At 39.9% G+C, this 67616-nt stretch overlaps 2 protein-coding genes across 3 annotated transcripts in view; both read right to left on the bottom strand.

Moving 5' to 3' along the window:
• Window positions 1-17607: 17607 nt before the first annotated feature.
• Window positions 17608-25482, bottom strand: NEK2 (NIMA related kinase 2). Its single transcript, XM_018085374.3, is given in 10 exon segments — window positions 17608-17888; window positions 20343-20413; window positions 20496-20550; window positions 21518-21737; window positions 22534-22660; window positions 22904-22986; window positions 23672-23909; window positions 24996-25213; window positions 25386-25409; window positions 25411-25482. Coding segments are annotated over 10 exon segments (1335 nt in total). The 3' UTR covers window positions 17608-17661.
• Window positions 25483-51034: 25552 nt separating this feature from the next.
• LPGAT1 (lysophosphatidylglycerol acyltransferase 1) overlaps window positions 51035-67616 on the bottom strand; it is a 65463-nt gene continuing 48881 nt past the window's right edge. For both annotated transcript variants that reach the window (XM_018085179.2, XM_018085181.1), the window contains 2 exons: window positions 61296-61402; window positions 51035-56794 (listed from right to left, as the gene is read on the bottom strand). In XM_018085179.2, coding sequence (XP_017940668.1) covers window positions 56643-56794; window positions 61296-61402 — 259 coding nt within the window. In that variant the 3' untranslated portion in view covers window positions 51035-56642. The remainder of the gene's footprint in view (window positions 56795-61295; window positions 61403-67616) is intronic.

The following is a 67616-nucleotide window of genomic DNA, read 5'->3' as shown; positions in this document are numbered from 1 at the left end:
GGGTAGTGAATTTTGTGAGATTTGGCCCTTTTTCAGTGAAGTTTGGCTCTTTGTGCAGCCCTTTTTGCTGTTTAATTTTTCTCCCATTCGTACCACTGAGGACAGTGAGATGAATCACTCATTCATCTCATGAGACGATCAATAATAACCGATGAGCTACTAAAAAAAACTGGGAGAGAAGAGAGGAGTTTTGCATGAAGTTTTGAGAAGCTGTATAATACGATAGAATAATATACAATAATAATTGTTATTAAGTAATTATTAAATATTATAATTATTGTTATTATTATAATTATATAATAATAGAGAAAAAATCAATGCTGAAAGGTCAGTCCCTGGATACTGTTTGGCTTATTGCAGAACTGCAGAATCGCAGAATCAATTAGGTTGGAAAAGGCCTCTGAGATCATCAGAGCCCACGCTTTGGCCTACCACCTTGGCTACTAGACCATGGCACTGAGTGCCACATTCAGTCTCTTCTTACGCTTGTGGCTAGGAAAGGGAAAGAAAATGTTTTGAGACATCCAGACAACAACAACAACAAAACACATAAAAACGTAATCACAAAGAATTACAAAAAGGCAGAGCTGAGCTCATACTTTGCCGACTGTGTTCCAAGGGAGCCAACAACCATGGCAGCCAGAGAAAGAGTGCCAAAGAATATTCCGGAAGGAGAGAGATGGAACAACCAGCCATGGCTCTTTGCAGCTATAGAGGTGTAGCTGTGTGTGTGAATACATAGAGGCAGGAAGAAAAATGCTGCCCTGAGAAGGAAGATCTAGCAAGACTGCAAAAGCCTATTGCTACACTTGGAGATTCCAAAGGGATTGTGATCTAGTGTCTGTGCAAAGACTCTTGACTTCACTTCATTAGTAAAACGACAGAAGGTGTTCACATTTTGACAAGGAAAGATTTATGTGTTCACATTTTGACTAGGCAAGATTTATCAACAAGCATAACTGAGGGCAGTAATTCAGGTCAGGCTTCCCCTGAGCTCGGCAGCATCCCCGTGAGCCCACATCTGAGCACCACACTGCTCTACTCTGTGTGTGCCACCCCCTCACATTTACTTAACCTGTTTTGCGTGCCAGATGTGGCTTGGGCATCACAGGCACTGCTCTATTGACCTGTGACCCCAAACGCTGTTGTCTGTGAGATCATGCTTGTGTCAAAATCCAGGTCTGCTGTGGAGCATAGCGGTAGGGACCCACAGGGAATGCTTTAATGACTGTCGTAAAGAGAGTCAGCAATTAGATTGCTATAACATTCTCTTCCCCTGCCTGGCTTCCCGTATGCCCTGATGTCACTTACTAAGAAGTAAATAATCAGGAAGCTAACCGGCAATTATACGGAAACGGAACATGCCCTTGTCCTCTCCTCCTCACTCCCACACAAGGCCATTAGTTGGCAAGGAAGAATTACTCAAATTTAGGATATATGGGTCAAAGAAACTGGTACAGCTCAAACCTTTTTTACTGCCTGTTAATGAGGTGGATTATCATTTTACAGGGATTGGTGTTAATCCAATGGAATTTAGATAGGAAGGCAGGGAGGACAAGGAGTTTAATATCTCTCGTTGGCTCTACCTCAGGAATTACTGAAGCTGTCAGTTGGTTGCTCCTGTGATGTCGTCATAGTTTTCTTGATTAAAAGTACTCAGTCCCCTCCTGAGGGAAATAAACAGGATATTGATATCAGTACCACCCTGATAAATAAAAATTCGCCATCACTGAACATAAACTGTGTCAAGAGCTTTGCCTGACTTGAGGAGGGGAGTTAGAGCTTTTTGGGTATCTTTCTTGGTATGTAAACAATGTCCAGATCAATTTGTGACCCTTTTAACATTTCTTCACTACGAGACCTCCTAATCTGCTCAAGGATACCCATACCACTGATCCGTGTGCTGCAGTCTTCCCCTTACAGGATGGCATGCTCTTGATCCTTATCCGTGTCCAGGAATAGCTTTTCTTCCCACTATACCAGGCTGAATGCTGAATTCCTTTTGGGGCCAAGAGCCACAAGACATGGACCATATTCCTTAGGAGAATGGGAGGGGATGGTTTCTTCTCAGGCGGGGAGTAACAGTGTTCCTCAGGCCTTCCACTGCTCCCCGAGGAATAGGGCTGCGCATGTAGTTTCACCCATCAGCCACCATTGTCTCCAGGACCTTCAAAGACAGGGGCTTTAACATATAATTCCCCTGTGGCAGCCCAGTCCCGCTGCTGGACATGACCGGCACAGACCGGCAGCTGGATCACACAGGAGTTCACATCGCTATGACTTCCCCACACATCGCTACGACTCCTTCTCATAACCCAGTGTGCTGCATGCTGCTGTTTCCAGGCCTTTCCATTGTATTACCATACACCAAAAGCCAAGAGAACCAGGGATCGTTCCTAAATTTAGGGCTGCCCATCTGGCAACACTATCAATTTTAAGGTTAATGGGAAAGTGACTGATAATGGTACCTAATGATACCATAAATGGTTTGTTACAGAAGAACATTTTGTTCCTGCTTATGCTTTTGAGGAGAATACTTTGTCTTCAAAGTAGGGAGGACTCAGGGGTTTTTGTTGTGTTTTCTTTTTTAGGCTTCCAGGCATTGTTTGTGACTCACACAATTCTTTCTCAGCTCAGCTTCTGATCCACACATGTGGAAGGACACATCTAAAATCTGTTTACTTATCATAAATGCTCTGTGTTCCGAGGGGAGAAGTAACTCTGGGTCTCTGCCACGCAGCTTCCTACCACCCCAGAACCAGCTGCCAGGGCTCAACAGAAAGCTGCTGCTTGTTGCCTGTTCTGAGAGGAAATGTATTGTACAGAGTGCTGCGGAGCTCTCCTAAGCCAGCTGAGCACTGTAGGAAGAACAGGACTTTGGTTGGGAGTTTTGCTATTACTCAGCATATTTGCTGAGTAAATAAAGTCACTGCTTTTTTCCTTTGAATTTCTGCACAGGTTTGCAAGTGGAGAGATCTCCACCACGGAGATCTTCACCACAGAGATCTTCATCACTCCATGCCTTTCCACTTGGAAAAGGTGAAACCCTGCATATAAACCGCTGATGCAGTCCCGTATTACAGAGCACACTGCCTCCTTTTAACACCTAACTTTTCCCCTTTCTGTGCAGTCATCAGACCTGTCTGCTTTTAATGAGGGCTTGTGGGACTCTGGCAAACATGACTCCATCTGTCTGTTCCACTTCAAGGCTGTCAGTGTTCATTTTAGGCTGCGTTTCTTGCAGCCAATGTCTCTCTCTGGTAGATGTCCTTTCAAGGTTTCTTCAAATTAGGTCCACTCAGCAACACCAAAGCCAACAGAAGCATTCACTGTCCAGTTACCTACATAAACAAGTTTGTTCCTTGTGATGAAAAATAAAACAAATGAAAAGTGAATATTACTGTTCACATTGCTCTGCGTGGAATTTACTGTTATGTCCTGATTCAGGAAAGCAGTTTTATCAAGGAAAGGACTTAGATATGTGTTTGCAGTTAATTTAAAGGACTTCTTTGAACAGAGGTGAGTTAAGCATGAGCTTATATGCTTTTGTTTGCGACCTGTGAAGAAAGACTACAGCTATAATTGGCATTAAAATAGGAAATGAAGGACACCTTGCTCTATAAGGAGATTTCTTCTTCTACATGGTTACAACGTCTGTGAAATATGGGCTCTTTGGAATGAGTAGAACTCCAGACAAGTTGAGGGGGTCAGTAGATCATCCACTACACCTCTTCTGAACCTTGCAAAGCAGATTAAAAAACCCACTTTTTTCCCTTCCAAGATATTTTTGCCCTAATAAAGAAACAACTGGTTTTTAAAATATGCCTTTCTTATGTCCAGTTTTGGTCTTTCTACTTCAGTTATTTTGCTTTCTTACTCTCAAGCCATTCATTTGATCCAATGGCATTCGAAGACCTGTTAACTGCTTCATGACTTCTGGCACAATTAACTGCACAACCAATCTATAACTCTTTCTAATAAACAGTTGTTTTTTTCTGGTGGACTTAAGACCATGTCCTGTCTGCTTTGATTACCAATTTGTCTGCTTATGAGACAATTAGTATTTTCTTAAAATCCACAACTAGACAGGCAAAACAGTTGCTCTAATCAGCTGTGAAGTTAATACTAATAAGGTATTCGTTAGGGCTAATACCTTATTCAGCCAATGCTCAAGGCTCAAGTGGATCCTACTAGAAAAATCACCACCATATTAATCATTAAAGGAAAAAAGTCAGGGAAACTTGTGGTGTTACTCACTTTTGCACATAGTGTGGCTCTCTGCTGGAAAGACAGTAACAGTGATTCAACAGGGACAGGAAAATTCTGTTAATATGGAATTCTAGAATGAAAAATATTCTTTTCAGCCAATTGGTTGGTAACATTTTTAATTGTTACTGAAATAAATTATCTTTCATATGGCATTTTAATAAATCATATTCTTAACTCTGCTTTTTATTACCTTTAGAAAGAACACGAGATTGCTCCCTGTAATCCAAGCCAGTTCTCTTGGAGCTGTGGCAATGAGTGTCAATGAATTAATGGGTAATTGCCAAGGACAGGCACTGAGAGATATGTGCTAATCACTGTAGCACCTGTTCCACCTATCTTCAGTATCAGGCCCTGTCAGAAAACATACGATACCTTCTGTCATCTGAGTTGGTTATCGGGGCAGGGATTTTCACTGTCACTCTAGGAAAAAGGATTTCATTAGTGTAGGATCTCTACAAGTCTTTCGTTGGAAAAAGATCACTCAGATCCTTCGAGGTAAGTACCTACAAGAACATGTAATACTGTAGGAAGTCATAAACGTGCATGTTGTGGCATTGGAAAAGTCAGTTCAAAACTAGTTCAACAAGTGCAGCTTTGAATTGTGCGAGGGTGCAGAGCACCTCCGTGTAATGCTGCCAAAGAAGAAGTGCCCTATGGTGGCACATTTTGCCCTGACAAATGGGGCTATGCTGGTACACCTCTGTGTCTCCCGAGAACTCAGTGACATCAAGGGAACATTGTGCAAAGAGCCGACTTTGGTGCCAGGGACTGAACTAGGCAATGTTAGAACATGGTACGAGAGCAGCGTTGGCCCAGAAGAGGAAGATCCCCGGGCGAACTGGAATGGAAGCTGTCACGCTGGCTGTGTATATACAGAGTTTACAGGGTGGTTCCTGGCACAGCCACGAGCACAGGATATGGCACATCCTATAATTTCTGCTCTGCAAGACAGGCCTGCCTGCAGCAAAGGGCCTGGTGGCACAGGACGTGTAGGGCATGCTCAGGCACAGGGGCCCCTGTGCAACACACTTTGATGGGCTCCCACTCTGACCTGGCACCAACAGGTCTGATCTGGAGGGCAGCCTCAGGCTCACCCTCCATCAGCAATCCAGGTACTCCTGGTGTTTCCAGCCAACTCGCCTACCCACACATTGCTGCTGCTCTTGCTGCCACAACACACATCAGGCAAGAGCTGCACCCTTCTGTCTTGACACAAAGTCTTTTTTATGTAAAGTCGTTCAAGTGGCTGAGCAATAGCATATTCATCATTTTACTATTTGTGTATTAGATATTAATTACATCAGCTTGACATGGATGAATTTCACTTTATTTCACAATAAATGCTGATGCTTTTATTTGGAATGTGCTGCGATCCCGACTCTGAGACCTGCTGGACACCGCTCCTTTTTGCGGACACCAAATGTGACCTTCATATAAGGACAGAGACATGAAGGCCTCTTTGAAGGATCAATTGTATTTGATGTTTGTCAAATCATATCCCAAGGCAGTAAGCATAGACATGTTAACTTCATGTTCTGTGACTAAATCTATTCATTTTCAGAACTGCCTTCCACAGAGGCCATTTTGTGGTCAACTTGAGCTGGTCCAAATAAAAGCTGGTGCCAAAAAGGGCCACCACAATTCCTTTTCAGAATTACATTCCTGCTCCCAGTCAGGCCTCAGATCTAGAAATTAGGGCATGTGAGGGGCATCAGCTTTACCTGACAGCATAACCAAAACCGAATTCTTTTTCTTCGTCATTACTTTTCAGCCAGTTCAGCAAGTTAATCCTATTTACCTAGCACTGCAGGATTACTAGAGCTGACACACAGAACCATGTGGTTGGGGCAGGGAAAAGTGTGTGACCGTATACTGGCAACAGCTTATGCTGATCCTGAAACCACAGCCTCAACTGGACAATAATGGAGGGATTCATGCTTGGGAATTGGCAGCTGACACACAAACATCTTCAGATCACGAGTCTCCCTTCAGAGTCAGCAGAGATCTAATCACACTTGTCAGTGGAGTCTGCAATGTGGTTTATCTCCTCCTACAGTGCTGTGTACTTGATTAGATGAATCCCATCCTTAGAGTGCGCATTTCTGTCGTGGATTATAAAGAAAGTCTGGTGTGAATTGCTTGGAGATTAGGTCAATGGCTAATGAGATGACTCCTGCCACAAGTGTTAGTTCTGCCCATTTTAAAACAAGGATTTTTCTTATTCATACATTAAAGCATGAACTAAGTGAGCTCTTTAATGTCACAAACTGAATAATGTCAGAAGGAAGAGTAGAATCCAGTGGTCTGTCCTGCTAATATTAACACTTATAGCAACATATTACAAATGTGATGTTCAAAGCTGTGTCTCCAAGCTAAAATTCATAGGCATAGAGGAAGTGTTTTCATTTAATCAGTCCCGGGCAGTCAACAGTTCCCTCAGAAGCAAACACAAGAGGTGGCTGCTTTTGGAAAGCAGGTCATTTGTGTAGGTGATTAAGCATGGAGGAGCCTCACTTGGGGCATGAGTTTTCAAAACACTTTCATTTAAATCTTACAAGCTGATCCTATACAGTTCATTATGAATGGCTATTTGCATAGCAAAATAGCAACTGTGAACACTGCTTCTTGCAAGCTTTATTTGTGTAGACCTGCTTTATATCTAGCCGGATATTTTAATCTTAACGTTCACATCAGCATGGATGGATTAAATGATGTGCTACATACAGCAGCTGCAGAGCCAATGGAGGGAACCCATTTCTATCACTGCTAAGATGACAAAGCAATGATCAAACACAGCAGTTACCGTGGCTGTCCCAGGAAGGACTTGTCAGTCAAGTTTCCAAGTAATCTGTTTGTGAAATACGTGCTCCGTCTCCCTTACTGACTAACAATGTATATTATCTGTTTAGTTAACTGTGGGGATAAAGGTCTTTTTTCCTGTCATTTGTCAAGCTCTTGTGCAAAAAGCTGCAGTTAAACTGTGTATAACCTTAGGATCCTGAACAGTGCCAACTAAAGTTCTAGGAATATGCTTATTCAGTTTTTTATTAGCCACATATAGTAGGCATACTTTGTGCCTTTGCCAATTAGATAAAGCAGAGCCTATCTCTTTCTTGGAAATTTCCTTGTAGAAAGATATTCTCCTTGTAAAAAGGGGAATATATAAATAAGCAAAATACGTGCCTATTTGATGAGCAGCTTCACGGCACACCAGTGTTGTTAATGCACAGGTACATGCATTTTACACCACTGTAGTGATATAAAGTCACCATAAACGCTATCAAAATACATGAAGACACTACTGTTAAAAGTCAATGAATTAGTAGATCTTTTTCAAACTGGTCTTCAGAGCTTCTGTGTTGTTAGTAGTTATATCAAACACCTTTGTACCTAATCCTAAGTGGGAAAAATGTTTCCCATATGATGTTTCAGACTCAGAGAGACTTAATTGCAGCATATAAGCACACAGAAAGGCAGCCAATAGTGTCTGTGTGTTCATGTTTCCCCAAGGAGTTGTAACAGACTGGGCTGACACAGTCCTCCATGGAAGGCAGCCATATCAGTAGATTGTTCTTCAGGACACTCTGCGTGAGTGAACAAGGATTTGGATGTGCACATGTGTGGCCCCTCCTGAAATCTTCTGTATGGCAACATGCAGGCAGCATGTAGGCTGGGAAGTGTTATGGGGGGAGAGAAGGAGCTGCTTGATCTCTGTCATTATAATTTACCATAGCCATATGTGATGGGTTCCTGGCATTGACTCTGTCCTGCTCTAGCAGTCAGGGCAACAGGGGCAGTCTGGCAATGCTACATGGCCCAGCACTTCCTACCAGGGTGTGTAGCATGAGTGAGCCTTCTCTCTACTGACTCATCCCCACATTCCATAGCATCCTCCTGACCTCCTTAGTCCTCCTGGCCTCCTTAGTCCTCCTGGCCTCCTTAGTCTCTCTCTGACCTGCTTTAACTGTGTCAAACAGCCTGTTTGTGCTGTTTGGGATGGTGACACAGGTCCCAGCACGTGGACATCACTCTCTGGCAGCCAAAGCCCGGTACTCAGCCTGCCTGTGGGAGGGAGAACCAGTTACAGCAGCTCAGTGCTGTACCCTCTGACTGACATGCCTCAGTGTAACCCCAAACTTGGAGATGGCTCTGTTTCATGTTTCTTTGTTATCTGCTCCACCCAGCAAGGGAACCCTCTGGGTCAGTGGGATAGCATGGGTGCTTGGAGATCCTCCTGCTTGCAGCATGGCAACCAGCTCCTTATATTCACTCCTGCACAGGTGTTTATCTGGGAGAGATGGAGCCTTTTGAGGGGAATGATAATCTCCAGCTCTTCCTTTCAAGACTGCCTGCACAGCCTTTGGGTGTGCCTGAGTGCCATGATCTACAGAGTCTGCACTCAGCTTGCTGAAGTCACCGAGGTGGCAAAACAGCTAATAATTAAACCTGCTTTTTCAGTTTTACTGCTGGAGAAATGCTTCTGTGGCAAGGCACTGAGAAGAGTACAATACTCCTTTCACATCAAAAGAATATGCAGATACCCAAAGTAAATACTGCCCTGCATTGAGCACACTAATTTCTGTGCTGCTATCTACTTACCCTGATGGTTTCAGTGAACTGAGTTCTTCAGCCCTCTAAACAGTTCCCAGCACAGCAGTCAAACAAACAATGTAATATTCTGGGTTTTATTTGTTCCAGATTAAAAAAAAAAAAGGGTGACTGAAAAATACAAAGGAAATGGAGCAGAGAGTCAAGATGGAACAAAGACAGCGAGAGGGAGGGAAAAATCAAAAGCAAGTAATAGGCAGTGTTAGATTTAGTAATTTCTTCTAATTCCAAAGTTCTTGCTTTCTTCTGCCAGCCTCACTTGATTGTTGGGCAGTGAGGGTGGTTTCTACAGGTTTCTCTTTAGTTAAAATTATTTGTTTATAAGACATATTATTTGTAATAAACACAAGGGTATCACTTTGTAAAAACATTCTTCTTCAGGAAGTAATAAAACACTTGCTCAGTTTAAAGTCTGTCCTCAAGTGTTTTTGCTGGATGGGTGTTACACTCATGTGGTTTTATTCCACTGAATCATCCCTGGGGAGAGTAGAAATGAGGAATGGTGGGGAAAGAGATTTGGAAACAAATAAACACTCTAAATCAAAAAGACAGGACTTTGTACACAACCCAGGCCACAATAGCATCAATGGCTCCCACAAGAGCTTTTACAATCCAAGGACAAAACCTAATAATCTTGCCCTAGCTTTGCATACTGTAGCAACTTTCCTTAGTAGTTTGCAAACCTCAGTGTGTCAGTGTCTGACGTATGGCAGATGTCTCCCAGAGCTGCAGAGCACCAACACTGTCATTCTTCTGATGTCACTCATGCCTGAAACTTAGAGGACTTATCAGTGGGCGAGTGGAGGAAATGCATTTATCAGCAGCTTTCAGTAGGATAGTTCTTAGCAGGTTATATATTTTGTGAATAAGGACAGGTTTCTTTGGGAATCCCCTGTCCTCCACAAATGCTCTAAGGGAGATGAAAGAACATTTACAGAAAATCTCAAGGACAGGTCCTCAAATTATTGCTCAAAGGTTGTTAATTAGGAGCTGCAGTATTGATATAACTTTAAGCCCTGACTCAGAGATTCTCACATCAAAAACTCCTGTCTAAATTGTGAACTGACTTTTTGAAACCTAGCCAGCAGCAATGGAAAGGTTTCAGATTGTGGGGAAGCCGACTCATTCCTCAGTATCTCAGCCCTGCAGTCCGGCTATTCCCTGTCTGCTGGTGTCTTCTGGCAAGAGCAGCCCCAGTCACTCAGGTCCACGTACTGGAAATGTTTCAAAAGTAGATAAATAAAACATTAATTAGGATCAATATAAGAGAAAATCCAGAAGTAATACACTGCAAAGAGTTGACCCTAGTAAACAGCTGAAGGGGTCAATGGACTTTTTATTATGATACTAAGCCCAAATTTTGAAAAAAAAGGTTTCTCCATAAATCACAGAGGAAGATGTAATTGTGAAATGGGTACTAAATTATAATTTCCAATTACAACACACGCCTTGCAAAGGCAATTACATGAAAATCCTTTGCTTCCAATGATCTCAAATTAGGGTTAGTATTTCTACCATCCCATAAAAATTACAGTGAAACCCTAAGTACCTGTAAATAAACTACTGTTCTTTTAACAACCGCTCCCCCTCCTGTACCAAAAGACAATTAGCTTAGACAAAATAAAAAAAAAAAAAAGGAAAGTATATCAAATATTATCCTTTGCTTCCTCCTCAGGAATCTACATAAAATTACTTAAAATTATCCTTCCTCTGTTTTTCAAAGAAGTAACCACTTCCTAAAACAGATAAGCAAGAGTGACACTAATCTGACCAACCTACGTGAGAAAGCAGAGCACTGAGTGCATGTAGAGACAAGTTCCCCCTGTTAATTCAGAGTGAACTTCTTCTCATCAAGTACTGGGCTTAATTTCAGTAATAAAAATAAAAGGGTATGTGTTGCCATGGAGATATTTCCAGTTTCACCAAGTGGCCTGCATTGGTGTGATGTGAAGGACCCAACAGGTGTGCAAAGACAAAATATAAGCATGGGTTTGTTCCTACTAACTACATGCTTAAAACCAACAAAAACCTCACTGCCAGGTAACACAAATCCTAAATATGAGTTTCCTTAGATTAACTCCCAGGTTAAGAAATGTCTAGTGCATGCATTTATTTCATGCATTATTATATTATATATTTATATTATATATATATTATCTATTAGACATTATATTTTATATACTTATATATATTATTATATATTATATTAATGCTTATTTCATGCATTTATTGTTATTATTATTATTTTATTATTATCATTATTATTATTAATTTGCCAAGGACAGGAAGGGACCTCACTGGCAGTTGCAGGTCTTAAATGTGTTGCATGTGGTCAGGGACATGCGGTGCTGAGGCTGGGTATGTGTCCTATTTCTCAGCATTGCTGAGGCTGAAACAGGACAGGATGATTTACAGCATGGTAAGGAGTTCTCCTGGCATTAAAGAAGTGAGCAGCTACTATTCTTCCAGGCTGAGCCTGTAAATGGGGGAAGAGGCTAACTGTTTTGTGTTTGGTTACTAAAAAGGAGAATAGAAGACAATTCTGTGTTTGCATATACTGAAAGCTGTCCTTACCATTGCAAAGGTTTGATTTTATTCAGTGCTTTCCTTGTTGATGCTTCTGATTTTCTGCAAGAGAACAATTGGTGATTCTACCGTAGGATCATTCAAAAATATTCATTCACAGCCTGATATTGTGGGATACTGGACTAGGACTGAAGTTGACCGTGTCTTTGGTAGTACACATTTGTATAATAATAACAATAATAAATCCATGCAAAACATACACAGTTTTTCTCCAACTTTGTACCAATTGTTTGTATACAGTATATCCTAACATGTTCACTAATAACTCTAAATTTAGGAGGAATTAAAGAGCATTAAGAGTTAAATAGCATTTCATAGTTGTTGAAAGGAACTTCGTCTGGGGCCAGCTCTTCTTCCTGCTGTGGGTGTCTCGAGGGGGATACCTGGCTTTGTGGCATGGGGGGAATAACAGTGTTGGGAGATTGGAGGTGCACACGAGCATTCTGCTTTTGCAGCTATGGAGGAGGTTGATCTCCCATGGTTAGCTGGAAGAGGTGGCACATGTCCCTCTATCCTGCTCTCCTCCGAAATGGAGAATCGAATGGGAGATTGGACATAACTCTGAGCACTGCAAACCCTGCAGTGTCATAACTGGGCACTGCAAACCCTGCTGGAGGGTGGACTGGAGCCTTCTCCCACTGACTGGTGGTTTCTTGTTTCTCTCCCCAGAGTGCCAGCACCTCATCAGATGATATTTGTCCATGCATCCCCTGGACAGGCCATCACTGGAAGACATTTTCAAGCATTCTTGGTTGGAGGATGTTCACCTGCCCCAGAAGACAGCAGAGATCCATTCCCCTGCACAGTAGGATCCAGGAGCCCAGCAAGTAACAGCTCCACACATCTCATGGTATTAAGAAGCAAAGAAAACCAGACTGTTTCCCTGCTACTCAGTAGCACTGAGTAGGGATCACAGCTGATGAGATGCTTCCACCTGTCCTGGAGGAAGTGTCAGAGGAAGTGGCTAGGTGCTTCCATCATATTTGAGAAGTCGTGGCAGTCCAGTGAAGTTCCCACAGACTGGAAAAGGGGAAGCATCCCCCTCGCAGCGCAATGGCATCATGGTCACCCTGCAGCTCAGGGCACAACTGTGACATCCTGCAGAGTGACATCAAGCTGGAGAACATCATCCTCAGCTGGCCACCGGCAGGGCAAAGCTGTTTGACTTTGGTTGCAGCACTTTCTTCAAGGACACACTCTACATCCAGATGAAATCAAGATGAGTCCATACGCAGTGTGGGGATGCTCCCAGTCCTGGGCATCAAAGGGCCCAGCCTGGCCAGAGAGCAGAGGTTCCCCTCTTTGCTAGGGAGGGATGGAATTAATTTTTCAGCAGGCTGCCAAATTGCTTTTTGGAAGGGGAGGGTGTGGATGTTGTGGAATGGGAGCCAGCTCCCACCTTGCTGACAGTGTCCACCACCCACCCTGGCCCGGACTGGGACTGGGGGAGGCAGCCTGACAAAAACATCCACCCGTGGAAGTGGCAGAGGGAGGAGTCCTGAACCCACGTGCAGGCCAGTTTGCTTTGCAGGTGAGGAAGGGCTTGGGCTGGGCTGGGGGAGGGAAAGGTGGGGTTTTTCCCCACCTGTGGGTGGGGTTATTCCTTGCATGTAGTGGACAGCTTTTCCCTGGGCCTTGATACAGTGATAATATTTTACCTTTTTTTATTTTTTCCAGTTTTTGTTATTAATGTACTTTCATGCATTTATATTTATTTTTTTAAAGGAAGATTCTACCTGCACAGATGGATGCAGCCAAAACCAGGCCTTGAATCAGACCCCAGAGAGATGAACCTTGGAGATTACGAATCTTACTTCAGGAGTAGAGTTTGAGAGTTGTATCTTTCAGGAGTTTATAATTTACTCTAGCAAACCACAAAATGCTAAACATGGGCTGTGAACTTAAAATGAAATAGCAGGAGGCCTGAGAGTACAGGGATCAATAAACCATAGGCCTTGGACCACAGCAATACCCTGTAAGTTGTAAACTCCTGGCAATCTACAGCAAACACTGAAGGCTGAACCATCAACCCTAAGCAACCATCAGCCTAAAGCTGGGTGAAAAGCTGGAAATGCTGTTTTACAACTTTTCTGGGGGGTAAAGAATATGACAGAGAATAGGAGGTTCTGTCTGCAAGATGGCATTTCTGAGAAGTCTTATCCACTATTACACTTATACTCTGTTAACACCTCTGTGTGGGGAGAAGTGGGGGTACTGGACCTCCAGAACAGCATCAGCTCCACTGATGGCATCGTGGTCCTCCCACATATTTTCCACATCCCTTTCTTGGACTGGGAAATGAGCAACAGCCAAACATCCACCATGTCTGGAGAAACTCAGATGAGCACCGTGGAGAAAACTCACCTGGGGTGTGGAGGCTGCACTTGCCACTGGGACCCAAAGAGACAGAGAGTTGGAGCTGGCGTCTCCCATTTTTACTGAGCTTGATGGTCCTCTATATTTGTGTCTGATTTTCTCTGAGCATTTCGTCTTCCCAGCACTTTTACACTGTTCAAGCACTATAGTCACATGGAACGGACTGTCGAACTGGCTGCAGAGAGGACACTTGACCAGGCTAATCATTAAGTAAATTACTTTAGTAAGTCACCACTATTTTCCCAGTATATTCCATTCCCTACTAAAATGCAAACCCATCTGAAGTAGGAAACTGAAGTGGTTATACCACTGTCACCAAAACTCTGCCCAAATGCAGACCTGTAGAGCATCACAGTCCTGTCTCTGAGCACCCTGCTGTGCCAAGCCTGTCACACGTGGGAACCTAAGGCCTGGGACAGGATCTTGATTAAGGTCACACGTGAAGGCTGAAAATCAGGAAACTGGTCCAGAATTTTCAAAGATGATGCAACTTCCCCTCTAGACTACCCTTGAGCTAAACGATGTTCTTATGCATATAAACCTTCTGTAATTTCAGAGGTGCTCACAACTAATCATATTATTAAAATTCCTGACATCTGTATTAAACATTAATTTATCTCACAACATTCCACATAATAATGGTGTACACCATAATAATGGTGTACATCCTTATTATCATCCTGTAAGGCTTAAGCTGTACCATATCCATATGTACAAACTTACTTTCTCTTTTAAGAGCTAAGTATATCCATCTCATGATGGCAGTGTTTTGCAAGCACTCTATAGGCAGTCACTTTTCGCATAAATATTCTATTTATGAATGTTCTGTTTCCTGAATATTTTTGCAAACTGCATCCCGAATGCAATTCCAATGCTACACACATTCTATTCCAAAAACAACTTTGTTCTTTCAAGATTTTTGCTTTGGAATCCTAAAACTGACATTTTTCCACAAGGGCAAAGACCATCTCCAGGATGCCTTCCCGTATGCTTGACACATAGTGGTATGAAGTTCTTATTTCAAAACCCTCAAGAAACACTGCATTTCTCATATTAGAGTGATAATACTTCAAGAAGACATTGTAAGTAATGCAGTTAAATAGCTTAATGCTACAGCTGTAACTTAAGCTGTTCTCAGTTATTACTGCCATTGTGATTGATACAGTTTGCGCTCTCTGTAGCATTTTGTATTCCTAATAATGTAGTTAACTGGGACTTTGATTCAAGTATTTTTATGAAACATGTATAAAAGTTGCAAACTGGCAATTTGGAGATAATTACAATTAATTGCACCAGCAAGTACTAAAGCATCCGGATCTTGCAGCAACATGCATAGAACAAAACAGGTAAAAATATATTTTAATCAGATGTTAAATGTTGGACCAACGTATAATAAAAAAGTCTCAGCAAAGACAAGGCAACAGTGCCATCTTGAGGTCACCAGAGAATTAAAGGAAGAGGAAAGCTGCAAGCATTGCTCTGCTTTTAAATGCAGAAATTACTTGTTCAATCTCTGTGTTCCAAGAGGAAAGAAAAATACTCTCAAGCCATTTTCTTACCTCGATCTTGTTAAAAGCAATGCATTTGCAGACACCAGACCTTTCACGAGTTGATTAGAGAGAAGGAGCACCTCTCCTATAAGGAAAGGCTAAGAGAACTGGGATTGTTCAGCCTTGAAAAGAGAAGGCTTCAGGGTGACCTAATTGTGGCCTTCCAGTACCTGAACGGAAACTACAAGAAAGATGGAGAGGGACTTTTTACAAGAGCATGTAGTGATAGGACAAGGGGGAATGGCTGCAAACTGAAAGAGAATAGGTTTAGATTAGTTATTAGGAAAAAAATTCTTTGCTGTGAGGGTGGTGAGCACTGGAACAGGTTGCCCAGAGGGGCTGTGGATGTTCTCTGGATGGTCCCCGGCCGTGTGCAAGGCCCAGTTGAACAAAGCTCTGAGCAACCTGGTCTAGTGAAGGGTGTCCCTATCCATCGCAGGGAAGTTGGAATTAGGTGATCTTTAAGGTCCCTTCCAACCCAGGCCATTCTATGATTCTATGGATATGACCTTTCAGGACTTATTAATTTATTTTCTTGGCTGCTTGGTTTCCTCCTTTCACTAGTTGATACCTGCAATTTTACAGATAACAAAGTATGCAACATTCTTGCATCATACATATTTTTTCAGATTGGACTCACACCACCTACCCTTTAATGTTTTATGAGTTATACCCTCATAAAGGTCATGCACATGAAGGCTGGTAGAAATGCATTGCAGGTCTTCTGATTGAGGCACAGAACAGAAAAATCTGAGTGTACAAACAGGGTGAGAAAGCAGGGATTCATCCTCCACACATATGGGAGAAGCTTCAGCAATATGAAAAAATGCAGAAGGAAACCTGCACTGATCCACATGGCACAGCTACTCTGGCTGTGCATATATATACCTGCCAGACATGTCCACCACACCTACTGCTGGGGAGTGGCCACCAGAAGGGTGGCAATTTTAGACTAGCAAATAAAATGGTCCTGTTCTAATTCTTTTAAGAAAAGGTTGTGACGAAAATAGTAACCTCTGTGCAAGCAAATGTGGTAAGTTCTGCTGGGTGGTTAAGAATCAGCTAGTGCAGAACTATTGTTTGGTGACACAAGTACTTGTCCATCAGCAAATCATAGAACGGTTTGGGTTGGAAGGGACCTTTAAGATCATCTAGTATGTCAAATCAAATTGATGTTTCAAACAAGATTCTCTCTTATGAAGTAAAAACCATCTTGAATACCTCTTTAGATAACATCCATAGCCCAATAAAGAAAAAAAATGTTTTGAAAACAAACTGTTTCTAAGAATGTATGTTTTGTGGCATTTCAATAGGGAGAGAAAAAAAATCTTTATATAAAACATATGCTGGACATTACAGTTTCAAGGGATATTTTTAAATTCATGAGTCTGAGTTAGTTCATGAAACTTAAACCACCTTAAGTGAGCAACTGCTACTCTGGCAGAGAATTGTTAAGGGTAAAATGGAGATACCTCATAAGCTTCGAGAAAATAAGGATTTACTATTCAAAGCACAACAGCTCCTCTGCAAAACACAGATGCTAATATCCAGGATGGTGTCCCATCCTGGACAGCAGTCTTAGGGAATCAGTTTTTAATACGGTTTCAAGGCAAAGCAAAGGTGTTATTTCAAATGCCATGCCCTGAAGGAACCAATGGACAAGACATTCAACTGCTCAGGCAGAAGGAATATAAACTCATAATTTAAGTTATGCTGACCTATCACACTCCCTAGTCAGAGACATTAAATTTAAAGTAGCCTGCTTTGATAGGTCACTTACTTAGTAGGAAGAGACAGCATAAAATCTTTTTGCTCTTTTTTTGGAAAACATTTACAAGCGCAGAAAAAAGTCACTGTTTTTCCACATGTACAGAATATCAATATTTCCTTTATCAATAACTGTGCATTACATAAAGCATCATTTTAACCTACAGCTTGCAAAACTCTGTACATTTTCCACCTGAAGTTTTTCACATCAGATTTTAAACAAATCATTTATATATATATTCATTCTTTATATTTTCAGAAGAGTAATGTAGGGTAAACAGGAGGACCAAAATACTTTTTCTTTAATAATACAATTAGTATAAAATACCCATTTTCATAATATAACATCTTACGTTTTTATCACAAACCACCTGTCACAAACTAAGAGTTTGTACAAAAACTGTTAAAATCATTTTTCAGTAGGTTCTAGCTTAAAAGAGGGAGGCACAAGGATCTTCCTATACATTTAATCATCTTTTAAAAGACAAACAGATCTGTCACAGTTTCAACGCATGCCCAAGATTTGTCTGCTCTTTAGTTGATAGTTTTTTTCCAGTTCAGACAGTGCTTGAGCTCGTAGATTTGCAGCATACAGACGTTTTTTGAGATCAGAGCTTTTGTCTTTAGAAAACAGATAGTTTTCCATATTATTAGGAGACACAGCTTTCTCTTCGCTTCCATCAAAGGGTACATTCTTCTTGGTTGTAGAAAAGGGAAGCAGGAGTGGGTTATCTAAAGAAATCAAAAAGGAAGTACTGAATTAGTGCACCTTCCAGCATTTATTGAATTTACCCCTGTTGCCCATGTCATCTTCCTACGGCTTTGAGTGATCTAATTAAACTTATTTCAGTTAAGAGCAAAAATTCTATTTTTTGAGGAAAAATTAAAACAAGACTTTTAAATTATTGTGGTAGAAGGATATATGCCATAGTAGGTTTTGGGTGCACATCCCAACACCAAAGGGAATATTAGTTGACACAAGGAGAAAAGACATGATGTTTCTTCTGATGGACAGAAATGAAACAGTAACATAATTCAGTTCCAAAAGAAAATAGAGAAGTAGGCTCTCAGATGCTGAAAAGAAATTGTGCTTCCTTTGTAGCAGAGACAGACCCAACCTGTCCAGTGATCTTTCTATATTACCCACATTGTTCCAACTCTGTCTTTGTACTAAGCCAATGGGGTACAAATTAGGCTCTGACTTGATGAGTAATGAGTTCAGGTGCATTAAAAATTAAGAAGTTACTTTCACTGCAGCCTCTGGAACAAGAATTTTCATAGTGCAACCTATAGCATGCCACAATCAAAAGGCAGATATAATGACCCAAGAGTACAAAGACTACCATATAAAGCTATTATTTTATAACAGCTGAGTTGCCTCTCATAAGAGCCAACTTCACAATACTCAATTTAAGGTGTGATTTTTATTTTTATTTAATCAAAATTCTAACTATTCTAATCTTAACACTGTTGAAGCCCCAATTTTCAATTTATTAGGCTACAGCAAGGATGCAATGAGTACAAAAGAGCAAGAAAGAACTGAAGAAGCCAGTGAATATTTTAGCATTTTATAGTTTCATAGCAGTAAGTCAGATCTGTTTTAACATTAAATCATTTCCTAAAAATTAGAAAATCCCTGTAAAATAGGATAGCGTCTAGGTCCCTGTCTTAAAAAACAGAATTTTTGGTATTCCATTTTACTGTGAAGTAAACCACACAACAGACTTCAAGGAGAAATTAGGGATCTAAGAGATGTGTGAGAGGCAATATAGTTGTGAAAAATATAGTAACATAAGCAACTGAAGATAAGCGAGTGATCTTGGTACCCTACTGGAGAAACACTTCATCCATTCATACAAGAACAGGGAGAATTTCAGAAACAGTATTGCAAGAGCACCATGGAATGAATTGGAGGAGTAGCAAACCAAGTGGTCTACAGATACTGCAAGATTTGATCAGTCTTGTAGTAACTATGTTTGCTTTTCTGCCCTATCTTGAAGTATTAACTGCCCAAAGTAGTTTTATCTATCTTACAAACTCCTGATAAGGTCAAAATATTATGTAAAATGGTGGGAGATGCAGGAGAGAACAGAAGCAAGAGCTGAAGCTCATTTGCCTTCAGTCATCCAGTGTTAGATGCAACATCAAAAAGCCAAAAGCAAGTTTATTCTCAAATTAAATTCTTTAACATATCGAAGTCAGACAGTATGTTGAGAGACAAGTGGAATTCTCAAAGTTGAGAGAAGTGTTAGAAATAGCTCAAGTACCACTCAATTCTAGGGGCATTTTACTTGTGCTCTTTCCTGCTGTGATATGCACTTAGAAAAAAAAAATCCACTTCAGTTTTATTTGTATTGGAGGCAGGGATATGCTTATCTTGCTTTACTGGACCAAACTAAAGGAAGAGAGTGTTGCTTCATGTTAAAGGGTGTTCATCTGTCTTTGTTCTAGAGTACTACTTCTGACCTAGTTGTTCACTATTCCTACCACTACTTCAAAATGCATTTAGAGACTTGAATAATTTTTAATAGTAAAAGATGGGTGCAATGAACAGATGATAGTACCTCTTATGATAGTGAGGACTGAACAATCAATGCCAAAGTCAGTTGTCAAATATTACTGTAAAGCCAACTGGACTAGAAGGAGGTAGGAAGCATTATAGCACATTTTCAAATCTGGGTTTTTTCCTATAATAGCAGTTTGCATTCTTTATAGACTATATGATGCACCAATCACAGCTGGGTCACTTGCAACAAATAATATTTCCCACACTGAAGTTTTTTGAAGTTTAATGAAAGTTGAACTGATTAGACACACACAATTTTATTAAAATTAACTAAATCGAAGGTCTATAAAAAGACATCCACATGTAAAATAAGCACAGCTCTGAGAAAGGTTTGGGTTACAAGAAGGCACTTCCCTTAGCTTGCCACAAGAACCTAATTTCCAAAACAGCAAAAGACTGCAGTGCAAACAGTAGTAACTCAGAGACCTATGATTGAGCATCACTCCTGAAGTCCTTTTGCAAAGCAGAAAATTAAAAGTCTCTTCCCAACCATGCAGCAATAATTGGGCTTTGTGTTGCCCTGATGGGACTATGTACAGGATGTTGAGCATCAGGGACATTCTTCTGGTCATACCAGCCTACATTTATCTGGGCAAGTGCATTCTGGCATATTTGCATACCTGGACCATCTGCGTAAGTTACCGCCCGCTGCTGCTTGTGGAGATTGTAGGTCCTCATCAGGCTTTCAGCTCTGTTTTGGAAAGAGAAATTTAAGCTTTCTGTTGTCAGATTGTAGAGTTTCTAATATAGACAATTACAGGTTAGTAAGATACCTAGCAAGTTTGTCCTCTGCCAGTCTCTCTCGCACACAGAGCTCCCGTTCTCTCTCTGGAAGTAGAAATATGCGATAGTATGTTGTGTTAAAATGTTAGAGTGATTGTGCACGATGGGTTTTTCTTGCAGGAAGAGACAGCAGCAATAGCAAGCTGCACACATATTTCTGATTCTATGGCTCTAAACAAAGGTAACTGCTGTGTAGATACACCTTTATCAATGCACCAGTAAAGCACTGGATGAGTACGCGGAAATGCCAGGCATGCTTTTGTTCCCAAACTTTGACATATCTGCAACAATGAAGCCAGAGCAGCTTTCTATTCTGCACATTAACTCATGGCACACATGACACCAGATTTAAATATTTATATGCCAGATACTATAATTCAGCTGTAACTAAACACACTGTTTACAACATCAGCAGATGTCATTCAGGCTCAGGAAAAAAATAAATATAGTTAAAAACTGTATTGCAGAGCCTACTGCCTATGCAAAGACATTTTATGTGGGCAGGAAATCGCAGCACCTGAGGACCAACCATCTATACAGATTCACAGGTAAGCTCCCTGCAGAGTGCAGCTTTTATAAAAGCAGTTTACAGTTTACTCAAAGATGTTTTTCTCCAACATCAGGTTCACCCTTGGTTACATGTTAGTACAGCCAATGCTAACTTACACAGTGGGTGAAAAGCAACCTACGTGGCACAGTGAGGAACAATATATTCAAACCCTATTTTTCTGTATACTTTCCTAATTGCCACTCATGTTTAATAATCTTCACAAACCAGACTGCCATATCTAAACTGCCAATTATATCTTCGTAACTTAAAGAAAAAAACCTAGTACAGAATGAGTAAGCCCCAAGCATTCTTGCTTTGGTCTTTAGACCCAATTCCAGAATTGAATACAGGAGTGTAATATCCTAGTGCATTAAAAGGAGGATTGTGAAAACTGCCTACCTTTCCTTCCCCCAACTGAATCAGAATCCCATTGCCCCCCCTTCCCAAAGTAGAAAATCATACGCTCCAAACGTTGTTCTCTCTCTTTAATGGCTTCTTCTCGCTCCTGTAATTGTTGTTCCTTCCGTTTCAGCTCATTCACTGCAGCATCCGAGTACTGCAGCTTCTCTGGCTCCCACGATCTCCAGCATCTTCTATCAGAATTCTGCTTTTGTTCTTCTGTCACCAAGTCTGCTATCAAGGGGTGCTGCAGAATATCTTCAACGGAAGGTCGGCAATAATCCTAAAGGAAAGACATTACCAATAGATTCCATCTGTAACCAAGAAACATTAAGGCCAGAGATTCCCAAGCAAGATCAGCTGAGGTATTATACAGTGAAGAGGTTGGAAAAAAATGGAGTTAGGAAGGGGTAGCACAACCAGTTGACAAAAGCTAAGGGAGGTGTCTGTTACTAGCCTTCAGATCCAGAGCCACAAGTCTGTCTCTCCCAGCCCAGGCACCCACTCCTTTCAGAGCCTGAATGGGGTGGGTGAGCCTACAGAGACAATTGCCAGTAGATTCTGGAGATACCACTCTGCATCTCTGCCTGTCACTTGATTCCTGAAGGATCCATACCTGCTGGAGACTTGGGACAACAAGCTGTAACAAGCACCCATGCAGTATTCTTCTCAACACCCTCATGCCAGCAGTGGGGAGCAAGCTATACATTAACCATATAAAGCAAAACCCAAAATGAAGACGAAACAACCCCTTCCAACTTCCAAACACACTAGAACCATTTTAACCCTGAAATTATAACACCTCAGTAAGCAGGTTCTTAGGAAATCCTGTATAAGCCAATATTGAGGCAGCCTTTTTGCATCCTGTGAACCTGGCATAAAGCTTGAGTTGCTCCCTTTTTCCCCCCCACATCGACTCAGAGCACAACTCCTCCCTCCTTTTCCTACAAGTGACACTGCCAGTGACAAGGTGATAGCAACCAGTGCTTCAGGTTGGTTTGTTTCATAATTGAGAAGAAAATCTAGTATTTCAGTGTTAGTTCAAATTCCAGGTGCAAACATTAGTGATTGATTCGTACCTTTACATTCAGCATCTGTTTGAGAAGTTCATTCAACTCCTCTGAGTAACGATACGGTATCCTTCTGAACTTCCCTTCCCTTATCTTTTCTGCCAGTTCCTTTTGGTTGTAAGCTGTAAATGGAGGCCTGAAAAAGAAAAATTTTTCTGGATTCTTCCCCTGGTTTCACAGAATGTATTTTCAGAAAAAAAGTATCAGACTAAAAAGCTGCAATCAAGGGTTTGTTTTCACTACCTAATGTCAAGACAAATACAGAAATAAAAAGCTAAGACTAGACCCTGAAACCTTTAAGCTATCAGCTATACAAAATTTAATCATACCTGCATTAACAACTATGTTTCCATATTCATTATCACACTACCATACTTACGAGAGAGCACATAGTTCATACAGAAGACATCCTAGAGACCAAATGTCAGATTTTTCATTGTATGACATGTGGTTCATTTGTTCCTAAGGAAAGAGAACAATCTTAGGTTTATTAAAGAAGACAGTGTTCCACTAATGCAGGATAGTCAGCTGCTATTCAAACCTGAATCAAGTCATTACTTACTGGGGTTACTTCTAAGATTCCATTTTAATTAATCTCCACATTCAATCATATTAGCAGGATTTTAATAAGTTGTGGCAGTACTCCACTGCAGAAGACTCACATGTTGCACCAACCTCTAGTTGATACAACTCTATTTCAGTCAAAATTAATCTTTTCCCCAAGAAATGCACTATATCAGGGCAATAAGTAATTTCTGCTCATTTCGCTAAAAATTAAAATCCTACCATCAAGAGGTAACTTAAGCTCTTTACCTTAGCACTACAAAACATAAAAGCTCTCTAGATTCCCTGTTCCTTTTCAATATACTACAACACCTGTAATATCCCAAGAACAAAACAAAACTGAAGTGAAGAGTAACTTTAATTAGAAGGCAGTTGACTATGTGGGGAAGAAAGCAGATGAAAATAACTGTAAAATAACCTTGTGTTCAGAACATATACAGTCTATGAAAAAAGTCACCTGCATTTCAAACTAGTCAGTCTTCATTAAAACATCCCAAACATTCATGGACTCTGAAATCAACACTGTAGAAAACACACCTTGGAGGGGCAAAAGGGAAGATAAGGTATAGAAGGGAGGTCTTACTGGAGACATATAATATGGAGTTCCAACAAATGTTTTGGCAAAGCTGGTATCATGATGCAATATTCTAGCCAGTCCAAAATCTCCAAGTTTCACATTCTGTTTGCCATCCAGAAAGACATTTGCTGGTTTTATGTCACGGTGCACAGTGACTGCACCGTCACTCCGTCTGTGACACTCCTTCAAGGCCAATGTTAATTGAGTCAATACTCGGAGAACAAAGCTTTCTTCCAAGAAATGCCTGGAAGATGAAAATGTTTTTAACAAACAGATTTTTTGAACGTACATCAGTTCAAGTAGTTGCTGTCAGTCTTAGTTCTGTAACTTTTCTAACACGCCTCTTATAAAACGTCACTGAAACAACCACTATCAGCAACAGGTATCTATGCATTCTATTTTCAAACTCGACTTTTTTTTTTTTAAATTACTGCAACTATGTTGAAAGACATTTATACTTTTGTTGCAAAATCCCTGTAGCATTTCCTTCCTCGCCCAAACAGCCTATCATATACACAGCATTTTCATTACTTTCAACACAAATATCAATTTGATCCTTTTGTGATGGTATCAGTCCCTTGATCACTTAAGATAATAGTACATTGTCAGCTGTTTATAATAAGCAACATCCAATAACAGAGCCAAGAAATGGCTGGTTTTTAATATAACCTTCCTGAAATAAAAACACTGATGTTGCTGGGCAGCTGCGGTACTATTTTAGACTGTTCTCACAAAGTAACAGAGGTGGAGTCGTGTACTTCTTTAACATGAAATGTGAAAACTGATACTACACTTAAGTAGGCTCCTAAGTCTAAAATTAGACCAAGGTGAAGCCTTATCAACTTGATGTCTCCCCAGGCTTTATATGCAAGTACATAAAGTAGCTTTTCACACTGTTCATAATTATTATTCCCTTCCACATATTTTGGTGTTTTAATAAAACACAGGGTCCAGGTAGTTTTACTGACAGGGAAGCCAGAACCCACAGACCAAGCAGTCTGTCTACAAGAGCTAGGATTTGCTCTTTATGTTTACAACCCTCTGTATAGCCAGAAACCCCTCAACAGCTTCTGCCTCACAAGAGACCTCGGCTTTTGGGTTTTTTTTACTATTTCAGCACTGACAGCCAGCCTGATGGTGCATTCAATAGCACAATTCCCAACGCTGCTGTAATTTTGTACAAAACTTTTCACATTTGAGAAGAGTTGTTGGGTCCAAGGGGTTAAACCCGAAACTGCTCAGAAGTTGAGATGCATTCCCCGTCTCTCTGGATTGGCCAAGACACCTCGTGTAAGATATTCCAAGCGTGCCACAAACAGATTTCACGTGCCTTTCTTTTGAGCACTTGGCAATCAAGCTCGCCAGGTCTCCCCCATCGCAGTACTCCATCACGATGTACAGGGTCGTGCTGCTCCTATCGATGATCCGGTCGTAATACCGGACGATGTTCGGGTGCCGCAGCTCTCTCAGCAGGTTCACCTCCGAAACGAGCATCTGCTTCTCTGACTCTGTCATCGAGCCATAGTCCATCTCCTTCCATACCAAGATCTGGGGAGGGAGAAACACCTTACGGAGCGGCTGGGACGCCGGCCAGAGCCTCGAAAGGGGAAGAGAGAGGGGCTTCCAGAGCCGCTCGCTCGCGTATCTCGGAGAGGCGGCAGCGCCGGGCTGGGACCCGCGGCAACGGCACAGCCGCGCTGCCGCCCCTCCTCTTCCTCACCTTGCCGTCGGCCTTGCGCGCACCCCTTGCGGCACTTCCCGTAGGAGCCGGCGCCGATGGTGAGCAGCACCTCGTAGTCGTCGGGGCGGCGGGGCATGGCGAGCACAGACAGGGCGCAAGTTCCGGTCCCGCTGGGCTCCGCTCGGCCCCAGCTCTGCCCTCGGCCGGCCCGCCCCGCCGCCCCGCAGACCCGCCGCACCGCCGCGCGTTCCAACGCACGCCCGCCGCCATTGCCGCGCCGCTGCGCGTGCCCGCCCCCCTTGGCTGCGCCGCCGTAAACGGCGCGCGGCGGCCGGGCGGGTACGCCGTACCGCTGGTGGGCGGGGCCAAGGGCATCGCGAGAGCTGCGCGGAACCGTCGGGGCCCACCCGCGGGGCACCTGCGGCACGCCCCCCTCACACCATTTTACCGCTTTTCCCCCTCTTTTTTCCCCTTTTCCTCCCCTTTTTCCTTTTTTCTCTTTTTTCTTTTTTCTTTCTTTTTCCCTTTTCCTTTTTTCTTTTTCCTTTTTTTCCTTTATTCTTTTCTCTTTTTCTCTTTTTCTTTTTTCTTTTTTTCTTTTTTTTCTCTTTTTCTTTTTTCTTTTTTCTTTTTCTTTTTTTCTTTTTCTTTTTTCTTTTCTTTTTTCTTTCTCTTTTTTCTTTTTCCTTTTTCTTTTTCCTTTTTCCTTTTTTCTTTTTCTTTTTTCTTTTTCCTTTTCCTTTTTTCTTTTTTCTTTTTCCTTTTTCCTTTTTTCTTTTTTCTTTTTCTTTTTTCTTTTTCCTTTTCCTTTTTTCTTTTTTCTTTTTTCTTTTTCCTTTTCCTTTTTTCTTTTTTCTTTTTTCTTTTTTCTTTTTTCTTTTTTCTTTTTTCTTTTTTCTTTTTTCTTTTTTCTTTTTTCTTTTTTCTTTTTCCTTTTTCCTTTTTCTTTTTTTCTTTTTTATTTTCTCTTTTTCTTTTTCTTTTTTCTTTTTCTTTTTTCTTTTTCTTTTTTCTTTTTCTTTTTTTCTTTTTCTTTTTTTTCTTTTTCTTTTCTCTTTTTCTTTTCTCTTTTTCCATTTTCTCTTTTTTCTCCTTTTTCTCCTTTTTTCTGTTTTTTCTTTTTTCTCTTTTTTCCTCTTTTTCTTTCTCTTTTCTTCTTTTTTCTCTTTCTCTCTTTTGCTTTTTTGCTTTCTTTTTTCCTCTTTTTTCTTTTTTCTCTTCTCCCCTTTCTTTCCCTTATTTCCTTTTTTCCCTTTCCCCCCTTTTCTTTCTCCTCTTTCCTTTTTCTTTCTTTTTCTTTCTTTTTTTTCTTTTTTCACTTTTCCCCTTTTTCCCCTTTTTCTCTTCCCTTTTTTTTCCCTTTTTTTCCTCTTTCCTTCCCTTCTTCCTGATCAGATAAACCACCAGGCCTGAAGGTATGAATAAATAACTCACATCCTCATAGCTCCTCAGGAAAATACACTTTTTTCCATTAAAGTAACACTTCCTGAAAAACTTACTTCTATTGAACAGATAGCAACAGAACATTGGAAGATCTTAGCAGAGTTTTTTTAATACTGAGAAGTGCTAAAAAACCCTCAAACTATTTAAAATATCAATCTCTTCTGTACTTATTGCAGTCACAACTTCCTTGTGAGGGGAAGAGGAGGAGCAGGCACTGATCTCTTCTCTGTTGTGACCAGTGAGAGAACCTGAGGGAATGGCCTGAAGTTGTGTCAGGGAAGGTTTGAGGTTGGATATCAGAGAAAAGTTCTTCACCCAGAGGGTGGTTGGGCACTGGATCAGCCTCCCAAGGGAAATGGTCACAGCACGAAGCCTGACAGAGTTCGAGAAGTGTTTGGACAATACTATCAGGCATGTGGTGTGACTCTTGGGGATGGTCCTCTGCAGGGCTAAGGTTTGGACTCAATGATCCTTGTGGGTCCCTTCCAACTCAGCATGTTCTGTGAGAATTGTCCTGTGATGAAAATTCCTCATGATTCTTCAAGAAATCATTCATTAAAAACTCCAAAACTTATGGCAGCTATACTGTCACACCACATATGAACACCTGTGTTATACCATATCCAAACCTCCTGTTGAAAATAAGCCCAATAATGGGCTTATTTGCATTTTAATGGCTTAAAATGCAAAATTTGAAAACAAAAATATGTGGGTTCATATCCTAACATTGAGCCAGTAAATACTACGGTTACATTAAATGGCACTGAATAACATCTCAATATACTAATGATATTATAGAAATTTTAAGAAGCATGTAGTGTATTTTCTAGCATCATTTATGATAATTCTGGAGTGATGCCAGGGTGCAGTTCTGGATTCAATTTAATCTCTCTCCATGTGGAAGTGGCTGTGACTGAAACAAGAACTCCTAGTTCTTCAGCAAAGAATTGTAACACACTTGTATAATTATAGAATCGTCGAATGACCTGAGTTGGAAGGGACTTTTAAAGATCATCTAGTTCCAAACCCCCTGTCGTGTGCAGGGACACCTTTCCTGAATGAGGTGCAAAAGGGAACAGTTGTATTTGTTGACCTAGAAGTTCAGCAACAGGACAGAGTAGTTCCTCATAGTGCATCTCCACACGGACTCAATCATTTCCCAATTTTATTTCAGGCTTTGAAATAGGTTTGAGGGGAGTAGTTGTCATGCTATTACTGAATATTTATGTAATATTCTTCTACTAGTCTTTGGAAAAATCTAAACCTTTACTTTCATCATCAGGAGGCACAAAAGCTCCTGCTGTCCATTATAAAAATCCTATAGCTTTCTATCTGTAGATAATGTCTGTTCATTACAGAAAAAATGAGCAAATGAATTATACAGTGTAAAGACATTTTAGTTTTGTTGTTAATGAGGAACAGGGTGATCTAAAGGGTTCATTTCCATCACCGGTTTCAATTATCTTAAAAGAAAATCCTCACATACACCATTAGCATAGTAAATAAATTATGGCATTATACAATAAAAAGGACAAGCAGTACAGTATGTATTATTCAGCTCTAAGCTTAATTTCTGGTTTCAGATATCTCAGTTTCAAACTTCTGTACTTTCAAATTAGCAAAAGGTCATCATGCATTCCCACTGTTATCAATGGGAGCCCTTCTATTTATATTTCAAAAGAAATAGGGTAGGTTTTCAATACTGTGTTTTGTCTAGGGACTATCTTGAAAGTTTCTTTAGAAAGGTTGGTTTGAATCACAGAAATGTCAAAATGTCATGCTTTAAAAACCAGCAGCAGAGTAGTTTTACTTTTTATTATGCTTATTTTTAAGAGCTGGCTAATTTTGAGAAAAATGCATTTCTAAAAGTGGTCATTAAAATTTTCAACAGGCACTCCATTTTCTTTCTGTCTGATTTTCACACTTATAAGAGTTATAGCTTTTTTTTTCTCTTACATATGGCCATATAAGTGAACCCAGATACCAATTATTCAAAAAATATAGACTGAGTTTTAAATGGAGGCCTCTTCTGTCGGGTATTTTATTTTCAACTCTGGTCTCTAGTTCAGGAGCAACTCTCAGACTTCTAGTCTTGAAAATACATGTAGTGACTTCAGGTCTTTGAAAGCCACCAAATAGTTTTCAATAGACTACTTATAATATTGCTTCTAATATTTTATTCTGCTTTTTTTTTTTTTACATCAAATGGCCCATATAATTTCCCAAAACTTAAACAAAAAAAAATTGCTCTGTAGTTCTCCACCAAAGTTTGTCAGTTTTGGTGACATCTCTCCTTTATGCTCTAAGGAGTACCTTTTCCCTTATTCCAGGGCCTAGTTATCTGACAAAATATTAAAGGCTGAAGATAAATAATATGGTAGGCAATTTGATATTTCTCTGAAGAAGATTTTTTTTTTTTTGCACATGGAAATAGGTAAGAATAAATGGCTAGCACTTTGCTGTGGGAGCCCAACACAGTATACTTATACAGATAGATATCAAAAAAGTATAGTAAAGTATTGTAGCAAATTCAGTTATGTTTCTGGCAGCTACTTTTTTGCTTTCCCATCAGAGGAGAATGCATAGGTTCAGAAGCCTTAAAGAAGCTCAATAGGAAAAGTATTGAAAATAAAACCAGACAGATGATAAATAATGAAAAATATATGTTCTTTATAAAAATAATTAGAAAAATAGCTGATAAAAATCTTGAGGTTTCTGTTCAAAGAGATGAAAGACATGTAAAATCATACTTCAGGTTCTCAGAAATGTGCCCAAGTCTTCTAGCAAAAAGGAGGAATTGAGAACTTAATATTAACAAGGTAAGATATTTTAAGAATGTTTTTACATGACAACTAGAGGAATTATAAATATTGGAGTGACTGAGATGTGTTTTATATTAGCTCATTTTCTCCACATAAGTAGTTTGAATTCTTTAATATTCAATTGCATTTGTGCTTACATGTCTTTATGCACATTGGGGTTTTTTTCCCCACTTTCGCTCATTTGGTCCATGCCCAGAAATTTTAAATTTACCCAGGATTGTTGTACACAGATGACACCATTTTTTTTCTACTGTTCTGGTTACTGACTTTAATGTCAAAACTCATACATAGGATTAACAAAACCATAAAAAATAGTGGCATATTAGACAGAAAGACTCTAAAAAGTACCAGAGGGTAACATTTCTCACTACTTTTCCTCTATTGCTTTGTGAGGGAAACAAGGAACATGTTCATTGAAGAAATTCTGCAAAACACAGCTGCGGACAGGACAGCAAAGGAACAAAAATTAGCAGCATTAATTATAGTGCTTAAGACCATGATAGTTTTCATCTTTTGTAATGTTTGCATTCAAAGCCAAGTGAGAGTCCAAAAGCAATGTGTGCAGCAAGGCAAGCTTCAATAAGGGAGTTTGTTGCAGCAGCTGTACCTCCATGGTTTTGCAAACCATTTAAAAGAGGAAAACATAAACCAGCATAAAATAAATTCAACAGCAGGTCAAGTTTTTACATGAAGGACTAAAAAATCGAAAAGTTGACAGCAGGAGAATTAATGAGGAGGAGAACAAGGAGAGTAGAAAAGATGCATTTTTGCATTCAGAGAGGGGAGCATATGAACTCTACTAACATATCTATCTATCTACCTATCTACCTCTGTATGTATGTACATGTATGTATGTATCTTATGCAACCAAAAATTTGTTTGCTTTAGTGGGAATCAGTTGGGCCATTTCTTAAGAGTAGCACAGCCCTTTAATGCAGGATTCTCCAATACTCACAGTGTAGTTGACTCTTCTGTTCTTCACCCATGATCCTGAATGCCATCCTGTAGCAACAGCCTGATTTATTCTCTCACAGGATACTGATGTGTTGCCAAGATATACATTAAGCTCACTGCAGAGACAAGCTATGAGGCTAGGACAGGGAAATCAGGCTCAGAATGCTTCAGTGAGAAAACTAAAGACACCTGGGATCATGGACTGGAGAACTTTTGCAGTTTCTATATAGCCATAGGCATTAAGCAGGCTCAGCACTAAGGCCATAGCACTATGATTCATGTTACCCACCACAACTTGCCAAACAGTGAGACTTGGCTGCTGGTGGCAGCATGGGAAGTTCAAGGCTAATTTTCCAAGGGGAAGAGAAGAAACAGATCGTGATTTTCCAGGTCAGTGAAGCTGTTCCTGTCATGTTCAGAGGGGAGTTATTTTGGCACTTGGCAAATCCAACAACAGAAAATGTCAAATGCTACCTGGAAATACCTGTGACCAGAGGAAGAACCTGCTGCATGAAAGATCTCTACTCAGGACTGATATCACCTTCCAGGGGATTACCTATTCAGTTTGGTTATTTTCCCTCAGCCCTGTGACAGAACACAGGGGAAAAAAGTCACTGCAAAACAGGGCAGTTTTATATCCAAATAAAAATATCTTTTGTCAGCCTTTCCTGGAAAAGCTGGACTACACTAACAGAAACTAGAGGCACCTCAGAGTGCTTAAGTAAAATGTCCAATAGGGATATAATTCAGTCACAGATGGCAGATGGCTATGCTTCAATTATCTGTGGATGGAGTGGACCCTCAAACAAAGTGAGAGCACTTACAAAAAGAGCAGAGCTGTCTAAAGAAGCTAAATGCATCAGGAATGACTGTGAATTTCAAGTGAGGACAAGATCCTAAGACAGCATCCTAAACCAACATCAGTCCTTGTCACTCACTGCTTAACATTTGAGAGAGTATTATCTCAGAATCATGTCTGGTTGCCATACCAGTTGACAACATGTTGTGCTAAACCCACTGCTGAGGATGAGTGGGAAACAGGAAAAGTGGCTAGCCTGTGTTTTGCTCCCACTCCTTAATGTTGTCTCAGAGTTTAGAGACTTTTTCAGGGGAGGAATGAATTTCATCTGGGGACAGACAAAAGTTGATGGAATGACTCACCCACCTGAAAGACCCCAAGGCCCACCATGAAAGCCTCCAAGCTGGTGAAATGTCTTTGTAAAAGATGTTGGCTGTATAGATATCTTCTGCTGCTGAAAGGCCCAACTGCCTTAAAAACCTCTGCTGAATGTCAGGTTTCCAGAGGTAGGGCAACCATACTCCTTTTGTTCTTAAAGGATGCCCTTGTGTTTAGAAACCTCATGCCCTTCAATGTGACAATCACCCTGTCAACCTGCTGGGATTATGGAGAAGGCCATAGTCTTGGGTGTGTCAAGTCCAAGAGAATGTCCCTCCAAATGATGTTAATAGGGCTGTAGGTTCTCATGTTTAAGTTATACAAACTCCTTTTTTTTCACATGTACCCAAGATCTAAGGGGTTCTTGATCTTTCATGACAACTCTCTAATCATACATCCAATAATTTGGGATAGTCTGGCTGTTTAGCAAGTCCAGGTGGCACACAGCCTCTCTCCTGCTTCTGTTGACATGCGTTGCAACAGAAAATGGGAGAGATGCATGGCTGAGATTTTAAACATGGTAGCACAGCAGAGGTGAGGTCTTCAGCCTCAAACCATGGTTGTGTAACAACCTTCCCAGAGGACTCCAGGCAGCCACAGGCTCCTGAGCCCTGGCTGTGCGTGGCATGATGCCTTGGACACCATTCTCAGCTAGTGGGCCACAGTTCTGGTCTCCAAGCTGGATATGAACAGAGTCACTAGCTGATGTCCTTGGCCTCATGCCTGCCAAGGCTTTTCCTTGTAGATCTACCTACTGTGTCAAACAGCCTCCATAGTAAGCCCCTTCTGCCGTTGGTACTGATGACTGGCACTCCATCAAAAGTCAACTAGATTGGAGCTGTGGTTACTGTTACAACCCAAGCTCTTTCCTACAAGGTTTGTGCAAGATACTTAGGAGACTTCTACTAAAAAAAAAAAAAAAAACAAAAGAGAGAGAGAGAGAGATGTCCCTGTCTTTGGGGGAATTTACTCCCATTTAAGAAGTTTTAGTGCTGGAAAAATTTTTAAGTATTTCATCAGGATTATTTTGTGGCCTGTCAGAGTCCTTTTAAATGCTGTTGGTAATTCTTCATTGCCCTTGCTATCTGTCACCTCCAAAATACTTATCAGCAACTGCAGCTACCTATCAGCTGTTACAGAACCATCTGTGCAGCCTTTACTGGTGTATTTTTTTCTTCCAGATTACTACCATCCTTCTGGAAAGAGAGAGTGGGACAAAATGTTGCAGTGGTGCTACACAGTAGGGCAATTTATTGTGAGTGGCTACAGTACAAAAGAGACAGTTAAGAGTAGTGGCTGCTGACACCTCAGGCAGTCCACAGTCCCCAAGTCTGCAAAATTAGGATGGCAGCAATTATTGTGGTATGCGACAGACAGATACCTAAATCCACAGAAACCTTCTCTTTCTGAATGTGAAATCTGATTTCTACAAGACCTCATTCAGTTTTGGAAAGGCTGAAACTTAGAATCAGAGACTATTTTATTTGTTTCCATTTTGGTGATTTCAGTATCATCTTGAACTTAGCTTGAAGCCTGGAAATCCGTAATAAAAATCCAAATTGGAATGTAATTTTATGGGTCGCATTGATCTGTAACTGCTCTCTCTTTTTCTACTCGCAAAGAGAAAGAAAACTTTACTTGTACTTGCATTCTTAGGTACAATTTTAAAGAACCTGATTACTTCTGTTAGCAGCTTATCTCATCATTAAAAAGGATGAAGAGACATTACAGGCTCTGAGTATCAAAATTCAAGAGCAGCCATACAGATTACTGATGATTTAAATCAGAAAGAACAGGGAGATATTTTAGAAAATAGATGCAGAGTTTCAGGGAGAAAAGGATGCAACCCTGATGCAGGTTTGCAAGGTCAGCTAAAAATAACAACATTTTTTTGTGGTCAAATGCATGTTTAGTTAATTAGATCATTTGATTCACAGAATATTACTTTGAGTAAATACAGGGCTCCAGAGTTTTCCAAAGCTCATTCCCTTTTGTCTTCAGAGAAGTACCTACATGGTGTAATCCCAGAGAAAACAGCAGCTTTGCCTCGGTCTCTGGGGCATGGTGTTCGTCCCTTAGCACACGAGTGCATGAAGTTCCTTACTGTCTGCCATACTGAGAAGCTGCTAATTCAATTTGTCAGCATCTTCCAACCTTCTCTCTGATCTTTTAATCTTGAGAGTTCGAGGAGTTAATGTGTTCTCTTCGAGAGGTGATTATTATGTTAATTAGTCATGCTTCAAAGCTTTATATGGATAAGACTGAAGCATTTAACAGTCAAAAGTTACAATGCCACCTCCTAGAATTATGTCAAAGTGACCCTGCAAATAAAATCTTCGCCTGGGGTTGCTCTCCACAGAAAAAGCGATTCTCCTTCTGGCCACAGGGAGCCACACAGCCACCGCGATGAGGCCAGGGAGAGAGCAAAATCCGTAGTCTGTAAACTCCGTGCCAGGTGAGTTTACGACAGGGGTTGCTCTCTCCTTGAGGTTACCCTACCAGTTACACCTGGGTTCCCATTACCTGTTTTCTCACCAGTACCTGCTGAGGGTCCTGCTCTATTTTTAGCCAGGCATATAGAATGTATATGCAGCAAAATATTTGCACCTACTTGCACCCACACAAACAGAGTAATTAGTGCAGACTGTCATCGCGATTTCTAAGTTCCTTTTTGACTGCAATTTAAAGGTAACTTTGCAAGATGTACAACGACCATTAATCTGTGAAGCCTTAAGCAACAACAGCAGTTGTTTGACCCCAGAGAATAATCCAGGTTTTGTGTAATCAACTCAAGCATATGACTCTGAAACATTTAATTCTCTCAGTACCAGCAGCATTCTCATCGGTAACATAATAGATCAGAAGGCCTAATCATTATCTCCCCCTCCATACATCTAAGATAGTTCTGGCATTAATGTACAGGTCTGGTAGCACTCAGCTTCATTGTGCTTTCTAGACAAGACCATCATATTAAACTCTTTCAGTACCATTACTATTTTTCTCAAGAACTCTACCTGGCTCACAGAGGCAAAACTTGTGCTGCACCTTCCCAGTGTCTCCTTCAATGTTTGTTGATCAAATCTCAGTCTGGTAGGCTGGGGGTCCAAAGACCTACCTCCTGTAGGTCTTCAAGTGAGAGAAGGAAACAAAACTTAGGCATACCAGCAACTTGATAGAAAGGCATCCAGGGAATAAGTGACTAAGGTCCACTGAGGGATCAGTTTCCTTTGTTTTCAGCACATGCTTATCTTTCCTTTCTCTAGACACTATATGTGCACTACAAAGGTAGAAACAAACTTCTTTGGGCATTTTAATTCTAACTAGGCATCTAAATAGATATTCTTTCAATTATTCAGATAATTAATGCCCATAGATAGTCATGCAATCTCATTTATCGGAGTGCGTAAACACATGTCAAGATATTGCCTAAGGGTGCAAATACTGAGACAGTTAGTTTGGACTAAAAGGTCTGCTGCACTGATTCTCATTGTGCTGGATTAGAGAAGGAGTGCTGTTAATACCATGGAGCTGCCTGTTGTCACATGCCCAGTTAATTGTTTACCCAGAAATCAAGCCTGCTAATGCTGAATTTCAGTCTGTTGTCTCATCCACTGATCTTTGCTACTCTCAAATCATAAGTATAGCTGCTTGGAGGTGCAGATTTGTTCTGTAAAACCAAATTACATTGGCTCAGTCCAAATGTAGCCTCAACTCCAAACATCCAAACTTCGTCTGAAAGTTGATACTTCCTAAATGCAAAGTTCCCTCTGTTTCATATATCTGGTGGAGATAAAGTGTATAGAGCAAGGACTATTCCTTGGAGGACTTTAAAAATGCTCTTTGACCAGATGATATTTGACATTTCCTTTGCCACTCTGCCAGGCTCCTCAGAGGGCTGAGCTACTCTCATTTCTGCCATGGAAGCAAAGCCACCATTTCACTTCCCTCAAGCTAAACAGTGTATGATGGGCAACAATTCAGAATTAATTTGACATTAATGGAGTTGACAACTATTACTGTAAGGTATTTCTGCTATGAACATTATCATCCTGTCCTCATTTCACACCCCTCCCCACATCCTCCCTTCAAGTTTTTGGTGTTACAAGGAATCTCTGAGCAGTGGATAACCCAACACATACAATGCATACATGTATACACTGCTGTCTAGGCACAGCAGCAACCTGGGACTTGGCTTCTTTGGATACTCCAGCTTGGAGACAGAAAACAGCCCCAGCAGCATGGGGCTACAAAGTGCATTCACACACAGGTCCACGGGAAGTAGCAATCCTTCTAAACAGGAGTCAGGTGTAGAATCATAGACTAATTTTGGCTGGGATGGATTTTTGGAGACCTTGTGGTCAGATACCTTGCTCAAATCACGAGATATCTAAGCAATAATACTTTTTATTTTCTTAACAATTCTATTTCTGCTTAAAATGCCCAAAACAAACTGGTGGTAAAAGGATGCATTTTGTGTACATAGCTAGAAAAAGCAGTGAAGGTTAAATTTGAAATATACACAATTCCTTTTCTTCTAACATAGGTATCAATGCAGAATGAATAGCACTGAGACCAACATAATCAAAAAACCAGACCTGACTGGCTACAATCACCACACAGTATCAGAATGGATCTACGATGATTTGATGTATTAAAACACACACAGTAATTTAGGTCTTGCAACCCTGAGAATGAGGGCAAAGTCCTGAAATAATGAATGGCCTAGGGTGCAGAAAACTGAGCAGCAGTCTCTTTATACCACACTCAAAACACCTTCACTTCCCTTTGACTTCTCTTCCCCTTTTTAAAATGAAAAGTGATTCAACCTTCCTTGCGTGAGCCTGGCTCCTGCCATGCCAGATATCCCTACTCAGCAGAGAACTGCATTCCACTCAGCCTTGTACACTTACCCACAGAAGGCACAGCATGGAGCTGCTTGAGGCTCACTGCCAGTGTCACAGGCACAGCCTCTCCTTGATCCCAACCTGCTGTACATAATGAGTTTGTGTCCTTTCTGTGCAGAACCAAGCTAAAGACAGGTGCTGGAGCCGGCCACTGAAGGAACCCAAACACGGCAAAAGTGCCAAGATCTGCAAGCACAAGCATTGCAAGCAAGGCAGAGCCAGGTAAAAGGGTTGGGGAGAACAGGGTTTGGTCTGATCTGCTCCTAACTCATTGCCCTGATAGCTTCCTTTTAGCTCAGAAAACATTTCAGGGTTATTTATATTTTTACAAAAAAAACATGGACAGGTTCCTATCCAGCTGATGAAAGAAATTTCCTTAGCTTTCAATGTCTTAGCAGCTGAATTTGTAAAATCAGAACTTAACATTCTACCAAGGTCTGAACAGGAAGTCTCAGCTCCATTCAAGTCAATAGGTGCCTCATCTCTAACTTCACTCTGAATAACTAGTGTAGGCTTATTTTAGCAACTAGCCCTGTATTACAGCAACTATAATAAAAAGGCGTCATGTAAAAAAATCAGTTTGAGTGTTATACTTGGAAAGATTCAGGAAACAAGATGATTCCAGGGGGCTTCTGTAAATGTAACTTCTACAGGAGTAACAGTATTATTGCCTTCTTGCTCTAACCTAATAAGCAACACGGTTGCCAAGTTCAGGTAGCAATTATTTCAGTAGGCTCAACCAGAACACATTCAGCAAGCTCCATTTATGAGTAACTCCTTCCTTTCATTTAAACATGGACAACAGGAACATCAGTTATCCACATGCTGCTGTTACAAACAGGGAGGCTTGTTTTTACTCAAACCCTCCCTGATGGTTTTCCTGTGTGGCCACAGGCAAGTCAGGCATAGAGGCTGTGTGTCACTTCTGTTTCTCTGGAATTAAATGAGCTCTGCTACCAGCTTCTCAGGACACAGGTAGTAATCAAGATTTTGATCTTTTGATGAGGTGCAGCATAGAAGAATGAGATGCTTCCATTGTTAATATTCTCATACATTTATCCTGTAATAATTTATGGCACAAGCCAAGAATTATTCCTGAAAGAAATGTAGAAGATAAATCCTCTTGAGCTGTTCTATGGATTCCTACAGATTTGAGCTTTTGAGCTCCTAAACTTTGCTTCCTGCCCATAACAGTAGCTCTGCTGCCTATTCCCTGCAATGCCCACTGGGCAGGCACAGCACACATTGCAGCCATCCACCAGCTGACCAGATTATATAAAATACCTATATTCTGCCTACTTTTTTCTCAGGGGGGTCACTTAAGATGGGAAGTCTGTCCTCCATGCAGCTATCATTTTTTCAGTAAAAAACCCTCTTAGGGTCACACTTGAGACTTCTGCAAGATTTAAATATAGCTGAGGATGGCCAATAGGCCTGGAAGCTATAGGTCAGGGTAAGAACAGATGGATTAACCACAAAAGTCTTCTCTCCTTGGGAAACTGGGGATGTTTCTCGCAACCCCAATGTGGGTTGGAAAATCAATATCAAGACTCCCAGACAACCTTCTGTTTTATGGCAATAAAATGCAATACAATAAGCTAAAGGTGTTTTCATGTTTTAAAGATAATTTCCCTATGTTGTCATGACAGGGTTGAATCTTTTTTCATGTTCTAGATAGGGATTTAATAATATTGTATCTTAATATAACCATTCTCAATTTTCAAACCTCTTGGTTTGGCGATAATTCAACATTCCTATAGCATACCTTATTGCAAATTGCTAATATAATGGAGTGGATAGAGACCATAATTTTGTCTATAAATTTCACAAAGAAAAATGTCATATATCAATAAACTACATTTCCAATGCCTTGAAAATATAAAATATTGACCCTAATTCTAAAGCTGTCCTTTTTACAATTGAATCTAGCTTTTCAGTCTTAAGATCAGTATTTCATTAAGTCACAGGCTGACAAAAGAAGTGTAGGTAAAAATAGGAGAAGCCTGTTCTTTGGCCTGGCTAACTGCAGATAATCCAAATAGTTATTTTAATACATTTTCCTCTCTAGGAGAATTATAGTGACATGCATTTGTGCTTACAACATTAGCACTGACAGGAAGGTCACAGGTAAGTTCAGTTTTTTTATCTGAATGTGCTTTTACCTAAGCCAACAGCAACACTCAGGAAGGCCTACAGCTGTACATACACCATAAGGGAGTAGTGCTACTGTGAAAGTGCCAGAACAGTATGGATGTTATTCATCTCAATTAATTCAGTCAATGCAAAATGTTGTTTATGGAGGTTAAGTGCTAAGCTAGTGTGTCCAGTTGGATGTGGCCAAGGACTCACCTCAGAAGCAAAGGAGCAAGGGTAAAATTTAAATGGATGTGATGTTAGACTTTTAATAGGAACTTTTGGGGATACTAACCCCAAAATTTCTTCTTTCTCTTACATTAATGTCTCTAGTAGAAATGGCCTTTCAATCACCTCCTTACATGTTAAACTTCTTCATAGGTGCAGCACACCTGCTGCACCTTGTTGCTCGCTTTGCTGCCATATAGTGTGGAAAAAAAAAACCTAAAAATGGATTTTTAACTTTCTATAGATCATTGAAACTACATGAATATGACTCAGGCAAGATTGTGTGAAGTGACAGTGTCTTTTTTTTAATTAAGTCTAGTAAAATACATTTCTTTTCCCAAGAGACCTTTCCTAACGTCTTCAATGGAAAAACATACCATACAATTATGTGACTCCTAATTTACAAGGATTGTCTCTGAATTCTTCTGCTTAAGATGTGCTGGCCTGCACTGCTCCAAACTGTCAGCTCTAGCTCAGTATCTTCAATAATGGCATGACCACTTGCTCTGTGCTTCTCAGTGGGACAGATCACTGACTTCTGCACAGTCCCTGTGATATCAATCAATCCTGTCTCCTGTTGGCTCACACAGACAGCTTAGTCCGCTCCAATGAAAGGTTTCATTTTTAAAATGAAAGATTCAGATGAAGATTGCTGCTTTAGCTGTCTATGATTCAACTGCTTGTGAAAAATAGCAATGTCCTCTAATATTCATTGTTTGAATAGTAGTGGTGTACTGGAGTGACAATCAAAGTAAGATAAATTGTAATTTTGAGTGAAAATAAGGTATCTGTGTCTAGAGGATCTGAGGACACAGTTCATGGTTGCATGGGACATCCAAGAAGAAAAGAGGAAGCCCAGAAGATATACCACAAGGTGTGGGACTCCAGTTTAAACTTCATTTGAAATGGAGGTGTTGGTCCTCTGATTCTGAGGCAAAAGTCATATTGGTCACATCCAGCAGGAAACACTGACCCCGTTACCTAACCTCTGTAGTTGCACTGTAGACAGAATCACAGAATCTGGCATTTGTTTGATCCCTCCACAAGCTAATTCAGCATACTGTGCTAGCAGAAAATTGCTGGTTTTGGTTTGGGTGGCCATAAGGCTTTTGTCACTGTTATTCAGCGCAGAACACAAAAGCACAGGGAGGCAAAGTCACTTGGTAGGCCAGAGGGGCACAGCTTTAAAGTCTTTGCCAAAGCCAGTCCAGTGGACTGACCACAAGACCTCATGTGTTGTTTAAAGTATTGAAATGGCTTCCAACATTCCAGTGTCAAAATCAATAGCACTCTGATGAATTGGGACATTAATTTTCTTTTCCTCCCTCCTTTTCACATTTTTAATCTCTTTCTCTCTGCTGGAATACTAAATATGTTTTGAGGTTTCAGACAAATTTGGAACATTTTAGTTCTTAATTTTAATTAGTAGACATCAGAGGACCTGACCCCTTTTATAATAACCAGAAGGGTTGAATAATTGAGGTCTCAGCAGTCAAGGGCAAAATATGTAGCTTAATCTAACAGATATCTAATACAAACTCTATACACCACTAATGTCTATGATGTTAAACTACAAAATCTTTAGAACCCAAAGATCCATTTTTTCTCTATGAAGAAATTAAACAAGACACACTTTTTAAAATGAAAATTATTGCCTGACATTGCATGTAGTAGCAGTGCATCTGCTCATGTTTAGGTCCATTCACATTAGCAATAATACTTAGGATAAAGCTGCTTCTGTCTTTAATACAGGATCTGTTATGTCACGGGAGGTTCAATGTCTGCAGCACAAGCACAATTACATAACCATGCATCACCCACAGTATCTATTAGTGTACATTAGTCAGCAAGGACAAGAGGCATATGCTCAGAGGGATCAATGTTCCTGTTAACACATTGCATCAGAGATGTGAACAGACACCCCCATGAAAATGGATCCAAGGAGCAGGTGGCCTGGTTTCTTAAGGCATTGTTCTCATTCTTCCTAAAAGTAAGAATGAGATCATCTATGTTTGATTATGCTAATTTGTTTCAAAGCTCGATATAGTTTGTCAGAGCAGGCTATTTCACCATTATAAAAACTCTTAACTCGGGGTGCTTCTTCTGCAGCAATGGATTTAGGAGAGAAAAGGGAGAAATTGGTCTACACACAGAGCTACACAGCAGCATCAGTTCATAGGACTGCTTACAACACTACAACTAGTGCATTTGGAGACTTAAGAGGAACACTGGAAGCTAAATAAGTGTCCTTGCACATGCACGAGCCAGTTTAACTAAACCACTGCAAGCTTGTACATAAGTAGATAAGGTCTTTTCCAACCTTACTGATACTATGACTATTTCTACAAAGCTGCTTCCTAACTCTAACATTCAAATTACCTGCTTTAGTCAAGTAATTATTTTTTTCAGATTTTCAGAGAGAACAAACTAGAAATAAGGTACTTATATTAGAAAAGAATAAAAGGTAGGAAGATACAAATTGTGATGCAATTACTATGGGTTCGGTAACAAGGAACGGTTCAGAAGAGGGCAGAGTGGGGCATTTAATTCTTCTGAATGGCCAATCAACCCCCCTCAAGGCAAATACTGAGTACTCAGCCCATAACTTCATCTTCAGTGATGAGCTCACCAGATCCTTGTCCTGAAGTGTATTTTTGTTTTATTGAACTTTTCTTCTACTCTCCTAGCTCTATTTGGAAACTCCTTGGAGCAGTGCAGTGAGATATAAAGAGCACTATTAGTCCGCTCCCTGCTGCTTTGGTTCTTGGCCTGATGTGTAAACACAGACTGAACTCAGGGCTTGTTCAAATCAATATGCCACACTCTGAATGGAATGTCTGAAGGCAAACCGCCAATCTACAGTTTTTAATGTAGTGGTCACCACTGGCAGAGAAACTGAGAGGTGCAGTAGTAGGCTCTGCATCTGCCACAGATAAATCAGATAAGGAAAGTGAATTAAGAGCTCAGTGCTCCCCATCCATTGGGGAACCTGGGGGGAGCCAGTACTGCAGAGAGGAGAGGCACTGTTATGAATGGGCAGCTTCAGAGCCTGCTTGTCACAGACTGCACACAGCACCAGGAGCTGATTGCAGACTGTGTTTTAAACATTGCCCAGTGATGTAGAGGTGACTTGGTTTGAGAGATTGTGCTTGAACAGTACTCTAGCCCTGGGCATCTCACCCAAGTGAGGCAATCAGCTGGCCCAGCTTCAGCCTTGGGCATTTACTTGGAAATTCACTCCCTCCCTGATACATCTTTTGTTGAAAAAAGGCCATTATACAACAGAAAACAGGAATTAAAGCTCAACACATTTGCTAGTCCTAACATTTGCTCTATACAAAACTAATGCTTCTTCTACTACCTGAATGACTTACAATAAAAACATAAGAATTAATGTTTTATAAAGCTGGAAGAACAGACTTTCCAGTACAGTGCAAAAATGCAATCCATCTCTCACATCATGTTTACTCTTCACTTTAAGCAGCTGTAAATGCCATTCTTCTTTTTCATTTTGCCACACATGCACTTATAGCCTTTTCTTTCCACTTTTATGTAAATGTTAAAGCAAATTGCAATCTCTAAATAGCTTTCTAAGTCTTTCTGGTAGGTCTGTGACATGACCTTGAAGCACCTTTCCACCTCTTTACTTTCTGTGTTTTACCGGTGCAGTCCTGAGATAAGCAAGGGAGCTTTCTCCTCGTGTGAGGCTTAAGTGTGAGCCATTACTCAGCTGAAAATCCAGAGGGAATGCTGTCAGCAGAGCTCTTCCCCAGCTCTAGGACAACATGTGGGCAATGAGAAAGTAAGGCTGATAAGAGAGCAGCATCTCACTGGCTATTTAGCTGAAACATTTATTGTAAAATCTCTCAGTCACTGAGAGCAGCAGCTCATGATCCTGCAGCCACCGGTCTGAGGAATTCCTTTTTGGAACAGGCCAGCACAGCACAACAAGTGGTACTGATGCTAAACCAATGCCCCAGAAGCCCAGGCCTAAATCGTAAATGTGGCTGTTAGTCAGTTTAACAAATCTACCAGAGATCAGGCGAATGTAATATAATTAGTAACCTGCTACATCACCAGAGAAAACTAATGCCAGCAACCAGTTTGAAAGATCTTATGTAACAAACAAGTCAGGTCCAAAAATCTCAGCACAGATGCAATAATCCTCTTATTTATATATCTCCTTTTGGAGGGGATGAAGTACTCTTAACATTTCGGTACTGGAAACTTCCCCTGGTGATGCAATTTGGAAGTGTCCTGAAGGACTGAGGTAGCTGAGCCTCTGCCGAACCACAACAGGCCAGGTAATACTGTCAGGCTGCACTATTCACACAGAGGGTACTGAGCAATCCAGGTGCAGCTGGTGGCTACAAGATGCTTTTTAAGAAATGTTCTCCAACCTTGAAATGAAAATTGGAGAGAAATAGCAAGTTTCTCTCTAGCTGTGGCAGATAATTTCCGGAAGGGTTTTGCATTTGGGATGTTTTTAGCAGAGATTTATCATCTTAAGGAAACAGTGGGCTTTGCCCAAAGTCAAGACAGGATGGCCTGTGCAATTATGTTTGTGACAACTCTTTGGACTACAAAGAATAAACAATAGCCAGTGAGCAGCCTAAAGCCTTATGCACAGCTGAAACCATAATTTTATCCCTTACATTAAACTTCAGTTTTTCCACGTGCTCTTAAACTTCTTGTTTTCAACCTAAAACAGGATCCTGGGCATGAAACAGCAATACAAAAGTTAAATCACCCAGTTTTTAGTACCATGGGGATTTACTTGACTGAAACCAGCACAATTTAAATCACACCCAAGTTAACTTCTGACACTAATGTCACATTCTCAGCTAAAATTAATCACCAGAAAACATTTTGTCCACACCAATGATTGTATTGCAAACAATGCAACCAGCTCATGTAGCATAGTGGGGTGCACTTCACTATCTTTTCACCTCCCTGGAAAATGTACTGGAATACAGGCACCTACCAGAGTGTGCCAGTTTTTTGAATCACCTATCCAAGGAGATGGTGCCCTCATGAGATCCAGTCATCCTAAAAATATATGTGACTTTGCTCAGGCAGGGATAAAAACAGTGATAGAAAGTGTGAAAAGTGGAAAAATTTATAAAGGTTTGTAAGGACAGGAGAAACAGTCACACTTTATTTTTCTGAACCCAATCCTGGAGACTTTCAAAGGCAGATATTAAGCTGACAAACTGTAGATGCTGGGCTTACCCACTTAACCTAGTGTGGGTTGCAAGTTCCAGGCTAGGTTGTAGTTATGGAGAGATCCCAGGTGGAAGAAACAAGCTGGTTTTCTATCCCCATCCCTTTCTGAATGTGATTTAATGATCCCTTATAAGCTATGTGTCCCCTTTCCCATCTCTCAGGATGTAAAAAGTTGTTTTGACTTTCCCACTGATTTGCTTTTGTCTGCCTCCAGTTTTTCAGCAATGCAAATGTCTTCCTGGCAAAGAGGAGACACCATCTTTGATGTTTGATTTAATTACCAGCTGTCAGCACACAAGGCAGGAAAGAGAGTAAGCAAATCTCAGTGCAGAGACTTTCCATACAGAGAACATTTATTTTACATAAGCATGTAAGTCAACTCTCACTCCTCACGGAAACACCTGCCCAAGGCTCCTGCAAGTACCTCAGTGCTTGGTCATTAATTTAGCCCTAAGAACATCATCACAGGACCAGGCCTGGAGGAACTGACACTCAGCTTCATCTTTGAGGCATATACTGACAGCAGGGATCTAAGAACATAGGTTCCCATTTCAAAGAAACATGGAGTGGGTTTGTTTTCATTTTCCTTTTTTAAAAAATTGAAATACCCTGTTCTTTCTAGGAAGAAAGTCTATGTGCTATCTTGTATCCTGATTCTGAAAGATTGAGGTGCTCAATAAAGTATTTTGGATTAACAACATCTAGCCCCTTCACAAAAGCACAATGCTTTAAAATTATGTAAGAATGAATTTTTAATTATTTTTATACAAATCATAATTAAAAATCAATGCAAGCCCAATCACGACAGGACACATTACAAAACCCGAAACGGATTCTCAGTTGTAGGTTATTTAGTTGTCAGGTTTATGCAAAGGAGCCTTACTGCTGGAGTTTGTTCTGGTTCACCTTCAGCCTGTAGCCTGTGAAACTGCTACCTGGTGGTGCTGCCTTGGGGCATTCTCTAATCCAGTGCCACAGACAGTAATGACAACTCATTGACCAACTTACGGGCAGGGCATCTCACTCCTTACAACCACAAAATGTCTCCAAAGAATCCCTGATGAAGTTAAAACATTAAGCTTAAACCCCATTTGTCAGATTGCAACATCGAGAAAGACTGATTTGTTTAAAAGTTGCAGTTTTCTACAGCTCCTTTTTGCTGTTACGTTTTCTTTTAACAGTTTTAGCCTTCTTAACCTTCAACAGCAGAAGATGCAGCAATTAGAAGAACTAAGTATAATTAACCAGTAGCAAAATGTATTTTCTTTCCCTTATGACTTGCGAACACTGAAGTGTTAAAAAAATGAATAAAAAATCTTATCATACTAATTTCCTAGGTAGGTGCCACACTTGTACATTACCTTGTCACTGTAACACATACCTTCAATACCAAGTAAGGGTTATTGCCATAACCTGGAGACTTCCATGCAGTGCTGTAAAGTAAAGAACTTTTTGTTCCTGCAGTTTTGATAATTTAGCTACAGCTCTGGCCTGCCTTACTGTGCAGCTTATTCCAGATTCATCTTCTGAGTTTACAAAATACCATATAAAAATAGATTATTGTTCTATCTAAATTTCCATAATCCTTGTGCTTATCAAAAACAAAGTCATGTAACTGTTCTTAGTCAGGATTGTACTAATTAGTACAACTGGCACTTCTGACCTTGTGATATCTACCCTTAATACACTCAGGTTGGCTGTGCTGCCTGCATTACCATACACAGCATATACAACACCTCTTTACAAAACAAAGAGAGAGAGAGAGATGCAAACCAGAAAACAAAGGTCAGGAGCCTTTTGCATGGTTGTATGGAGTTTCTCCATATCCTGATTCTTTGGCTTGACTGAATATTTTGTATTTATTTTCATATAACCAATATATATATATAACATACAAGAAGGGCCACAAATAAAAATCAGAGGGCAACTTTTTATAGATCCTTTAGGGAGACAGAGCTGTTCCCCAAAGAGCTCTTGACCGGTGGCTCTGGTTCAGGTTAGCAGCATGTTGGCTTCTACAACAGCTCCTTGAATCTCAGAGATTTCAGGGAGGTACCAGCAGAAGCTTATAAAACTTAACCTGAACATTAGGATCAAGGAAGCAATTTCCCTGTTCTCTCTCTTTACCTTACAGAACAGCTTTATCTGTTTAGTCTTCTTCACTACGCAATAAATCCAAATGCGTGCATTTTTTATGCAGGAAATAGAAAATTATTGGCAGATTTTTTTTTTGGCTGTAGCTGCTAACATATTTATTGTTTGATTTATATGTGTCACTGGAGTCAGGAAATCACTAATCCATTAATAAATCTAATCCTCTCACCATCAAGCTGTATGGATAAGTATTTAAATAAATTATACTGATAGGGCAATCAATTCTCTGAATGTTATAATAAAAATCAGAAGGAACTTAACTATGCAGGTGATGGATCTACCAGAACAAGAACAGCAATTTAAATAGTTCAGAGAAATAACTCAGTCATGGTAGACTGACAGAGGTATATAAAACGAGGAAAGGTAGGAAAAAAAAAGCTACATCAGAGTTTGGTTTTTTTTAAAACCTCTCATAACACAACAGAGAACAAACAATCAATAAGAAAACAGAACATTTATAAAGAATGAAGCTTTTTCTGAAAGAGCTTCTAAGTGGCCTGCAGGACTCATTAACCTCCCAAAGCTCAAAAATCATCAGGTCAACAAAAAAACTCCCAAATCCTGACACTGAGGAGGCAAAGTAAAAGCAAAACAAATCAGGGAATATAAATTTCAGTGGGCCAGAATATAAGCCAACTTCTAATGGAAGGGTTAGGAAGAAAATTCCTGTATATAACAAGGTTATTCAAGGCTTGTCCACTCCAGGGATCCTTACACTTTTCCCTGAGGCACTTGTCCTGGCTATTCTGGGTGTGAGGATAATGGCTGAGACATATCTGGGGCCTGATTCTCTATGCAGCTCCATTCATCTCTGTTTACATAATAAAGAAAGGCACTTTAATAGTTACTTCAAAGATGAAAATTAAGAAGTATTCTGAAAAATTAGCATTATATTTATTGCTATTTCTTGTAAAATCAGGGTTTGCAAGCCTAGAGCTGAAAACAGAAACACTGCATTGAGACAGTAAAAGCATAAAGAAGGAACTTGCCATCTAGCTACTAATAAAATTAAAAGTTTCATGGACTTTTGGGCCAAAGCCCATCAATTATTTAGTCTTGTTACCTGCATAATGTAGGTCACAACCTCCCACTGTAATTAGGCTAAATAGTATCTACTTCTATTTCAGCTCTGTAATAAAATATTTAAGACAACAGTTCTGATTTCAAGAGTTGAGGAATGGAGAACCAAACACATGCCCAAGCTGGGGCTTTCCCTCCCTTCCTCATCCTGAGCTTGGCTTTATTCTGCACTGAACTGCTGCATATTTAGTAATTTTTTCCCAACTGGATTCCATGAGTACACCTGATTTGTACAGAACATAATGGTATTTTACTTAACTCTTAGATAAACTAAGCAGTCTAGACTCTCTTCTTTCACTTAACTAAATTTTTCCAGATTTCCTTTGTAGCTTTAATTGGCTCAGTTTGGGATCTTTTAGTTTGTGTTGGTACAGCTTCACTTTGTGGGTGTGTGAGTTTTATTCAATGAATAATGCTAAAAATTGATCTTGATCTAGATCCTTCTCTCAGCACAACAGAGAGACTTGTGTAAGGGGCACACGGTGGCAGGTATTACAGGCAACCTTAAGTAACTGCCCTCAAATGCATGTCCTTCTGTCCACTTAGCAAATACTTAGTTGCCTGCAGAACACACTGATGTTCTGAACGTTTAGGTAACAGCTGCAGTGCAAACACAAAACATCAAACCCCACCTTATCAGTGTTACTGTACGGGAATTGCTGGAGTAGGAAAACCCATCAGCTACAATCTTAAGTGACAATGGAGTCAGTACTGAATATTGGAATAAACAGAAGCAGGAGAAAATTTATTTGACAGAAACTAATCCAGCACTAGTTAAGCGGCATTATTTCAGCAAATATTACTGCAGGCTTGTGGGCAATTAACAGAGCTTAGTTTTAAGACTCTACTAAATATTAAATACTATTTATATCTATTTTTGTTGTTAGTTTTGGCTTAGAACCTTCCTCAAAAAACAACCCCACCCTAGTTATAGGATACAAGGTTCAGCTCTGGAGGCTCTTAAAATTGCGCTTGTCAGGCGAGGTCCTCTAAGTCACTGGCTGTGGTGTAACAGCAGAGCATTGCATATAAAATGTTCCACTACTTTTGCCAGGTGCAAGAGAGCATTTAGTCAGAGCAGTGGCAAAAAAACCCCAACACCAAACCAAAACCAAACCCAAGCCATCAGTTCTGTTCTACAGATTTTAAGTTTGCCATTTTCAATGCAGGAAAATTACCGTCTCGTCCAGTGGAGGGAGTTTTATTTCTTTTCCTGGATGCACATCTTGTGCACTTAAAGACAGAGGTGCAGAAGGACAGTCCCTATCTACTAGTTCTGGGTTTCTTCCCTTCAAATACTTGCTGATGAGCAAGACACCGTGTGTCAGCCTAAGAGAAACACAGAGATAGGGGAACACAAGAACAACAACAAAAGCATCTTCGGTGTTTCTAAAAGTGTGGAGGGAGAAGAAAACGCAGCAGCTTCACCTTGGGGGAAAGCACTGGCAGGCTGTGGGTTTCACAGCACCGCTGTACCTGTCACCTCCTCCTCACGAGAGATGTGTGCAAGACAAAGGGAACAGCCTTGCTGAGGGTGAGACAGAAATTAATCAGCAGGAGTGTTTAACACCATTGCATCTGAACCTGAAGTTTGGGCTTCTAGCGTCTTGTGTGATGGTGTCTGCTCCTTGAGTGGATAAAAACCAACTAAGATTGTGGGGCAAAGGTAAAAAAAAAGAAGGTCCAGAGTGTAGCAAGTCAACGAGTTGGAAAGCCATAGCTCGGAGCTGGGAGTGTGCAGTTCCACCGCAGGAAACAGTTGGAAGGAGCAGTGAGCAGCCAGCCACCCCTCAGAGGTGAAGAAAACCTTGTTAAGAGACTGAGCAGTGTTTTATTTCAGCTCAAAGCCAGCCAGCTACGCCTAGCCTGGAAACAAAAAGACTCTTGGGAGGGAAACACTGGTTAAGAAATTCTTCTCTTCCATCTTGCCTAGCCATTTTGAGTCTATATTCAAAATACGGTCTCACTAATGTGCAGGGGGAAATCCTACTACTCTCTGCTCCTACTTGGTCTATTTGCTTAAAGGGTTAAATCTGCCCTTTTATTTATTTCTATGTCAGTATCTTCTGGGATAATTTCTCTTCCTGGGAGACATCTATTCCTTGTGGCCAGATGAACCTTCCTTTTGGTTAGTATCAAACACACACTTTACTAAGTGATTTGGGCCACTCAGCAACTTGTCCTCATTAATAACAAATTAGTAGATCAAAAAAATTGTATTTTATTTCATGTCATTTATGAAAATATTGTACATTGTTGAACAGATCTGCAGAATTAGTCCACTGTGAATGAAAAACTTTCTCTCCAAAAGTAATTTAGTATAAATTGACCTTTTAGTTTTTCCCCTTCAGATTCTCAAGTGAGATTACAAAACCCTCAACTATACTGTCATACGATAATCAATTCTGCCATACAACAATCAGCCACATTTGCCATCTCATCGAGTTTAGTCTTGTAGGTTTGTTTAGCAAAGCCAGAGTTGCTTTTTCCCAAAGCCATGCAGAGGGGCCTTACTGAGGTTAGCTTATTATTTACTCACTGCATAGACCTAGAGTTTGATCTTATTGATCCCTGTCACAACATCCACTTTTTTGGAACTTTCCCAGTTTTCCAAGGTAAACTTAAAAATCACGTCATCACCATTCAGGGAGCTCCTTACCACTTTAGTGCTTATAAATTCACTATCTGTTCTTGTCAGACTTCAATACTTGCACAATAACGTCATTTACAACAAACTTTATGATTTATTTTTAAGCAAAAATATCAGTAGCCTTTATACAGCTGCACTAGATGCTACCACTAGCTGCTCTGAAATTCCTGATGTATCACTTCTCCAAACTCATGGAGAAGTCTTAGGTAAACCAACTGGCTAACTTGGTACAAAACCAGACTGACATTAGAAAGGACAACCAAACCAAGAGACTTCTTCCTTATTCCACACAGAACCTAAAGACATATGGGAAGTTTAAGTACTAACAGATTCAAGACATATAAAGATATTAACAGGAAAGCCTTTTTTTACAGGAGATACCTTCTCTTTACTTTCAAGATCAAAATAACTGCAGCATGTAACATGTCTGACCACCTCAGGTGCCCATTTTTATCCACACTTTGGACTGGTGACACACAGTGAGCCCCATTCTTCCGTTCTGCCCCTTACTCTGCAACTCCTTTCAAAAGGAGCCTCCCCTTTACAATAACCTAGGAAGTTACGTACTCTCCGCACCTCTATTTTAGGGTACAGCCAAAGCTCACAGCAGCCCTCAGGGAGGAAGGGGGAGAAAAAGGGGGAGAAACACCTGGAACTGGAACTCAACTGCAGCAATTCCCCTGTGCCCTAAGCTTACCTGTAGCAAGCCTTTCAGTACCTTTCCCAGGGTGAATTCAGTATCTTTCACAGGATGGTAGTCTTTTGCTAAACCAAGACAAAATGGTTCTTTGTAAACCAGAGTAAGGACACGACCTTTTTTATTTGTTGTCTCAGCTGAAATTAGTGATATTTATAAATGAAGAGCATCCTTTCAGAAAAGCTGTGACAGTTACCAGAACAGTAAAAATACAATAGAGTCCTGAGAGATAAAAATTTATTTATCTGATCAGCATGTCATGATATGGTCACAACTCATACAGCTGACATTCTCATAGCCAAAAGAGGGATGTTTTTTCTTTTTAAAAATACATTTTTCTTTCCAGCAGGAAGGATTTTTTAAAACAAACATTTCATACTAGGCAGGAATTAAAAACAATGGCTTTTTCAATATGACAACACCGCTGGTAAGCACTGGATCCTCCACCAGTGTCTTAATATTGAGATTTCAAGTTTTCCTTCCCACTCCCCGATTCCCCCCACCCCTCACAGAAAAACACCACACAGAAAAACAAGACAAAACCCAGAAGGGAAACAAAGAGGTAGACGTCACTACAACCATGGCGCTGTTTTGGAAATTGTGCAAGATGTCTCATGATGCTCCAAGGAGTTCCTTTTTCCTTTATTACACATTGCAGTATTGCAGACCAGCAGTTAACACAAAAGGTGACATGGAGCTAAGAGTTACTGTTAGGGAGAGATGCCAGGGCCACAGAATGAATGGTGCTGTTCCACTTGATATTGCTTTGCCTAGCTAGAGCTGCTTAAAAACAGACCACTCTTTAAAAATACACGTATCTCACAGTAATTATGGACTTGCTCGCAACGAGGTTGGAGTCACATCATTTTAGGATGGTGGTAATGCAGGGTCAATGGGGTCTCAGGTTCTGCTCTTGGCATGCCCTCAACTCAGAAATTTAAAGATTCATTGCTACACAGTGACTTGCAGAGAAATTACGCAGCCTGAGCACCGGCACAGCTTCCAGAGGGCGCTGGAGTGAGTGAGGGCGGGGCTGCAGAAGCTGCTTTCCCCTCTCTTCCCTATTGCTACACTCCTGCCCTTACCACTTCTGGCATAGAAACATTTGTCTCTGTGTCCTTCCTCATGAATGCTCTAATAAACAATGTTATCTATCACAAATTACCACTGCAGCTGTGTAGTGAACCAAAGTGTTATTTTACTATTTGTTGTGTTTATGGTAAGCACAATAAAGGGTGTGTATCTATTAGTTATAAGCACAATAAATATAACCAAAGAAAATAATCTAATCTATTAAGGATTAGAAGCATATGAAATAATCTTGACCAAAAAAAAAAATCAACCACACACACAAAAAAGAAGGAAAAGAAACCTAATAATCTTCACATAGAAGTGCTGCTTCTGGTATCTGTCTACATTTCTGAAAGACATCTTGGCTGCTGAAAAGATCTTATTAAAAAATCCAATGAAATAAATTCAGCAAAATAATTCCAAACATGACCAACCCTCTGCAGAACCACTGACAGTCCCTCCAGGCTTCCGCATCCATTTTATCATATGAAACAAAAACACAGGTAACACAGGAGGGAAGGAGAAAATTGGAGGAGAAAATAACTGGTACAAAAAAACCCCTGTTCATCATACAATATGAACATCATGGTAGAGTAATTTTAAGGAACTAACTCACTTTAATAGGACAGCTGTTCAGTGAATAATTACTTCATTATCCCATGATAAAATAAAAGGTCTAACTTTAAAATGCATAGAATCCTTTCAGTGACTTATTTTGTATCACAGCCAGGCAGTCTACAGTTTTTACAGAAGAAGTAGAGCTGCTCAGAAGCATTCATAATGTATGCAGACATTTTAAACCAGAGTACAGTTTCCATTTGCTCTTCCAATTGTTGTTTTGAGTTTTATTTAAAGAAGTGTAAAAACTATCAAATATGCAATTTTGCAAAACAACCCTTTATTTCATATGGCTCCATTATTTCCAAACAATACAGAATCCCAGATGTATAATTATTTAATGTGATTGTTTCAGATCACCACAAAATCTCCAGCTGACTGTCAAGAGAATGCACCCAACCCTGGGCTCATGATTTGGAAATCCCAGTTTTAAGTACCTTTGGTCCCAAAATTTTGTCAAGGCAAAGCGGAGCAGTTGAATCCTGTCACACACAGTGATCGGTATCTGTTATTGTCTTGTACAAACAGGTGAAAAAAGTTAACAGCACTTTATGGCAGTGTCAGACAAAAAAAAGTTAGATCATTTGCAAACCAAGTGAATAATGAACAGTACCACAGTGATGCCTGTATTTTCACTGCAATACGATTTTTGCATCTTATTTTTGATGGTGGGGGTGGAGGAGGGAGAGGGAAGCTTTTAATTTTCCAGTAAAGCGAGTCGAACTGAAATCTCATTTTTCAGCATCTGGTGAGAGCAACTTAAAATAAAAATCCCTCCTGCAAGAGACACCACAGTTGCAAAACTAGACAGAACCATACATGGAGTCCAAGTACACCCATAATGAAGGCACACTCACCCCAGGGCACTGAAGAAACACTGCTCTATGTGGATGGGCAGATGCTTTTCACATAATGAGAATTCAAAGAGCAGCAAAGCTAAACCATGAGGACTTACATAACTTCAATTGTAACAACTTGTTTATGAACAATTAAATGTAGAAATGTAGAGATGTTTTGTGTGCAACCCTGGCAGAGAATCACCTTTATTTGCAATACACTCAAATTGCTTTCTTCTCACTTTGTGTGCAACAGCTTTCAGATAGCACTCTTTTCTGTGAATTTTTCATTCTTGATAATTTTATACATTTTTCTATTATTTTTCCCCTTAATATAAATTCAGAGTCATATTCATTTGTGATCAACTGTATGGTTCACTAACATAATTTCCATCAAACGCATTTTGAACTCTCCAGAGGAGGAAGCCCCATGGATGGTGCAGCAAAATGCCCTCTACATCCATAACACCAGCCAACTGCCAGAAGGTAGAACTGAACTGCAACCGACAGGAATTCATGTTTTACAAAGTAGCCTGCTAAGCTCCACACAGTCTGGACCAGCACGGTATTTATAGCACAGAATTTCCTAGACATTGTATCCACTTCAGTTTTTCCCTTCACAGCAAAACTTCAATCCAATTTATTCTCTTCATGAAGCAGCATCCAAGATCACGCTGGGAGGGTACTTTGGAGTTGCTTAACAATGGTTTTGTTCCACTGTCACCTACAGCAACTCAACCATGAGGAGACACAAGTCAGGCGCTCTTCACATTTTCCAGTGCAGGCAGGAAAGAAGCCTAGGACCTAAATACTATTTACTCACCCTACTGAAACAACTGAAATCAGTGCTTGAAAACAAAGTAAGAACTATAGAGGAACAAACTGAAAACGAACAGGACCAGATAAATCAAATGCTCATCTGAAACGTTATTGCGCATTACTAATTCCTTTAGGCAGCACCTGAACACTCGCTATTGACTGCAACCCACTGGGAAAAAAATAAAAATACTGCTTTTGAAAAAACAAGATGCTCTTAAAAGGAGTTCACAGCGTCTGTAAAGAACAATGTCCTGATGTGAGTAACTGCTGTGCAATCTGCTTATATAAACTTCCCTTTTTATATCACTCCAGTCTGTCCTAGCTCAAAATAAAACGAGCTGTACTATGGCCATCTGTGGTTCTGATCAAACTACCTGGTGGAGGACAGTAATAAGCAGCTTGCCACCTGCGTTTTGCAGTTTTAAAGATTCAGTCCCACGTGCAGCAGAAATAACCACTTACAGGGTAATGGTGCTGGGCTGCCCCAACACCCTCCTGTAAAATAGCAGATTAAATACATTCATTCCATCAGCTGGACTTTAGCAAGAGCAACACAAAAAACCAAATACTCCTCAGACTGCCTCCCTGTCAGGGCATACCTACCTCTTTTTAATGGATTTTACATTACACCAGAATTCTGGTGTAAAGAGATGCTATTTAGAAATAGCATCTTGCCTTAAACAATGAAGCTATTGGCAACTAATATCTTTTGCCTCCAGGCTGCACTGGTGCAGCTACGCTGCTACATTTGTGAGGACAGGGGTGGCATATTTGACAAGGTATTTTTCCACAAAGCTGGGGAAATTGGCATTGCCTCGTGTTTTGGTATGCTCTTTGCTCCCCCACAGAAAGGGAACACTGGCTAGGTTTTGTATGCTGCACACCACCTACTGTGATTCATGTAGCAGCAGAGGGAGTGAGAAGGGGAATCAATATTGCATGCTCAGAGCCAAAACTACTGAGGGCTTACTTTGTTCTCAACAAAATTACTCTGTAAAAGGCAGTATGCCAACATCTGAAGTTCTGGCTACCCTGCTTGTATTTAGACAGATTAGTTTTATTTTAGGAACAGTTCTCACAAATCTCTGTATAATCACATAAACACAATGCCAACCAGACCTGCCAGAAGTAAGGCTGTACATCACAGGCATCCTTTCAAAAGTATCCTGTGCTACACATCTGAAAGTGTCTTCTGTTCCCATTTGCCCTTCAGTTCAACTCATCTTCTTTCAGTAAGATTTTAGCACAATGGTGAGCTAATTAATACTGTCCTCCATGTAGTTATTCAGAATAATTACCATACTTTTTTTTCAGTAGTATCTTCCTATAGATTTATGATAGCAATTATACCTATATTTTCTTTTTAAGAAACTAGTTTTTCTTCTATTACTCCTTAGCAAAACATTAAGATGGTTGGCATTGAATTATTTAAAAACTCTCCCACAAGTATATTTAGCGCTGTTGCAATTAGCAGGGAGAAAAAGGCCTCTATAAACCACTCAAAGGTCACCTTGGTTGGACTGCAGTATACAAAATACAAAGGTGGCTAAAAATCCCCAGCAACACCAGCAGACCTTCAGCAACAGCTCGAATTGCTCTGGCTTCCAATGTGTGACAAATAAAGCTTTCTTCTATAACCTAAGTTTAATGTCTTTCCTTCACTGTATTTTTACCTTTAAAAGTGCATTTTCAAAACTGATGACAATCACTGAGAAGCATTCTGAACAAAGAGGGAAAATTAACCAAGTGACTTTATATTTTCCAAGTTTCCTCACAATACGAGATACTGGTAGCACACGGAACTGGGAGAGCTGATGGTAAGACCACAGCAGGGATGGGCTGATTAATCACATGTGGATAGCTTTTAATCACACTACAATGCTGCAATGCATTTTTGAGGACCAATTCCTCACAAAACAGACCTGACACTAGATCTTATTTGGGTCTTGGGTTTAGATCAATGTATCTAGTACAACAACTGCTGACTGTGTAGCCAAAAAGATACCACCACCAGCTCTGTCGAGTATCTTTGACTCCAGCACAATGAGTTGCAATAAAGTACAAGTTGTGCAAATGAGGAATCTCTACCACACCAATGTTGTACACACTACTGAAGAGACAAGTTGCTGAATTTTCTGAGCTCTAACTACATGCCAAGAAATACTTGTGGTGACAAAGCTTTCTTGCCACAGACATTCTTCTACGGTGGTTGTACGATTGCACCTTTTGTCCAAATGCTGAATTTGCTTAAGTGTGGGTGAGAGTATACATTTTTAAAAATACAGACAATTCTTAAAATAATACATCATCAGGTCACTATGTTACTGATCTTCACTTTTAGTGGAGTTTAAAATTCCCTCAAAGAGAGGTAAAAGTCCGTCCAGTATTTTCCTTTACTCTTGAATATTCACATTTGCACATACAACATGATACTCGTTTGCAAGAGCCTGGATTCCCATTGTGTCCTCAGGTCCCATTCCACTTTTAAAATAGGCAATGGTACAAATACTGAAAGATGCAGTACCACATACCGCCTGACAAAAATGCAAGTGATTGTATGCCAACTAGCCACAGGTTACTGAGGGTCATCTCCCGAGAAATAGCTTTTGTTTGACCCTTCGGTGGGGGAAAAGCTCCTACAAGAGAAAAGAAAACACATTTAATGCTCCTGTACAGGAACGACAGCCTTAGTGCACAACTCTTTACCACCACTGCTTGTCCCAGCAACAGTGCCCACAAATGAGTAACTAGTTTCTTATGTGCTGTGCTGTTAAAACTTGTGAAAGATTCTCCAGTATTACTGTTTATCTTCAATAAAATAAAATAAAATAAAAAAACAAAAACCAAAACCAAATCCAAACCCTCAATAAGAAAAATTTTCATTTCCTTAGAAACTTTAAGCATAAAATTCAAAGCATTTCTTAGAAGCAGCAGTCCTCATTGTACTCAATGTTTGCAGGGAGATCTGACTGTCAACTAAGTTTTCTGTGTTATTTTTGAAGTTTTATTAATATCTGTATGATCAAATTGAATGGATTCCATATCAAATTTTACAGTTGCCCGGTGATGGGTTTGTATACTGTGAAGAAGTAACACACAGACATTCTTGAGGTTCCTCTTGAAGACACACAGATAAACACACACACTTTTTTAAACAACAGCTTCCACATGTTGTTTGAACATTCACTGGCCAGTCAGTCATACAGACTAAGGAAACATTGTAATTTGCCATGGAGTTTTCCAGAAATACTTTACTGAAATGCTTGCTTAGATGGGAAAGAGTGGAAAGAGATACAGCTGACAATAATAAAATTTAATTTTTCCATATTTTGGCTTCTTCTGATTTGCAACACTAAATTAAATGTGTCTGAATACATCATAGCTTTATGAGCTATTTGCATATATTTACATCAGCATATCAAATAATTTGTTTTACATTTTACTGAGATGCACAAAGCCTTGATGATACAAACCACTTTTGTTGTTGTTCATCTTGAACAGCGCATATAAAAACTCTAAATACACAGAGAAAATTATGTATTTGCTGCAGCATTATGAAGTCTCAACTTCTCACAGAAGAACATGAAATTAATGATTCAAAAAGAGTCAAGACACAGCAGTGTCAATTTTTAATCTCAGGAACCACACAATTTGGGCAATTAGATGTCATCAGCAACTTATCTCTGTGCTTCACATTTGCAATCACTGAAGGAACTGCAATCAAGCATTTAAGACAAAGCTTTTCTTCCTCCATGAATGCTCTTAAATAAAAAAAAAACAAAAAACAAAACCAAAACCAACTAACTAAGAAAAAGCCTAAAAAAACCCCTCTCAGTGATATACATTTTCACATATGGGCAGATGTGCCACATCATTTATTCCCACGGCAAGGTTCTGTTTGTCCACTCTACACTGCATTTGTACTTCTAAGGCCCATTGGTTTTTCTGTACAGACAATGACTTCTGGTTTAAATAGCTTTCCTTTTTCTTTGGTACATACAGATGGCAACTGTCTCTTTCCCCTCTCCCAAGTCAACTCCTATCTTTGATCCTTCACTTTCCCAGCTGAGACAAGCCAAGTACTTTCAGTTGTCCTTCACAGAAATGATGACTCCTTCCCCTTAATCATCTTGGCATCTATTATCTTTCCCTCTTCCCAGTTCAATTCATATTTTTCAAACAGGGATGATGGACATGTATGCAGAATGTCCAGATGAGGTTTCAGATTTGGTACAGTGAGGAGTGTTTCCTGTTGCCCTGTAGGATGACACTGCTTACTTCTTTAGTTACCTCACACCAGTTGGCTTATGAGCACTTACAGGAAAGGCAGGGCAAGACTATTTACAAGAGCATGTAGTGACAGGACAAGGGGGAATGGGTTCAAATTGAAAGAGAGCACATTTAGATTAGATGTTAGGAAGAACTGTGAGGGTGGTGAGGCACTGGAACACAATGCCCAGAGAAGCTATGGATGCCCCATCCCTAGAAGTGTTCAAGGCCAGGTTGGATGGAGTTCTGAGTAACCTGGTCTAGTGGAAGGTGTCCCTGCCTGTTGCAGGGGGATTGGAACTAGATGATCTTCAAGGTCCCCTACCAACCAAATCATTCTGATTCATAGTGAATGAGGAGCACAATGACTTCAGTATACAATTACTCCTAGTTTATAGTTGCATTTTTAATTTTTTTTTTAATTAGTCCCCAAGTGTTTTTGTCCTGATAAATGTAATCTCACTTGCGTTACTGTGATGTTCAAGGTTATCCTGCTGAACACTTCAGAGAAATCAAGAATTTGCCAATACAAATTTCCTACAAACTGCTAAAATATGAGTCTGTTACTTACACCTACAGCTATTAACCCTAAATGGTTTTAATTTTATAAATGAAATGTGTAAAATACACCTGTAAGAAATTATGAGATGGTTTCATTTCAAATTTTAGGCATATACTTTTTTTGGGGTTTAATATCAAGAGGTCTAATATTACAGGTTTTCCCCAGACAATTAAAGTTCTTAACACTTAAGAATATAGCAAAAAGGAAAAAGGTGCTTTAGGCTTTGTTTCTTTGTCTTCCCAAATAAAAATATGCCAAAAGAATATATTCCTACTAATGATACTGTCAATGAAAACTTTTAAAGTTTCATGTAGCATTAAATGTTATTCCAGCTTTATGAAATAAGCTTCATGAACAGAGACACGTTCCTAAGCAGTGGGTATTTTAAAATAAGAAAAAAATAAGAATAAGAATAAAATAAAATCAAAAGGCTGAAACAGCACTAAGTCTTAAAACCATGCCAACTTGTGACCATATAATAGATCAGTACAAAGAGGGCTCTTGAGTAGCTTCAGGGATTCCCCTCACATTCAGCCTCAGGACTTTTCCAGGGGGTTTCCAAAAACACTTTTCCAGTAGGCCAACAAAAGCAATGCAAGGAAGTTCTCAACTTCATTCATAAATGGCAGTAACTTTAAATTATGCTAATTTATGCCTAATAAGGTCCATGTCATAGAATTTACATTTAAAACATGTCTTATTAATTCATACTGATTACACTGGCAAATTATAACCAATTATCCCATTTTGGAAGTACATTTCCATGAATAAATCTGATTATATTCATTATACTCTCTGAAATTCTGGACTAGTTAGATTTTCCGGATCTGACTTATTTCAATGGTATTTATAAAATAATGTCTTAATAACAATAATTCTTTAAAATGTATGGACTACACTTGTATTTTTAAAGATACTCACGAAGTTATTTGTCTAATAAAGTCCAATATAGACATTTGGATGCAATTTATATAGCAGGTCTGACTCTTGCCATCAATGATGGCTGAGTGACAGCAGAATTTCATGAAACAAAATAAAACTCCAGGTTGTTAAAGAATTCTATTAATCTTTTTAAGTATTTTGATTGACAAATTAAGCACTCAAAACTGAATTAAAGCAGCCTTTGCAATAAATCATCTGATAGAATCAGCATCTTTGTTTAACACAGTCACCCTGGAATATTAAACTCAGCTGATTTGCAAGACTGAACACTTTCCTCCATCAACAACTGTGATTTGCTAATGAAGAGAATATTTTCCTTTAGAGACAGGTTATATTTTATAAACTTCCTTGCCTGTATATTGAAATAAAACTCAATTTTTTCCTCTCTGGACTTCATTTTTCTTTTTTTATTGTGATGAATTCCTCTTTTTTTCCATCCAGTTGATACTGAAGTATGTTATCTGCCCTCCAGTGGGGAGGAATTGAGAAAATGTGTTCAGGATAAAAAATAGAGCCTTGGGGAAACTTCTCCAGCTACAGTTTCAAAATATTTACCTGATATTTTAAATCACATTTGCCAGTATCCCTTAAGTCATGCTATTAATGTCCCAAGTTTATTCAAATTGCACTGATCCATTAACATTGAAAGTTTATGATGACAGAAGTGATCCTCACAGCAAGGAGGCCAGTACTGACAACACAGGGCTGTAGAGCAAGGCTCCACAGACTTTGTGTGATGTCATTCTCACAGACCCTTCCAATTAGAGAATCTTTTGGTTTAGTTTAACATGAAACAGAAGAGGACTATGGGTTTGGAATAGACCTGCAGATAATTTTGATCAGCCTTCTCTAACAGCAAGTGTCAGAGGAACATGCTAAAAAGCCACACTAAGCAGATAAAATAACGTGCCTCACACAAGGATATTATTTAATCCTTCTTAGTCAAAAACTTTGAACCCTGAAGGTTTTATATCCCCTCCAAACTTAACATAAGCTCTGAATACTTTTACTATACATTTAAATGGCCACTACCTCTTTGCATCTTGCTAAATTATTCCACTCCATAAAATCTCATGGCAGCAAGGTTCACAGCTGAGCTTTATGTTACTGCAGAAAAAAAGTATTTCCTTAGATCTGCTTTGAATTTGACAGTTTTGAAACACTACCCTAATTCTAATGTTACTCAGGTAATTCACCTTTCATAGATAATTTTTTAATCACACTTCTTTGCCACATAAAAAGTAGTAAAAATTATATCTCCTGTATTCATGTGAAGAATGCTTACACATTCTTACACCATTTTGAGATCCTTGTAAGAAAAGTCATTAGCAAAGAACAATTCTCTTTGTCAGATATCATCCTACCTGTTTCATAGAAATGTGTCAAGAGGTCCTCCTTTTCAATGAATCGTTGATACAGCCAGTTTGTGAGAGCTTCAGGCTCTGCAGGTACATCTTTAACTGGAAAAATCCTACCAAAGAAACAAACATAAATTAAAGCTGGAAACTGTATTCTGCATGTGAAGAATAAAGCTCTTCTCCTTCTGTCCCAGTCCTCCACAAAACACAGAGGACAAGACTTTTGTATAAGTCTAACTGCATGGTTCATGCTTCCTCCAGTTCACAGACCACATAGGAATTAAGGATACAAAACTGGAATACTTCAGGTTACCATCCAGAAGCACACAGAAGACAAAGGCATTAGACTCTATCAAATAATGTACTACAGCATTTGATAAAAGCTAGTAAGTTGCTGGGGTTTTTTAATACAATACCACCACACTGTATGTATTATTATCCCTAAAAAAAAAAAAACAAACCAAGAAGCAATGAAGTTCATACACTGAATGAAATAAAAGACTGAGAAAATTCATCTGCAGTTTTGAAGAAACATTTCAACAAGCAGAAGCCACATAATGACATCACTAAGTACCAATAGCTCTTTCATACCCCAGAAAACATGTTTTCTGTGCTTTTCAAAGGATGCCAGCAGCTTTCTTTGAAATTTTTAAGGCGAGTTTTACACTGAAAATTGACCACATAAGTACCTGTACTCAAACACTGCTGCTCTACTTTGAAAACACCAATGGAAGAATTATTGATGTTTTGGTAGTTCCATGCCAAATACTTTGTTTGCTTAGAAAACCAGATCCAGGCCAGAATTCACTGAGGTACATACATACTGAAACCCCCAAATAACCCACCATACCTCACTGGATTTTTTTCAAGTCTTACAGTAACTGTGAAATCTCCTCAGCAGACCCTAAGTGCCTTTTGATATATACATGAACTTATACATCCACTGTGTTTCACTGGGAGGCCAGTGCAGAAGAGATCTGTGTATCAGGCTGGCCCGAAAAATTCATACTCTGAAATGCAAGACCATTACTGTAGGTTTCTCTTCCCAGGTGAGCTCCCACCTAGCCTGTCATCTACACCATGCTTCTATTTTCCTTAGTAGATTTTCATTTAATTTTCAACACAGTCTTGACTGACCATACTGCAAAGAATTTGAAGTAACACCACAATCATGTAGGCAGTCTCTGAACAGATATGGGAACGCTAGACTACCAAAATAAGATGCTTCTGAAGAATGCTTTTGTTGCTGTTATAGTTTTCAACATCTTTGCTTCCCCTGTTGCCAAGTCATTTGTCCCTCCTCTCTTCTGTATGATGCATGGAAAAATATGCTGTAAGTGGGGGAGATAAGCAGCAAAGCATTGCTCTAATGAGGGAATTAAAAATAATGGTGCTTTGGTACACAGAGAGAGCTCCAACATAAGGAGATGAACAAATCTATTTACCATCTATGGTATCGACATGAACTCAGCTATTTCTGTAGTCTTTGTAGCAATTATACCTACATCTTCCTCACACTGTGGACTTCTCTGTGCTCCAGTAAAGCCAGTCTCAGTAACCAGAAATTAGTAACTGCTATCTCAGATAAAATAGTGTTTGAAGAAAAGTCTTTGGTGAAAGACAAATGTTATGAAATGCCAGTTCAGTAAACAGCTCAAGTCTTTAGTGTGCATACTAAGAACAACGACAAAGACAGCCAAAAAAGAACTGTTTTATCTTGAAGCCCAGATGTTCTACAGCAGGTTAAAATTAAAACATGTAGAGGCAAGTAAAAAACACACCAACAGAGAAAGGACCATTTCTGTTGAGGGTATAACACTCTGAAAGACTTACTCCGTGTCCCCAAACAGAAGTGAGCTGCCAAGCACTATTTTTACTCTCTTCTGCCTATCTGCTGTGAAGAGATAAAAAGGCTCAGCAACTGAATATTGTGTTTCACAGTATATTTCTGAAGGACAGATGCTTGCTTACGCAAGTTTTAAGACGGCTGAGAACTAACAGAATGTGTGTGTGGGCTCAGGACAAAAGTCTAGGGTTACCTGGCTTCATATGCAGCCTCCATGGTAAATTATAGATACTCTCCACCTCTGCCTTCACTTCTCCCTTACCTAATTGGTAACAACTCTACAACTCAATCACCTAGTTAAGCCTGATATTTTGCCAAGAATGTACCTTCTAGTCTGAAAACATTATCAGATGACCTTGCAAGATACCCACTAGAAACAATTGTTGAGCTGGCACTTCAACGGAGTAGCAAAGTAGCACAGGGGACACCAGTATTGTGAGAGACTAATGGAACACAGCACATCACTTTTCTGCTTGAATCCATCCAGGCTCTTGTGGGAATCAATAACAGTACCATCATACTTGAATCTCTGGATATAAACTCTGTAGCTAAAAAGTTTAAGAAGCAATCACTGTTACACCCAGTTTAAATTAATATTAATAGAGTGGAAAACAACTGGTTTTCCAATAAAGCTAAACTGGCTGCCACAAGTCAGCAATGGTAAGTGCTAGTGTATTTAAAAGCATTTTCAAATGTATTTTTAGATTATTCAGAGTTATTTTTACTGGCAGAACATTCTTACTAATGACTGAGCTAAATTAGAGATTAAATATTAAAAAAAAAAAATCCTCAAACTCTGGAAACAAGCCCTTTCTGTGCTAGATAAGGCGATGCTAAACCCCCCTGTATTTATACTAGACATACTGCTGATATCATCATTCTCTGCCCATCAGATGGCTCAGCTGGCATCTGTGCTTTAAAAGAACACTCTCTTTAAGGAGACTGGGTTCAGGAAAGGTAACTGAGCAAGTCTGTTGTTACAAAACTCTACACAGATAATCCAAAACAATTGCAGAGAGCCATTTCTCTGACTGGAGCAGAGTCATCCCTGGCCACTGGATGTGACATCTGCCAGGTCTAATGTTAAAAGATGCAGGAAACATTTCTTCTTTTCAATGAAATGTGTAAACAGGTGTCAACGTGGTCAGAGCATGAGCATCACCTTGGCTCTACCCCATCTCTGAGTATGCAACATCAGGAATGCCATTAGAAGCAAACAGATTGCTGATCTCCTCAGGAAAATAAAATGTCATCATCACATAGAACTGCCTAGGTCAGAAACAAGGTCAAAGTGTAGGATCTGAAGCTCCCAGAATCTCTTGGGCTTTTGAATCTTTCCAGCTTTTGGACAAAACAAACCTCACATTGCATGAAAATAAGAGCATCTTTATTCCCAGTGTGGCAAACAAGGAATTTAATAGCACTGGATAAGATAAATTGACCAGAAAATTCAAGTGGAATAGAAATACCTTCTTTTGTTTCTCATCACAGGAACAGCTGCTTTGCTATCATCAGGGGAATTGGGGAAGAGGTTAAAAGCAGTGATACCACAGGCTGCACCCTGAGAAGTTAAAGTGGTGGTAGAAGTAAAGATGTACTCTGATGAGAATCTGCAGAGCTGTTGCAGTAATGAAGCACCATCTTCTCGCTGGAGGTTCTCCACCAGCAGCTGAGAGGTGACACCAACTGCAGGACACTCTGGGTAGGTGAGGGACGGTGATTTCCTTAAACCACTACACAAATTTGTATCTATGTCCCAAACCAGAACATATGAGAATAAATGACAGTCCAGGAAAGAAGAAAGGATTTTAAAAAGCAGGAGATGTAACTGCTGAAGACACGTTGGCATACATACGAAATTGTGGAGAATTAGCTACTGATAAGCCATTTTTCAGAAGATACCAAATAATTTTCAGAAATACAGCATTTTAAGAAACACTTAATCTCTCTTAAGTGGTCCTTATTGGAGAAACAACCTCTGATTCTGTATTTAAATTCTGAAGTTCATAGATACCACTAAGTACTACTACCTGCCTTTTCTCATCTGTCCTACCGTGAATTCAAGTTCTGTATTACCCGCTACTCTTTATAAATCATATTATTACTTGCTGTTTCAATGACTCCAAATAAATTCAGGACAGTGAAGGGTGTTGGTAGATCTCAGGCATGACCAAAAATAAGTCACTTGCGTAAAAAAGTGGATTAAAATATACTGCCAAACGGGATGCCCTTCACAGACACTTCTGCAAAACTCATTCAACAACCACGACGTATTTCATCTTATTTATAGCTCGGAGCCTCGTTTATTTCAATAAATCTGTATCAACGTGGACACAAAAAAAGAACCTCTTCAGTAGTTGAAAGCTTGTTTCAAGAGCGGCACAGTACAAAAAATGATACGAGGAAGAAAGGTGACAGAGCAGTCATTCGCATTACGGCACAAAGGCGGCTGAGTTAGCTGGGAACAGCCAGGCACTTCCACACGGCACAGACACAGCACCCTCTGCGTCAGAGGTGACTTGGGCTGGCTCTGACGTTGTGGTTGCACCACAGTCCCCGTCACACAGTGCCAAAGCAGGATGTGGTCATCTGAGGGCATCGCTCGGCAGGAAGCTAATGCAAAAAAAAACCCAACCCCATGCCATTCCTGAGGGGATGCTGTGCATCAAATAATCTTTGTAACAAGGTTTTTCCAATTTTTAACTCTTGGGTTTTGGCAACAGAACTGCAGGACGTGGGAAATCCTACTATTGGAGAAACTTGGAGACCAGCTGAGAAACACCAGGTCAATTAGACTAAAGAAGTGCTCGGTGTAAGAAGAAAAGAAATAATCCCCAAACTTAAGTCACGGTGAGGAAATGGTGGAGCCGAGAATAGAAGCCAGTACAAGGTCTTGCTACATGGACACCAAACCACTCAGCTTATTTCTGCTACGTGGAAGCATAAGGAGTCTGAATTTAGGGTCAACACACACCACAAAATGATCCAAGCATAAAGCTAAACCATCAGAGAAGAGGAAACAAATCTTTCCAACGGACTTATTACGAGGCAGGTCTCATAGTGATGCCTCTAGTTAGAGATGCTTTGCACCTTCAAGCCCTTTTCTTTGGTGCTTACTGCTTTAACAGATGGATTGAAATCTCCCACAAAAATCCCAGAAACATCTGACCTGGAAGAAGTTCATTAGATATTTTCCTTGAGTTGTTTCAGAGAGCAAATCCAGTTTTGCAGCACTTTCCAATAAGTTTTGAGACAAGTCAGTCAGGGCCAAAAAGTCATTCAATAGTTAGATGGGTAAAGTTTTTACACTTTTGTGTTTTGAAGATTCAAACTTGGCAAATGTTCTTTTTTCTAGGGAAGTTTCTTTTGATATCCTGAGGAAAATCAGGCCACAGCCTAGCCTAATTATGAACTTCCGAAAAACATGGCATTTGTACTGAAAACTGAAGTTTGAAAACCAAGGTTCAACTCATTATCAAAATTGAGCCTTTCGGAAAAAAATATTACTGGATTAAACTGATCCTTATATGCCATTTTCATCAGCTAGAAAACCATCTAAAAATGATAGCATAAGGTTGCTTGCTCTGTTCTCTACACTTCTCTGTTACTCCCCAGTAGGATGAAAAAGAAATAACCCTGCAGCAAAGGCACAGATTATGAGAAAAGGAAATCACTAGATTTGAAAGTCTTTAAAGCAGAAAGAGACAGGTTGTGATCAAGGGCCACAGCAGAAGGGACTGACTGAGACACCAGAACAAAAGCAGCTCCACAATCTCCTCTGCTCCAGTTTGAGTGGGAAGAAAATGTTCCTTTTTTCCCCACTGCTGTCATACATCAATACCTTGCTCTGGACTACTCTAAAAGGGAATAAGCATGTTTAAATACTCAATTTCCTCTAAATTCTGAATTTCCTCTCATACAGTAGAGATGGCATCTTGACAAAACTATTCTTTAATTTTTCCAAAGGGGTGCACTTTTTTTTTCCTATAACTTAGTTAAAAGGACAGATGAGAAACCAGTATGCTCTCTTCCCAGTTATTTAAAAATTACCCTTAAAATTTATTTAAAATGTAATTCCCCAAGACATTCTGAATTTCAAATGATGAGCAAATTTTTATTTTTATTGCACCAAATTCAGGAAAAGAGGAGAATAACAACAAGCCAGACATACCCGATATACATTTCATGAAAATTTCAGGGGACATCCATGTCAAAATGCAGAAAAACAGAAACACACCTCTGAAAGCTTCCATCTTTTTAAAGATGAAGTCCACTTTACCTCAGGTTTTCCTTTGCTAACTGAGTTTGTTTCAAAGAGTTAAAGAAACTCTTTAACATCAACTTTAGCACCAACTTTACAAGGGCTATCTCAGGGCCCAGCATAGCACAAGCTTTTTCAGACCTCAGTCACTGATTTAATCCTCACCTACACTGTTAAGGGCAAAGACTAGTTAATACCCAATTGTAACCAAAATTAAAAA

Source organism: Manacus vitellinus, unplaced genomic scaffold (genome assembly GCF_001715985.3).
Source record: "Manacus vitellinus isolate BGI_N305 unplaced genomic scaffold, ASM171598v3 scaffold_8_pilon, whole genome shotgun sequence".
In the NCBI taxonomy this organism is placed as follows: domain Eukaryota; kingdom Metazoa; phylum Chordata; class Aves; order Passeriformes; family Pipridae; genus Manacus; species Manacus vitellinus.
The sequence above is the reverse complement of the archived record's forward strand: the minus strand, read 5'-3'. Positions and strand labels throughout refer to the sequence as shown.